This window comes from Sinohyriopsis cumingii, chromosome 16, assembly GCF_028554795.1.
Source record: "Sinohyriopsis cumingii isolate HCF-2022 chromosome 16, ASM2855479v2, whole genome shotgun sequence".
In the NCBI taxonomy this organism is placed as follows: domain Eukaryota; kingdom Metazoa; phylum Mollusca; class Bivalvia; order Unionida; family Unionidae; genus Sinohyriopsis; species Sinohyriopsis cumingii.
In genome coordinates, this window is record NC_142976.1 from 22,334,606 (window position 1) to 22,406,694 (window position 72,089).

General features: G+C 37.8%; 1 long non-coding RNA gene across 3 annotated transcripts; it reads right to left on the bottom strand.

The window, feature by feature from the left end:
- Positions 1-4,060: 4,060 nt before the first annotated feature.
- On the bottom strand, positions 4,061-49,283 carry LOC149780061 (uncharacterized). 3 transcript variants are annotated; one of them, XR_016414992.1, is made up of 4 exons: positions 6,654-6,818; positions 5,692-5,779; positions 4,700-4,882; positions 4,061-4,224 (listed from the first exon to the last, which is right to left on the bottom strand). It is a non-coding gene; the product is annotated as an uncharacterized LOC149780061 (long non-coding RNA). The 3 variants fall into 3 exon arrangements; XR_016414993.1 differs by lacking the exons at positions 5,692-5,779; positions 6,654-6,818 and adding an exon at positions 49,039-49,283; XR_016414994.1 differs by lacking the exon at positions 5,692-5,779 and having other exon boundaries at positions 6,654-6,810.
- Positions 49,284-72,089: the final 22,806 nt, after the last annotated feature.

Sequence of the window (72,089 nt, forward strand, 5' to 3'; positions counted from 1 at the left end):
AATGTGAACTTGGAAGATTACGTGAAGTTGTTTTTATGGGGGGGGGGGCAGCGGGAATATAACTCGTCTACTTCTTCGCGAAGGATTCAAAACCTGGATATTTGTTCTATCTTCCTAAAATTCACAAACTTGTAGAAAACTGGACTGCACCAAATTCCACCAGGCGGACACATTGTTTCAGGTTGTTCAAGTGGGACTGAGGGCATTACGGAATGGATCGATTCATATTTAAATCACTTGACTCAGAGAAAGTTTTCATATGTGAAAGTTACATAAGGTTTTGTGGAAGAACTAAGTAAGATGAAACTTCCAATAAAGGTGTCCTGTTTACAAGCAGACACTGATAACCTTTATACTAACATTGACCGTAATAATTGTTTGACTATTTCTAGAAAGGTGATGCTTGACAAGACGGATCAAAATCAACCGGATGATGCAAGTTCACATTGACAGTTTTGAAAAGAAACATTTTATTTTTAATGCAAACTTTATTTATCGCTTGAAAAAAAAAATGGATTGCTATGGTAAATAAATTTGACCACTCCTATGAAAACAATTATGTAGTTAAATGTGAGAAATACATAGCTAAAAAGGTCCAAACGCTACCATATGTCTATGTAATGTATATGAATGGTATTTGCTTCACTATGGCCAGTTCCGAAGACCTAAAAGTGTTTCCTAACTGGATTAATAGGAGCCATTTTTCAATCAGGATTAAACTGCTTAAGAATGTCTAGACTTCTTCGACGGGACAAAATAACTTTGCAAGGGGAGATAATCTCAATACTAGGGTTTATTTGAAGGAAACGGACATGCGTAAGCAGCTACATAAAAAACCATTTTCGTCCATGGCGTAAGTTCAGTATCCTTGTTAAATTCCATATACTGAGGTTCCGCCAAATTTGCAGCAATTAACAAGATATTCATGACGCTTGTTCATTTCATTTCGCGTTAGTACGAGAAAGGTTTTACGAAATCAGGGAACTTGGGGAAAATGACATCAAAGACAATAATGAAAAGACAAATTCACTTCTAAGCAAAATAACTAATTAATTTATTATTCCTTTGGATAGACCTTTATTGTTACTTTCAATAAACACTCAGCCTCTTTACCAAAGTGTGTTAGAGAAAAGTTTGCTCTTTTACAAGAAATCTGTTCGTAAGCGTTAGAAACACGCACTTGGATTACAGCTTACAAACAAAAAACAAACATAAGGGACATTTGAGTGAGATTCAGTCTAACAGATGTCCACAATCCTGGTCGTTGTAAGTGCGAGTTTAATGGTTGCGTGTTTTGTGATTTTCGAATTAAAATCATACATAGCAAAAAATCTTCAAAAATGTACAAATGTTAGAATGAAACAACATAATTCATTTGAGACACAAAACGTTATGTATGTTGTGTATTGTTTGAACCGTATAAAACTGCATACAGGGGACATCTAAAGAAATTTACACCTCAGAATGGAAGGGCATTTTCTCCGTGAGAATGCAAAGACGAATGTAACACTTTTCTAAACTTTAACAACGACTGCAGCAAAGGTTATGTAAAAGTGGTTGGCACTGGGCACAACATCTGCTGGACGAAAGATTACAGATGAAAAATGCAGACATTCTATAATACCCGAAACGAGATTAAATTAATTTTAAAATTCAACCGACTGTGTAATCTCGTGTGAATATTTCGGATTTTATTTTTAAAATAATTGCTATTGCATGACGCACAATTACAGATCGAAAGGTCAGCGGTTTAGATTTTGTCAGAGGTGACATTATTTACATGGCAAGAAGAAGCACCTATATATTAATACATGATAAAATCCACACAAATGCATTTTAAAATATAAGGAAAATATAAATAAAATAAAATCCATAAATAGGAAAAATTTCAAATATTTGCTCCAAATACAAGTCATACATAAGCGTGTTCTGGAATCTAGCGGTAATGCTTATATTAACGGTCTACTAGAGTGTAATACACATTGTATATAAGAATGTTCATTTTTTGCTAAATAACTCAGAAATGTGCATTAAAAATGCATATTTTAACTCACAGAGAAGAAAATCAAGATGTGTGCATTGATCGATGTTTTATGGAAAACGCTCTGGAAATATTTTTGTATACTTCCGGTGTTAATAGGATTTCCGGAAGTGACGTACTGTAAGGAAGTCCCTCAAGTTGAGCGGATATGGTGATGGCTGAATTTAGTGATGTTGCAAGCGAATTTACGGCAAATTTGTCATGCCGATATTCGTCGTGTAAAGAAGGTGAACTCCTAGAATGTAAAGAATCTTAATAAAATTATGCTTGCTGAGGTTATACAGTACCGATTTAAGCCCGAACGAGACAAGAACGTGGACGAAGACCCCAAAGAAAACATAAGGACATAATGAAGCTAAGTAGTGCTTGGGCTATTCATTCTGGTAATTAATATTATCATTTTGGCAATTATTATTATTATTATTATTATTATTATTATTATTATTATTATTATTAATCTTTTGTTAATGTTATTTCAATTTCATAATGAAAAAAGAAGGGCACGAATTTGGGCGAAACTTGGATGTCTTCAGAGGAGATTGTCATTTGGGCCTGGTTCATCAGTAACATGTGGTGTTAAAAGTTAAACTCTTGAGATTCAGACTGTACGAGGTGTAGAAATATATTCTTTATTAACTTTATGACATGTTTCTTCTTTTAAACCGTGATGAAATGCAGACCCCGAATGAGCTTTGATTTTTTACTACACTCCACAGATAGTAAAATTTAACAATTTTATTACAAATAAAATGTAATCATAGACTTGGTGTATCCAGATGTTCAGCAAGCATATATTTTCTCTGTGGGTCTTGGTATATAATACTAGTGGCAAAGGATATATATATATATATATATATATATATATATATATATATATATATATATATATATATATATATATATATATATATATATATATATATATCTATCTATCTATCTATCTATCTATCTATCTATATATATATATATATATATATATATATATATATATATATATATATATATATATATATATATATATATATATATATATATATATATATATATAGAGATAGATATAGATATATATATATGGGGAAACAAATCTTAATAATAATAATAATAATAATAATAATAATAATAATAATAATAATAATAATAATTATTATTATTATTATTATTATTATTTTTATTATTATAATACATATAATAATAATACTACATAATAATAATACATTGCTGATTATTGTTATGTTATTGTGGTACAAAAGGAAGAACAAAAGTCTAACCGTGCACCACGCACACACACACACACACATACCCACAGATTACCCACAAGTTTGCTCTCTAACACAATAATGAATGATGGAGTCTATTTACCAGGTATATGTGTGTACCTGTGGAAATTGTAGCAGTAAATAAATAGTCAAGAAGTGTATATGTTGTAAAGAGATTATGATTTTAAAAATGACTAAGGAGGTCAATGTGGATTGCATCATTGATCATTCAAGATTTCATACGGTTCGCTTGGATATGTCCTAGAAGCATCATACTGTGCATACATTCAGCAATATGGAAATTGCAAGGAAATCCTGTCCGAGTACATGAACACTTGTAGGCAAAATAATCTTACAGTAATTAAGGTGCCACTATTATGGCAAATTTTGGGACAAGTGATTGCTTTATATGCATGTGAAAATCATGCTTAAAATTCCTTTTCATAAAATTCTTCCTTTATTAACAAAAAGTATCAGTGCTATCTCTTTACTGAGTGTGGAATATTTACCCAAACCTTTCATTTTAATAATAGATCAAGCTAAATCAATCGTCCATTATATTCGCAATTCTCATGAAAATTGTTTTAATCCACTGTAATTTCATTTCTTGAACAGATTCTATACCATGACATTAAAAACATATTGCTGTTTATTCATGCTCACTTTTGATTCATTTAGCTTCTAACACTGGTTGTGGTAAAATCTGATTTTATGGTAAAGGCATTGGCTCTGAAAGGATGAAAGAAGTAACAGAGAACTGGGATACATGAAATAATATGACTTTATTCAAGTTTAAAAATTTGCTGTATATTCCATTTTCAGTCATAATATATACATGGCTGCATAGAGGTGGCAATAACTGTTTATCAACGGACTACGGCTTCCTGAACACTTTCTCCAGCACTGCCATCAATTCTTCAACATAGTCTGAAAAAAGCGTTAGCCCAGTAATTCAAGAAACTGAAAAATGTCATCTACTGCATATATTTATACTGACAATATACCAAAGAAAATCAATGGAATTGGAAAGAAGACTTAATTATTACTCAATTTAACATACATCTAAATCATAGTTTAATAAGTGAATAATAATAACAATAATAATAATAATAACTTTTTTTGCGATATATGATTTTAAATAAGTGCTACAAGAATAATCTGTGTCTTCTTTGTTCTGATTAAAATCTTTCAAGTTCGAGTTGCTTTTTTTAGTTAGTTTCTCCCATCTGTGTGTGTATGTACAGGGCCGGGGATGATGGGGCTGGCTGTATTCCTAGTGATATGTTCACTCAAACTTTAATGTAACTTTAAACATTGCAATTTTATATTACTATACGTGCTTGTATACGAGTGTTATCAGATAGTATCATTTAGTGTAGTAAAAATTCCAATATCTACATACACTTGCCTACATGTCATATACATCATAATAGTGTGTGGCTCTCATATTCTCTCTGATCCATTTCTGTTCTGAACATGCCTGTCTGTAATAATAGTGTCCACCTCCACACTAAAGTTCTGCAGTTTTTATGGTTATAGAAAGTCCTTCTTTCTCCACGTCAAAACTACTCTTCACTTCATTGATCTGAAGAAAAGAGAAAAAATGTGTTGAGCAAAATTAACATTACTTCTATTTCTTAAAATGTGACGTCACCTGTACATAGCTTAAATGTGTTTATCAACGTTTTAAAAATGGACTTATGCATAAGTAACATTGAAAAAGTAAGCTCATTTTCTGGCATGAGTGACGTGTGTGAATGCTGACAAGTACATGAAAGTTTGCAATGCCTTTGTTCCTTCTCTTTACTTGCTGGACATTTACTTTACAACCTGTGTATTAGGTGAAATTTTAGACGTGTATTCTGATCATTGTAGTTTTCACACAGATGAGGATTTCTCATGAATAAAGTGTATCATTGCTAAATAATAACAAGTTCACAAGTGCTTGATCAACCGAGTCAAACGCTTACATAATCATACCGAGTTTAGTACAATGTTATGTGTTTCGTTAGCTTCTTTGTTTTATCTTAATTATCCTGTCAGTCTGACATGGAACAGCAATACTGCATGATGGTGTGTCTAGTTCCTGTAATAAGAGTATGAAAAACGTGTTTCATGCCTTTGCAGTAGATATGGTAGGCACACATGAAGTCTTTTGCATGTCTGAACAACAAATGCACCAAACCTTTCTGCTTACTTTTACAACTAAGGGTTGATCATAAAGTTTGACATATTACCAATACATTATAGTTTATCCGCAATAAAAAAGTTACATAACTTAATTATTGACTCATATGTTGATACAGTCTGTGAGGCCTTATGAATCCATATCAACTATGAAGCTATACAAATCCTGTAAACAGGGAATTAATTCAATGCCACATCAAAATGTACCACATGATATGTCACATCATCTACTGTCTTCGGTTCTCTATAGGGCATTATCTTCCTGGTGCTGGTTCTCAAAATTCTCATTTAGTACCTAAAATAATATATATATATAATTAGAGCCGAATTAGAAGGCAAAATCTTTATACCGACAGCTTTAAAGCATTTTTAAAAAATTCCTTTTAACTATTGTGCTGTATATATTGTGAATAATAATACTATATTCTCCACATTGAACGGACATTAGTATTACACTCACAAGCAATTGGTTGATGGTTTGACTATGACCTAGACCGCCATCTGTTGACAGTTGGTAATTTACTCCCAGTACCTCAACACGAAAGGGGCGGGGTAATTAGCCTTTACAATTAAACACAAACAATACATCAACTATTCGCAACTTTTGGCTTTAGAGGAAAACTTGATCTGTCATTATTATTATTGTTGGACAGGCATGAAAGAAGCATGGGCATGCAAATGATTTTTCCGGGGGGGGGATAATAATGGGAGAGTGGGCAAAACTAATATTTAAGGGTCACACACACACACACACACACACACACACACACACACGCTCGTCATGGTAAATCACTATCAAGTTTGGGGGTAGGGGTGGGGCTATTATGGATTGCAAACACCCTCCACTAAGATTGCCCTCACCGATTGATCGTTCTTTTGCTAGGTATATTTGTGGGGAGGGTTAGATTATCGGGCTTGGCCAACATGGATATGTGGGAAAGCTTGCCGGTAGCTTCCCGTGGGTCTGTGCTTCTTCCAAGGGTTATCCCGAGTTCTTCCTCCACCAAATATACTGGCGGCCATGAATAGCCCACCATGTGCTGAAAATTTTGCCCAATAAAATTACTTGCTACAGATTTATTTACTCGTTCTTCACGCACACACGGCTCATCTACTCGTTCTTCACGCACAAACCAGCTGAATTCTCCTAACCTATTCATAATACTTACTCGTGCAAAAGATGACACCGTTGATGTAGTCTTTTAGTCCACGGCCATTATAAGCAGCCAACAATTGCGATATTGTAATGGAACATGCATAGCAGAAAATATATGTTTCCTGTTGTTCTTGAAATAATTGTATTATGTAATAAACAACACGTTTCCGTCTGTACATATTAGTCATATAGAAACCTTGAATGTAAATCCTCAGTTGCACTTGTCAACATGCAAATTCAATTAGTGCACCTCGTGCACAACATGCCATTACGCTGGCTAGTTAATCATATAGGAGCGGTACATTGTTGTTTTCATTTAAAAGAAACATTTTATTGCAATTTTATTCTAGATTGCCTCAAAGTAAAGAATTTAAAGACTTGTTCTTTGGCAGCCGTCCAGTCTATGTATGTATAGTTATCTTTATCCTTATTTCTAAATACCATGTCATTTGCTTCTCTGAATTTTCTTTAACGCAAATCTTTACACAAAACATCAACAGAATATCAAAAAACAGCCCTTACATATCTCATCTTTATTTTCCTCACTGAAATGTAGATAAGCATTCGGTGTTCAACCTTTGAATTGATTTTTATGTTTGGTGCATCCAAAATAATATCCCACTTCTATGTAGTGGCCTGCTCCATTTAGCCCATAATTGTTATAGACTTTTGGATTATTTCACCCATAAGTTTGTATTACCTACCACATCCAATCCGACAGATTCTAGAACAGTATCCAATCTGGTCGAAGGGTTTTCTATCTCACCTACCCTATCCTATTCGAGTAGGATCATAGACTGGCGAATAAGTGGCAAGCATATTAAACGTGCTACCAGAAGGGTTCGTGGTCGAATCCCTCAATCGGATCAACCTGATTCGGCTTTCTTTACATGTCACTGGGCAAAGCAGTTTACATGTCTCGGCAGTTTACATGTAGCCTGTATGTGTTGATATGTCGTAAATCACACACACACACACACAGCTTCAACCGGACATGCTTTGGTGCAGAAATAAGTACACATAAATTTTGATTCTCAAAAGAGAACAAATTAAGGTCAGACCAAACAACAAGTTCACAAAATGAGAAAGTAAAACTAAACAAAACGACAACAACACAAACCTTATGAGGCTATAAACTGGCTAATATGACTATTTCGTGACGTATGCTGTAGGAAATGAAGATTGAAAACTCAATATATCTTAAACAACCACACATTGCCAAGATTAAAAGAATATCAATGTTCTGGTTCAAACAGGATGGTAAATCAATTTCACTGGTTTGTTAGTGGGGGAGGACTGTGCACTGGTTATTCATACGTGAACACAAATAACATCATTTCATCGTAGCATTGTTATTTGCTGACACAAAACATTGCATCGTGGATTTGAGATCTTATTTATTTTACCATCGCTTATAATTTAAAAGTTTTAACAAGATCTAGTATTAAAAAAAAAACTTCACCCAAGATAAGAATATTATCCTTCAGCACGTCACGTGCTGCCCCTAAAATACTTCGATCTTGCAAACACGAATCTAGTCATGATTCATTGTTTGTTTGCTTGATTTTTTAAATAAAACAAGTAATCTTGTTATGCAATACAACTCAATTATGCAAACGCGCAAATCTCTTACATAACCTTGACTGATTATGCTTTCATGTTGATAGCGCTCTAAACTTTACAAGGTAATGTAAATGGACAAGGAAGAAGTTATTACCGTGCCAGGACATTACAAATTAAAGTAAGTGAAGAAGAATTACGTATATGCTTTAAAATAAACTAATTTATAGGTGTAGTGTGCTTATTTGGCGCCTTTAAAGTCTTTAAAGTCCTATCCACCACTATCTACTTTAAAGTCCTACCCACCCCTCTCTACTTTAAAGACCTATCCACCCCTCTCTACTTTAAAGTCATATCCACTCCTCTCTACTTTAAAGTCCTATCCACCCCTCTCTACTTTAAAGTCCTGTCCACTGCTCTCTACTTTAAAGTCCTATCCACCCCTCTCTACTTTAAAGTCCTGTCCACTGCTCTCTACTTTAAAGACCTATCCACCCCTCTCTACTTTAAAGTCCTTTCCACCCCTCTCTACTTTAAAGTCCTATCCACCCCTCTCTACTTTAAAGTCCTATCCACCCTTCTCTACTTTAAAGTCCTATCCACCCCTCTCTACTTTAAAGTGCTATCCACCCCTCTCTACTTTAAAGTCCTATCCACTCCTCTCTACTTTAAAGACCTATCCACCCCTCTCTACTTTAAAGTCCTTTCCACCACTATCTACTTTAAAGTCCTATCCACCCCTCTCTACTTTAAAGTCCTATCCACCCCTCTCTACTTTAAAGTCCTATCCACCCTTCTCTACTTTAAAGTCCTATCCACCCCTCTCTACTTTAAAGTCCTATCCACCCCTCTCTACTTTAAAGTCCTATCCACCCTTCTTTACTTTAAAGTCCTATCCACCCTTCTCTACTTTAAAGTCCTATCCACCCTTCTCTACTTTAAAGTCCTATCCACCCTTCTCTGCTTTAAAGTCCTATCCACCCTTCTCTACTTTAAAGTCCTATCCACCCCTCTCTACTTTAAAGTCCTATCCACCCCTCTCTACTTTAAAGTCCTATCCACCCTTCTCTATTTTAAAGTCCTATCCACCCCTCTAAGTCTCAGGGTTGAAAGCAGCATATTGGGTTGCTGACTAAACAGGTGGTGTGGCAAACCATTTACGCTAAATTGCAATTATATATTTATAAATGCATACACAAATGATCAGGCTACTAGATGTCTAAAAGTATGGATAGATGATGAGGCTAATGATGTATTCAGCATATTGCTTTCTAAATGGAGATAACACCTGTGAAACACCTGACACAAAAATCCTTAAATTCCTAGTAAATTTTATTTTCATCCAAACGTTGTTTAGACGCAGCATGATCTGTCATGGAAATCACACACACACACACACACGAGCGCGCGTGTCTGACAGGGTTAGTGTTTAATAATGGTGTAATTTGTAGCGTCAGTTTCGCAGAACGTGTATATTTTCAAGGTAAATGCTAGTTGAATAATGGTTTCCCTTTTTCTTATTTCAGTAGAATTTATGTTAGTATAAACATTTTCAGTAGGGATAGCATACTCAGTGAAACACATGGCCATTGTATTTACACACTGGCAACATTGCCATCAAAAATGATGTTAAGCATAAAGCTAGACATTTTCGTTGCGGATAACACACACATATTATTGACAGTAACGAACTGGCATATCTAGAAAATTTTGCATGGGTTTTTATTTTGAAATATGAAAAACACATACATAAATTTACATATTCATTGGGAATGTCGGTCTTATTTGCATGATTGATATACGTGACTAAATTGTATCAAGTTGCTTTCAGATTAAAACAGATCAACACATTCAAAACGTAATACAGCGATTCCATATAATTTATCAATTAATTTAGCTTGAAGATTCTGATAAAATTCACGGAAGAAAATATTTAGTTTCCCTCATGTTAATGTAAAACCAAACTCTATCAGGAATATGTATCCTTTTAGCTCCAATTGTATACCAGGTTTATTTCGTCATTTTTCAGATGATAATCCAAATATTGTGAGTGCGATTCTGTGCTTTTTCTTTTTCAGTCGCATCAAAATAGAATTTTTGGCCAAAATTCGTATACAATTATTTATAAATTGAAACACAAAGTAACAACGATTCCACACCAAAACTTTTAATAGTCATACATTCTTAGTCCAGATATACTAGTCACTTAAGAATACCATTTGAATCCAAAGGCTCTGCAAAACCATACGTTTGTAGTATATTTCTCATTTCTAAGACAATAACAGCAATTTGTATAACTATGCTCATTTACTTGTTGCACCATGATTGATAGCCATGGTTTTAGTAAAATAGTGTCGAAATACCTGACTAGAAGTAGTATGTTGTGTTACATGCTTCACCCATTATACAAATACCAGTCCTTTTATCGAACGTGACTTTAATTATTTTACTCTTTTGTCTGGCTTCCCAGTTTGTACAATAAATATCTGTATTATCTAAAAGATTCCTAAACAAAAGGTATTTAATCCTATGTGTTCCTCTAGTGATATTTGTAATATTTAAATCGGAAACGATGGCCAGTAGGAAGGAGCGTGCAATTTAGTAATAACATAAAACTGTCTTTCTTATTTTTTCTTTCGTCTGTAGACTGAATCTATAAGGCTTATGAGACTGTGTTTTCTGTTAATAATTAACACTATATTCTTAGCTGAATTTGCAAAATTATTCTCCTCACAAAGGGTAAACTCTTCTGTAGGCAGCGCTTTAAAACGATCCATAGGTAACGCTTTAAAAATATCTAATAGAAGGCGTCTTCATACCTGCAAATACAACATTACTTGTTAATATACAATGTTAGTGGGTTAACATATAAAAAGGTCTACAAAAATAATTGATGTTGTTTACAGCTTATCAATAACATCTGTAACTTACATAGGTGAACTGTCAAAGTTTAAAGAGAATACTGATTGATGTTTTGTCATTGGAAGACGGTTTTGCTCAGGGAGTTTATTTTAAAAGTAAGCTTGCGTCTTGCCGTAGGCTGCAATAATGCATCAGAAATGAAACCAACGGTTAAAGCTACGAAACAGTCATAGACGTTTAACTGAGCACAAACATTTGCCTGATAAGGAGAAAATGTTTTTTCCAGAGAGTTCAAAGTCTCATGAGTGTGTTGTCAGACCTTTGAACTTACAAAGAATTACGCTTGCTCGTTATTTTACGTTATCGGCGACAAAATAAATATATACACGATGTAAGTAGGTAAATAATGAAAACACTCGACCGATAGTTAAATTTACATTAGTTTAATTTAAACATCTAAAGGAAAAATGAGTTCACGATTAATTCAAAATAGAGCGCTAACGTGATGGCAATATTGACCTTTACTGACATACGCATAAATCTTTCCATGACAGCACGACGCCATGTGGTCCAAGCGTCTTTTATACTCCGCTACATAAATATCCTAACTCGAATTGAAGGAGAACTTTTCAAAAGGCACATTAATATTTGAAATGTACTGCGTTCAGTTGTTTATCAACCTGAAGACTTGAAGTGGAGGAAATGAACAAGTTACAAACATCCAGCATTAATCTTGGCCCTTTCTTATGCATACATCTTGTTTTTTTAAAAGTTGTTCAAGTTTAACAATTGGTTCTCCATCAACAGCGGATATGGTTTTGAAGTTGAATATTCTAGTTCATCTTTCCCCACACTCAATAGACTGCTTGACAGCAATAGACGTTTGCCAGGAAATATTGTTACATAATATGTACAATATTTTTTGGGTTTTAGGCAAAGCGTTGTGAAATATTGAGTACTTGAATGTGATTATATGTATTTCTGTATTCTATTCATGGTATAAATCATGTGTCATCTTCGACTTTGTTACGATTCTATGTTCTTAAATTAATTAACAGAGAAGGGAAAAAAAACACCAAGTTTAGTAAACTCAACAAATAATTTAATTATCTAAGCTATAAAATGAATATTTAAGTGGAACGTAGGGTTCGTGAATTATATCCCAGATAATCATAAATGTTCTATCATGAAAACAATAGCACAGAAGATTCCAAATGAATTCCGAGAGTCTTAAATGTGCTGATATTTAAGATTCATGAATAAGTTGAGGTATCACGGTTATATAATCCCGAATGTCTTTGATTGAATTCACAATAGTCCCCAAATAGTGTTTTAGTCCAAAGTTTCACTGCGCTCTTTATTTTTTCAACGAAAAATATGAACAAGTAATTCCTCTCAAACTATATATGAACACTACTAAATGTGATTCATCAGAACTGTTAAAACATGAATACAGAACTTTCTTTATTTCAGATCCTATTATCCATATATAAAAACTTAAGACACTATAAGATGACCAGGATGTGGGCAATAAGTTGGCTTCCAGAACATTCTAAGGCTAGAATCCAATACCGGTAAGCAACTTAATTATAACTTATACAAAATTAATTAAACAATAGAATTTCCAAGGGAGAAACCAAGGTCCTGCACTCAAATCCAGGTAAACATACTTTTTTGAAAAATTGAGGTTAGTCATATAGGTCCAAACTCCTACCATATAGGTCAGACAATGGTCAAGCATATAATGCAGATAAACTATACATAACAGTAAATTATGACACCAAATCCACACATAACAAACATTTTTATATGCACAATAGCCCCACTAGTATGAATCCCTCGATTATAAAGTTTAATTTAATTTCTTAAGAGTACTCAACAAACTGCACCGTGTATTAAAAAAAATAACATAGAGATTTATACACTTCCGTGACAGAGGTATTTATAAATAACTGGATTTGTGATCTAGCGTTTAACTTCAATGTAAACTACTTATCTAAATTATCTAAAATGAAGTTCTTTTGTCGCTCAGAGTTTATGACAATGCCCGAAACCAGCTATGCAAAGACAAGGTAACCTGATTCAAAATTCAAGTTTCTTCTCTGTACAGTATTCAGCATATCTCGTTGGCAACTATCAAAGTCGTGACGTATATTTGAAACACTCACCAAACCGAATGTAAAATACTGATCTAAATCCATTTAATTTTGATGTTGTCGACTTAAGGCAACGCTCTTCAAACTATACAGTTTAATTGCGTAATTAGAAAATTCTAGAATAATTACGGGATATCTTACTCATTATACAGAATAACCAGTATATAATTTCTAAAGTACAACAGAGTAACCAGTCTATAATTTCTAAAGTACATGAAGAGTATTACGAAACTTTGGAAGCTGAAAGAATGATGAAATTGGGTGTTTGTTTTTGGAATTAATTTTCCAGCATATAAAGTCAATGTAGCTTTATGTCATTATTTATGATTTATGCCAATATCACATAATAGTTTCATAATAGTTTCTGCTCTGCACAATGCACATTAAATAGATTATAATGCGAATTAGGCTAGGAACTCGAGACAGTTGGTTATGATTTAGAAAGGGGTAGGTACTATGTGAGCCAATCTCGGCCTCGAAACAGAGCCGGAAGAATATCGCATGTATAAAAGATGCCCCTTCTCTTTTTCTCTTCTTTTGATATGTATTTAATTTTTATCTATAAACGCTTTTAATAGGAAAAGTAAGTATCAAAAGCAAACAGTTTTCTTCTCGTTGGGCACCTGTATTCACGGATCATACATACGTTCGCTAAAAAGCTTCTCACACGCGAATTGCCGGAACATGTATATCCTAAACTGTGTGTTGTACTCAGTATGCATACCAATTCAATGGCAAACTTACAAAGTTTATTTTCTTTCCTGACATTGTTTAAATGCTTTGTTTATATCTAGTTCAGGTGGTTACGTCTGACATCTTTCATTTTGTTTTAAACCATTTTGCACATGCTAATGTTTAGTATTGTCTTGCTGTCAAACTCTTACCAGAATCGTCTTAGAAAAGTCCATGTATGCTTTTTCTTGATAATTTTTTTCACCGACAAAAATAAGTGTGCAAACTTTGTAAATTAATAATTGCCGAATGCTGCTACTCTCAGTAAAGAATAGTTAAAATTATTAAAGATGTCAGCGTCCACAATTGTTTTTTATCCTACAATATCATACTTTTATTAGAATTTTTACAAACGACAGAGTGAAACAGAGTGCAATAGTTTTAAAGCATGCAGCACGAGACACACTTTCTGCAAAATGTATAACACTGTCATGTTACTTTACCGACTAAGGATATCAGTTTTGATGCATTTACTGCCAAGACAAAGAGTGAGCAGGCACCCGGTATCTTATAAATAGTTCTAGAGTATGGATGGAATGAATCAGAAATAATACGACAGATACATACAAGTGTGCGCACAGCTCCCTCTCCCTACGATTGTATCATCGACATAATTACTGCGACATAAACTACTAGAATTCAACATTATCTCATTAGTTTTATTAAAATAAATAGCCGGTGGATTTTACCTCCTACGTTCCTGTACATTCAGTGATCAAAATAATCGTGAAACGGCGTCAGATTTAATTTTTTTTTTTGAAATTTGTCCCATATTTATCATTTAAATTTTGAATTAAATGACTAGATAATTAAGGATGGTCCAGATAAACAACACTAAAATAATTTCTTTTTTTTAGCTTGAACTTTATATTCCTAAACCCTTGTGCTTTTAAACAACGGTCATATGTAACATGTGTCTTTTTGTTAGCATGTAAACGTAGAAATTAACTTTGAAAGGACCCACGTCACCTCTTAATAATGTTAGATTAAACCATTAACCAAACAAATCAGAAACATTTCAGGTCTGATAAAAGTCAAATATGCTTTACGTGTGCATCAACATGAGTCCATAATTAACACGAATTTATAGCTAGTTTGTTATCAAAAGTCAGCCCTTATCCAACAATGTCTTTTATTCCATGCAATTATGAAATTCTTGTCTGTAACCTATTCTTCATCTCTAATGCTGGTTATTTCAAAGGAATGTGTCTGATGTATGTCACAATCATCTTATGTGTTCCTTGTATCAGAAATGTCAGCTTAGATGTAGTGAGCACTCAATCGTTATAGAGTTGCAAGGTGCCAATGAACGCTGACGGATATCAGTTTTCCTCCTTCTTCACACAGTCCACATTCGACAACGAAAACGTTAGATTAATAATAGATTACTCGTTCATACTTTTATATTCAGAACAATACGAAATTGGTTGTCGCATGTGAACCACCTATTTTTTTTTAATAGCCCCAATGTTTGTACAAAAAGGGATATTTTACAATCAAATGTTACGTCATGAGCCAATGCGTATCATGTCATATCAAAATAAGTTTTAAACGTCAATTTCAATTTTAGGTTTTTAAAACAATAATCAGTATATGGTAATGGTATTATCAGAGAAACTACATGTTTGTAAATTGTGTGAAGTATTTGGACCAAAAACACCAATATAGTATCTATCCTTTTTTAAATACGTTCTGGTTGAAATGTACGATGTTGTTTAAACCAGTTGTAATCGTTTAAATATTTTACTCCCTCTTAGACATACTTAAAATGAAATAAAACTCGCATTCGATTTATCTCCACTTCCTGTACGAACACGTTCTATCGTGAAGATTTACTCTTTTGTTTGCTATGTATCAGTTCCAGTTCTTAATGTGTGAAATGTTAATCATAAACCTTAGGATGCTATTCTGTGTGTTTTGTTTCGCAAGACATCAAGAGAGAACTCATGGCAAACATCGTTTTGAATTTAACTGAAAACAATTACATTTTTATAAACAAAACTTCCACCACATCTACCCAGCTATAATGATACTCTACAGTGTTTCTGACCGAGCTATTTTGCTTTACAGGTAGTAGCACTTTACTAAATTGTTAATTCTTTCCACCACACCCAACCCGTTAGAAAAAAAAACAAAACATGTCTTCTTCAGCAAAACGATCGAAGGCAAAACTATATCAAATAAATTTACAGCCATGAAAATTTTCAATGCAATTTTCATATTTTCATTGAAAGCAAATTAAAATGCTTTAAAACATTCTGTTGATAAAAGTGGTACATTAGAAAAAAATATGTATAATAATAATTTAACACTAAACCCAAATGGTTACAATAATCAACAACTTGTAAATTACGTTCCTTTCATTTTCAAACGTGTTTTTGGCCTGTTAACACGAGCCTGTTGAATAACAATCTCGTAGATACTTCAATATTAATCATAAGATTAACGTTGTATAGTAAATATGTATACAGTGTCCCATAGGCTTTTAAAGTTCATCAATAGTTTGCGAAAAGACACCCATCCAGCAAACCAAACAAAAAAGCAAACAAGAAAAACAAAAACAAAAAATAAAATTAAAAAAAACCCATATAAAATATAAACAATCAGGTCGTCCGCGATAGTTGGTACATTCGAGGGAAAGATTCATCGGTCGATGTAATTCATACATCAATTAGCCAAAATCATTTGCTGATCAGGAAAGCATGTGCGTTATTGTTTTAAACGGACCATCTTATGACGTTCTTTAGTCAGCGCATTGAATCTATAAATGTTGTTGCTGTTGTTTACACGTTGTTTTTTCTTCTTCTTTCTTCTCTATAAATACAAATTCACTGTCTCATGAGCGAACTTTGAATTTGTTCTGACAAATAGTATACTATACTCAACATAATGATTTAAAGTATGTCCAATCGAAAATGCCTTCATATGTCCGTATACATCAATATTTCAATGCCATCGGTAGACAAGGCTCTGTACTAGATAATTGCTGTTGTTGACAACTTTTTGATAACAGCTGTTTTTTGCCTAAGTACACTGTCAAAATTTAACAAGAATATTGATTGATCTTTTGTCTATGTTTGACGGTTACGGCTAAGAAAAATTTACATAGCCAAATTTATATCATGCCGTAGGCTTGATTAATTGATCAAAACAGAAACACTTCCTGAAGTTACGTAACAGCGTGCATTCAATATTTCCCCAAGGTACAAAATCAGAGGAATCCTAAAATACTGAGCTCGGACATTTACCGGATCAAGGAAACATCCTTTATTCGACGGATTCCACAATCTTTTTTATGTGGAATCATTTTGCTGCTTTAGTATATTTGGAGCAAGTATGACGTTTATTTATTTATTTTAAAATATACGTATCGTTGTTACTTTAAGAACAATACAAGATTTGATAATGTTACTATGGGTTGTTTCCATGCACGTTTTATCACGAAAGACACTGTATTGGTTCGTCTTTCATAAGTTTTTACAGAAATCGATTTTAATTCAAAACAAATAAAAGATTGATATCCTTCATAACCCGTTTAAGTACCTTTACAATTTCCAGCCAGCAGATTATTTTTCATGAACTTAAGTGTGTTTCGTTATGTCTGTGTTGTGAAAAATAAAACTGTGTGCGCTGACCTATTGTTATGCATCCCTTAGTACTTTGGTTAGAACGTTTAATACACCCGATCTCGACACAGAGAAATACACAAGTATTAACTAGTGAGAATTGTGACTGAGGAACGGAGTATAATTTGTTTATGGAACACGTCTGCTCTTTCCTTGCGAATACATGGCACCATTGAATTGTAAACTATGCACTTATTTCATTATCTACGATAATTAATTGAACGTACACACTATTGCTTTAGTAACTCGACATAGATTATAACTGTACTATTAATAGCTCAGTATAAATTATATATTATTCAGTATCGTATTAAAGAGTTTGCTGCTATTAAATAATTAATTGTATAAAATATATTTTATTAGTGTTTAGTTTGTCACCATTGCTTGTTCTGACAAATGGTATAAGTAGTAAGGTGGGGTACATTAGCGTCAATGGGAATTAGCATTACAGAGACCCCTGGGTCAGATTAGCGTCAAGGGAAATTTAACATGGAGAAAAATCGTGGGTCAGATTAGCGTCAAGGGAAATTAACATGGAGAAAAATCGTGGGACGGTTTAGCGTCAAAGGAATTTAAACAGGGTGGGACTTTATAGCGTCAAGGGAAATTGAACATGGGATTTTTTTTTTTTTTAAATTTTTTTAAAAAAGGGGTAGGCAATGGAAAGGCTATCTCTTTTCGAGAAATATGGCTGGCCCTGAAAAGGGCCTTTGGGTTTTCTTCTTCTTCTTCTGCTTCTAGTTTCTTCTTTTTCTCCACCAAGTTCTTATTTTATCTCCAACACTCTTTCTCTTCTTTTCTTTCTTTTTTTTCTCCTGCTCTTCTTTCTTCTTCTTCTCTTCCTCCTCTTCTTTCTTCCTCTTTTCATTTTCTTCTTCTTTTTCAATTTTTTCATTCCATGCTCTCATCCTTATCCTTTCCTCTTCATCCTCCTTCTCCTCCTTTATTTCTTTCAACATATCACTGATGATTACCTTCATTTTTCGTAAATTGTTTATCTCCATCTTCACTCGATGGGGACTATAAGAATAGTGATCCTCGTTTAGGTTAACCAACATTTGCTCTATCATTCCTAAATTATCGAGGACGTTTTGCAATTTTTCCATTTTGTCCATTTGGTTAGAAGCCATCTTCTTTTTTATTCTTTGCAGAATGGTTTGAACGACGAATACTGTGGGTTCTTATACGAAAAGCGCGGACGTGAAGGAAAACATCCCCCTACTTTTTCATTTCATATAATAAAACCCAAACTATACTCTTCACATACGCTAACAAACAATAAACAAAATCCATAATCTACTATCCACACAATCGTACGTGAGCGCTTACAAAACCCAAACTATACTCTTCACCTACGCTAAGAAACAATAAAGAAACCCATAATATTCACACAAACATACCTTAGCTCTTACAAGCACCAACACACAAACACATACCCTCACACTATATTAAAAAAGAGTTAGTGTTTATATTCACACTACTCTACCTACACATTGGCAAATTGATGGTTATTTCTTTTCTAGAGTATTGGGTAGCCCTGAAAAGGGCTGTTTTTTTGTTTGGAACTTCATGGACACCTGGTTAATGGTGGCACCTTCCAGGCCTGGCGCCGCATACACATCTTATCCCCCAGTTACTTTTTACCTTTTGGGGGGAGAGAGCAGAGGCAGGATATGTCGCTTCAGAATCCCAATTTTCGCTCTCTGGGATTCTGAAATTTCTTCTTCTTCTTCTCTCCTTTTCCTCCTCCTCTTCTTTGTATCTTCTCTCCTCCTCTTTGTATCTTCTTTCCTCTTCTTCTTTATATCTTCTCTCCTCCTCTTCTTTGTTTCTTCTTTCCTCCTCCTCTCTTATCCTTCCCTCCTCCACAATGGCTTCCGCGGCCAGTTCATTTAATATGCGCCTGGCATATTCCAGATGCACATGAAGTTCCAACAGTTTCTCCAGTCTCGTGTTCATTTTTGGTGTTGATCAATCAACAAGGGTAGCTGGACTGCCGAACGAGTTTCAATTTATAGTGAAAGCGCGGACGTGAACGAAAACATCCCCTAAAAACATAAAATTGATCTTACCTAGATGATGACCATAAAACAACGCGTCGACCTAAAAGAAACACTCACTTACTTTTTTATGCTACCCATCCCTATTTTAAAATTTTTTATAAATCACTTCAATAGACTATCCACATACGCAAAGCAATCCAATCTAACTCCAAATATACACCTCAAACACCAAAAAAGACATCATTTTAATCTACTATCCATACCAACTTACTTAACCACTTACAAACACAAACACACAAACACATACCCTCACATTTTTTTAAAAAAGAGTTATTGTTTATTTTTACACTACTCTACCTACACACATTGGCAAATCGATGGTTATTTCTTTTCTAGAGTATTGGGTAGCCCTGAAAAGGGCTGTTTTTTTTTGTTTGCTATGGCATTCTTTTTAGTTTCTAAGAATGCGATGTCCTCTGAGGATAGACTTTCTGGCGATAGGTCTGCTTCTTCGGAAAGAGAAGAAGAACTCTTTGGTGTCGATACGACAATCGACAAAGCCTCTGTCAGCTTTAGGTTGCTGCTGCTGCTCTTGTTGTTGTTGTTGCTGCTGTCTCTGAAGTCTGTACTTCTCTGTCCATTCTTCTTTTTCCCTGTTCATTTCTTCTCTGAAGAGCTCTTCTATCAGGTCTTCAGTGATTTTTAACAATCTCACATTCTCTTTTTCTTCTCGCTTCGGTATCAGACTGTGTCTGACCCTATGCAAATTCACGTAGGCTTCGTTGAGTTTAGCTAGTTTGGAGCACATCTTCTTAGGAGGATGAGTCGACAATGGCTGGTTAGACTGGAAACAACCCGGTTCTTAAAGTCAAAGCGCGGACGTGAAGGAAAACATCCCCCACACGGTTTTTGAGTCGCAACGTTTAGTGAGTGTCATGAGAGGGATAGTAAGAAATGAAAGAGCATCAATCCAACATTCTTATAGCTAAACAAAAGACAAAGGCATTTTTTTCAAAACACAACATTTTTTATTCAAAAATCATTTAACACTAAACAACAACTCTAACATTTTTAACAATAATCCAACAATATAACATCAAACAATTTTTTCAAAACACAACATTTTTTATTCAAAAATCACTTAACACTAAACAACAACAACTCTAACATTTTTAACAATAATCCAACATCATAACATCAAACAATTTTTTTTCAAAACACAACATTTTTTCCACAGTCTCCTCACATTCCATCTTTAAAGTTTCTCCACTAGGTAAAGAGGGATAACAGTGTTCCATGGTTTCTAGTAATCTAGGATGACTTCTCTCAAACTGTTGATTTCTATGGTATTATCGAATTCTGCATACAGGATGACGTTCACCGTTTCATCAGGGTCTCGGTCTTTAAACTGAATTTCCACACGAATCTGGCCGGATTTTATAGGGTGGAAATGTCCCTCGTCGCTGCCTTGGTCTGGAGTGAAATCGAAAGCCCACAAAGCGTAGCCTCCTGCATAATCATCGTACGTAATACCGTGACTGGTATTGGTTCCTAACTGTCCGGTGGCTTCGTACAGGGACAAGTACGATCTCAAGTAATTCTTCTTGGTAAAGTCAGGTTCGAAAGGTCGGGTACACAAGGTCTTGCCATCGCGACTGACTTCGATTTTGGACACGCCAAAGTGTTGAAAGTAGAAAGGATTTTTTTCGGCAGCTCCGTTGAAGGCTGTATTCTCGACGATACCAACGATCAAACGTTTGGGTAACTGTCCTTGGAACAGATGATCTTCGATCATGGATCGCTGTCCCTTGGGAATGGTGAAGGTTTTCACTTCCAGGCGTCGTATGGGATACTTGGCAGTCGTTCTGCTCAACGTCTGACTGATGTCGTTTCCCACTTTAGGTAACACTTCCACACGGCGTACGTAGAGTCTGGCTTCTAGGATTTTGGTTTTGTAACCGTCACTATCAACCATCAAATGGAAAGCGGCACTGCTACGATTCAGTCTCAGGCGGACATCCACCCCGTTCAGCAAATACTTTTCTTGCAACCACATGTCCAAATGCAAACGATCCATCAGTTCTAAACTTGTGTCGGCTCCCGTGATTCTCTTTCTTCGTTCTACAAATCCATCATTGTTGTCTTTCTTTTCATCAGTTTCCAATATTTCAAACTTGGTAGGTTCGTCAGCTTCCCATACCACACGGGCATTGAGATGAGTGTTCTTGGCATCTATTCCGTACGTCAAGAGATTTTCCAGGTAGGCACGTTTCGGGTAAGTATCCATGCTGCTACTGACCAGTTTGTTATTCAAGTACAAGTCCACTCCACTGAACAAGGAATGCATGAAATTGTTGACGGGAGCTACTGCTTCATCGTCTATAGGACCTCCAGTCTTATCTAGAATTTTGACTTTCAGGTACAAGTAACTGCTATTCAGATCGATGTAATCTTCGGGCTGTCCTTTGATTTCAAACTCGATGAGAGCGGAATCGGTCAGTGAGGAGACGGGGTGAAATTCCACCCACTGGGATTCTTGCATCGTCATCATCGTGGGGGGCAAGGCAAACAGATCCAGTTCCGTCTTGGAACAAGCGCAAGATTCTCGGTGCATCATTTTTTTGTCTCTTTTCTCAATAATCGAAAACGTCTAAGTCTCGAACGGTTCTTCTTTTCTTGGCCTTTCTCGCTTGAAGTCTGGTGAAAGGGTGTTTTCTTCGTCGTCTCTTTCTGCCTTGTCCTTGCTGAATGCCTGACTCGGTAGCGTGCAGGGCATTTATAGGTGTTTCTCGTTGGCCTAAAATGTCTTTGCCCGTTTGCAGCAAGACATTTTTGCCTGCCCTCATGAAGGCTTCTTTAGGGTTTTGTTTGTCGATGATGACATTTTGGAGAAATTCTTTGCCTTGCGTCAGTGCCGCATCTTTCAAGGCGTGCAATCCGCGTGTCACCATCGGTTTCAACACCGGGGCCACCGAACGAAAGGCCGATTTTAACATATCTCCTAAGCCGTGTCCTCGCTGTCGAGCAACCCCTCGGTACACTGGATACATGACTTACGAATCGTGAGAAAACCGTTTTCGAAAATGGAGTTTCACCGTGACTTTTCCTTTGGTGAATGGAATATTTTGTCCCAAATCTCCTTTTATAGTAATGTTGACCGTGTCCAAATACGACTTACTGACAGGCAAATAGTGAGGATGTACAAATTCGCGGTGGACGTGGTAAGTGTTTCCACCTTCCTCGTCAGTGTTCGTGGCAGAATCCACTTTGAAAGGAATGACACGCAGTAACGGTACGGAGGTGTGTCCCACCACGTTATACTCCACCACATCGGAGTACACGAACATCAAATTCAGTCCTTGGTTCAGTTCTACCGGGGCACGAAATAACTTGCTAAAAGACTCGTTGTCGTAAACGATGGGTAATTCGCTTTTCTTCATCATGCTCATTCTCAGGTTCATGTCTCCGCCCAACATGTCATACAATTTAGGACAAAATAAAATGGACAGGATTTTACTCCGTTCAAATTTCATCAAGAAGCGACGAGCTGTTTTGTGGTACTCCATGGTGACACTTTTGTTAACATGCTCCAAAGCTTTCAGAAACACGACATTAAACCTGGAGGCTATGGTGCTGACCAAATGTTGACCACTAAAATAATAGCCTGGGGAAATGAACAAGTGATAGGTGGTGTACTTTTGTGTACGGGTTTTCTTGTCATATTTGACATTGCTATCCATCCACTGTTGCAATTGTTCGTCATGAACTTCCACATCAAAAAAATTTTGATTGGGAAGGACATTGAGGACTTGGGTCGGGTGAATCATTTCTACTAAAGCCACTTCCCAATGGGCTTCGTGATCTAAGGGGATGGCTTGAGGTAATTTGGCCGTGTAACAGCACAACGTGTTCTTGGGAAACACCTCCATGGAACTGTCACTGGGTAAGGTTAAGTAAAATTGGTTTTGGTGACTCATAATTCCAGAGTTCTGTGGCTGTCCGAGGGGTTAGTGGAAGTCAGAGGCGTGTCTCCGCCCAAAATGGGGTTCTGGTTGTGGTTGGAGTGGTGACTGGCACTGGCACTGGACACAAGGTTCCCGTGGTTCCCGTTCGAGGTGAATTTCAGGGAGGGATTAGGAAGCAGGTAACCGATGCAACTGCTCAATAAAATGGTCCACAATTGTTTGTCTCCTTGTTGCAAACTCAAATTGGCAATGGCTGCCCCGATGACACAATACACCACGAAGATTTGGCAGAAAAAGACGATTTGCTTTTTAGGCACACGTTCTCCACACCACACCCACAAGGGTTGTTTTTGTAAATCTTGCACAGAAGAACTAGGTGAGGGAGGAGTGGTCGACGTAGCTGCGTCTGCTGTGTGAAAGGGCATGATGGTCACTTCTTTTTATAGTCGATGACTTGCGAAGCGTCGATCCAAGAATCAAAACTGGGTGGATATCCTTTCCGACGTACTTTGACTTCTTTGACACGTCGTTTGCCCACTTTACGGGTTCTGCGTTCGAGAATGCTTTCGATGTCGTACACGTCGTCTTCTTTTTTGGTGACACGTTGTAACTCGGGCAAATAAAACGTTCCTTTGAGCACTTCTCCGTTCATGTCTTCCAATTTATAGACGGCAGGATGACGGCCATGCACTCGTCCAGTGACGCGAAACAATTCGGTCGTCCAGTTAGGTAAGTAACCTTTGTCGAAAGTGCGTTTGGTTTTGCCAATGCGCACCCAATCTCCTACGGCCAACATTCCACTTTTCTCGGGGACAGCCCTCGTCGGGGACGTACCAAACAGACGCTCAGACACCAACACTTCGTTGTCGGGAGTCACGTCTTGCGGGGCACGTCCGATGCTTCGATGGTAAGATTGGTTGTACGCTTGCACCAGGTGCGGTAAGATGTCGATGTACTTCAGAGTGTGGTGATGCGTAAAATATTTCCACATGCGTTCTTTCAAAGTGCGTTGAAAACGTTCCACGATGCTGGCTTTGGTTTCGGGATTCTCGGTGGTAAAAAAATGAACGTCTCGTTTCTTTAGTTCTTTTTGGAAAGCTTGGTTCAGAATTTCGGTGCCTTTGTCCGTTTGCCATCGAAGAGGGTGACGACCGCTTTGTTTCAACACCCGTTGCAGGGCTCGCACCAACTCGCTGCTTGATTTGGAAGTCAAGGGCACGACCCAGGCAAATTTGGAAAAGACGTCGATGACACAAAACAAATATTTGTAGCCACGATTGTAGCTGGCCAAATGAGAGACATCGGCTAAATCGGCTTGCCATTGATGATCGATGCCTTCCACTCGGGTGCGACTTCTGGCAAACTTGCGTCGAATGGGTTTGTGTAAAGTGTAGGTAGCTTGTTTTTGTAACCATCGTTGCACTTGAGGTAAACGGAGACTTTTCAGTCGCGTTTTGGCAGCACGATACAATTTTTGAACTCCTGCGTAACCTGCAGGATGCGAGGGATCGTAGTAAATGCTGGCTAAGACTTTTTCCATTTTTTTTTGTGTTGGTTGCTGTGTTAATAAGACACCCACTCTTGGAGGATGCTACTCTTTTTCTGTTGGGGTATTTTCTTGGATTGCAATGCTTTGCGTGTGCGGCCAGCAATAGGTGTCGAAGAGGAGAAGGATGTCCGAGCGGGGGATATCGGTTCTTGTTTCACTTCTGTCTTCACTTCTGTCTTCACTTTCTTTTTCTCTTGTGAGGAAGAAGGGGTGGCCTTCATCTTTTTAATCCATCCAATTCTGGAGGTAGGTGGTGTTGTTAACTTGCGTACTTTTTCTGGTGGAGTTTGAAACCCTTCCTCTTCTTCTCCTTTTTCTGTCTTGGTCACGGGTACTGGTGGTACTGGTACTGGTACTGGTGATGGTGCTGGACTTTTCATCAAGGTCTTAAAATCTTTCAGAGTGGGTAGAGCTGTTTCGTCTAAAGCTTTCTGGTGAAAGAGTTGCAGTCGTTGCAAGAGTTGACCGTACTTTTGCGATTTTTCTGTTTCGGACAAATCTTGGCGATCCATCAAGGACTGCAATTCGTGTTGTAACTGGGACATCTCGTTCAAATGGGGATTGGGAGGTAAATGCGGGGTGTGTTGTTCTTGCCACCGATGGTATTCCATCCATCGTTTGTAAGGCACTAAAGCTAGTTTTCGTCCTTCCATGGGGTTGTCAGGGGTCGATTCTGAGATCTTGGAATTTCCGAGGCCTTTTTATCTTGCTCCCACCAGTCCTCCCAACATGGTTCCCAAGACTCCTTTCAGTATGGGGCCTAACAAGAGAGGTAAAATACCTCCACATTGCACTAACATCTTCTTTTTTGACGAATGGGAATTTTCTTTTGAACCATTTGGCGAAGAACGTGACGATGTTTGCCTAAGCATTGTTTCTGGTGTTTGGACAAAGGGATCGTGCCTTTCAAAACGATCAAACAACATTCGCACACGGTATCGATGACATCTTTGGAGGCTGTTTGAATGAGGTTTTTTCGTAGGGGTGGAGAAGCTTTGGACAGGACAGATAACATGTCCCCATGTTTGGCTAAACGTGGTGGCAGTCCTTTCCTTTTCTTTCCTTGGGGTTTTCTGAAGGGTGACATCTTTGAGTCTTCAGGAGCACCAAAAAACACTGATACCCGACTTGGTCACAGGCCTTTTTCATACTGGAACGCGTCGCCACTGATTGTCTTTACGTCGTATTAGTTTGAGGACAGGCATGACACGTCGTGCAGGGGTACGTAACGGACTAAATCGAGCCAGTTCCTGCTTGGACAAATCCAGTAAACTTTGTAACGTGCCCGATCTTTCTTGAACTTTGATTTTGGGAGAAGGTACTTTGTGAGCAGCAGCCACTGCCACTAAATTGGAAGGTCCTGCCACTGGGGAAGTTCTTTTGGGGGTCATCAACGGAGAAGTTCTTGGTGTGATCAACGTCTCCAAGTACTCTTCAGTTCCTGGTGTCATTAACGGAGAAGTGGACAAACGTGAAGCTGCCGGAGACGCAGTCACCGCTGTGGCAGGTCGTGGTTTGCGAGTGTAAGGTTGCGTCCTGGCCGAAGTGCCTCTCTTGCGACTAGTTTTCTGTGGACTTTTCTTTTTCTGGGGGCTTCTTTTCTTTTTCCGGGGTGGTGTCTGGTCAGAGGAGGGTCCTGCCACTGGAGAAGTTCTCCTTGGGGACCTGGTCTTTTTCTTCTTGGGGCTTCGTTGGACTTTTGTCTTGGGTATAACTCTGGGGGCATTAGGATCCCATCTTAAGAGTGAGCGAATGATGACCCCTCCTAGAGTACCGCTCCCTCCAGGTTTCAAAATGATTTGTTTTTTGGTTTGAGTGTCGATGCGGGGATCGGCCAGTTGGACCAAAGCGACTTTGTTTCGATCGAAAAAGCGTTTGGTTTGATGAGGAATCTGAATGATTCCTTGGAGTAATTGACGTGCCGTCACCGTGAACCATCGTAAGACTTCTTTGAGACTAGCTTCTAAGACACGAGCTCGTGTTTGTGGATCTTTTTCTCGACTGATGCCATACAAGGCACGAATCAATTTGACGGGAAGATGCGACTGAAGGGACGTCATGTTCACGCTGTGTGAGACAGACGAAAAAGGGTTTGAGGTTTTTATAGATTTTTTGATGGGGAGTGAAATGAAGTCGAGGACGGAGACGTGTACAGGACAGGCCCTCCGTCTTGGCACCAGTGGTGAAACAAGTGGGTACGAAATCGCAAATCCTCGGGGGTCGTAGGTTTCAAATCGACGAGTAAATAGGCGTGTGGCGTTTCAGTGGCATCGTCGTACGCCTGAGTCAGCCAAGGCGTTCCTAACTGTTTGGCTAAGACTTGCACTTGCGATTTATCTCGAGGGCTTTTAAACAAGACCACGTAATGCGCATTGAGACTGATGGTGCGATGGGCTTTACTTTGTTGAAACAAATTTTGGGTGATGTAAACGACACTGGCATTACGGTGATGCCCTTTGCGCGTGAACCACAGTTTAATTTCTTCTTCGTCTTCTCCTAACATGTCGTCGAAAATGACCAAATGGGTTTGACGGGAGTCAGAGACGATGCCGTCGTCTTCTTTAGGAATGCCTTCCACAAACACGATGGAATCGCCTTGACTTTCTCGCAAGAGGTTGTACGCCGATTGCCACTCTTTGTAACACCACACGATCCGTTGAGGTGGCCGATCGATCAAATGATGTTTATGTTCGATCAAACGTTTGACGAATTCGGTTTTGCCTGAACCGCTAGGTCCAGCAATGAGCATGTTAAAGGGATGGCGAAGATACAAAGCCTCCCAACTGGCACGATCTAAGTGTTCGTCGATGACTTTGACAGTAGAGGAAGAGGGAGCAGAGACAGCAGAGGTAGCCATTGTGTGAGAAATGTCACTTGTGACACGAAAAACAAACAAGACAAGAGTTTATATACTTTTTCAGAACACGTTTATTGAATGTTTTTTTTTCAAACATGAATACGAAAGACAAAAATACATAAGAGCCAAAGGCTTAAGTACAAGGATAAAAGGCACATGATAACCATGAACGTGGAATAAAAACAAGTGTCTGTAGAACATGTTTTGGGTAATGTTCTAACCAGTTCTATAGTAGGGGGTAAGGTCACACAAGTGTCCTCCCGAAAGGGTCTTTCAGGCCTGTCCACGACAGTCCCTTCCTGGGTGACGGGTTCTTCTGGCACCGTCACTAACACGGGTTGAAAAGTAACTTTTTTCCTTGAATAACTCTCGTGCATACTGGGCCACCTCTTGGGTCCAAGCCAAACCAATCTGGTTTCTTCTTCGTCAACGACATGGTAAGTTACTTCAATGAACAATGAACTATCGATCTTGCCTAGGGTTCCTTTTTATATACAGACCAATACCGACGTGACCGTACGGTAAGGTGAAGTGATTGGGAAGTCGCACTCGCTTCTGGTATACAATTTGATAGACTTTTTCCAAGGGTCGACTGACGATGTGGTGAGTGGGTAAACGTACAATCTTGTTCGGTTGATAAGTGATCACTTTAAAGTTTCCATCCTCTCCCGATTGCAAGGCTTCTTTCAATACCCCAAAGTTGACCACTCGACTGGTACGATGATTCAGAGTCAGTCCTTTCACTTTGCACGTCGTGTGCACTTCTCCTTGTTTGTCCCGGTATTCGTAGCCGTAATTTTTGGGACCACCACTGACGAAACTTAGAATCTTGTCGTCGGGATGCTCGTCTGTCCAGGCTCCTAAACGGTCTCCTTCGATGTCAGGGTGCTGTTGAATCGGGTGATGGATGTAAATGCAACTGTCCGTGTCAAAGTACAGGACGCGTTCTTCTAACAGTTCTAAAGCTTCGTACAATTTTAAGCGAGCATGAGCTGTCACGTAAGCCGCAATGATGACATTTCCAAAAGGGTCGTCTTGTACAAAGTCCAGATCTTCTTCGTAATTGACCAAGATCAAATCCTCTCGAACGACGTCCACGTGTTTCATGTATTTGGTTTTGTCGTGAATCATCTGGAAGTAGCGGGAAGGTTCTGTCAAATATTCCGTCTTGGGTAAACACGGTCGTTGTGCCATTTTACCCCACAAGCAATTTAACATCACTTTGGCAAACGATCGCCTGCCTTCGTTTTTTTCGATGTGGTCTAAAGAGATGCCTTCTTGTTCGTAGTATTTCTCTTTGAATTGTATTTGGTCTTCGGGAGTGTGACACCAGGAAGGATAGCCGCTGGCTTCTTGTTTCAGTTTCAAAAAGGCATCCACGTAGTCGGCGAAAATGCCTTTCTGAATAGGGTCACCCTTGTGGTACTGTTGTGTCTTGGGAAAGTGGCAAATTTCGTACACTTCTAACAGTTGGTATCCCATGTCCATAGCTTTGAACAATTCTACGCTGACCCAGGTTCCCGTCAAGGCCCGTTCTTCCTGGGTGTGCTGACAAGGCTGATCTTGGTTGCACGTTTCGGCACAAGTACGGCACAAGGGAAACATCAGTTTGCCTTGACAATGGTGAGGTAAGACGGGATGGTATAGGTTCGTGGGAGGCAAAACTTTACACTTGATCAAGCCTTCGTATTGTCGAATGTTTTTCAGGTCGATGTGTTCCGTCAACAATTGCGGGTGCCCTGTAGGAAAGTGACAATATTTGCACACGTAGGGATACAGCGAACACACATCCAAGTATTTGATTTCTTCTCCTTTCTCTTCGTCGGCTTGGTACAGCAAACAGGTGGCATTGGTCCTTCCTCCGTACAAACTATCCCTCGGGTTCAGCGGGTCCATGAACTGGTAACTTTCCACGAGGCGTTTAAACTCGGGATCGGTTTTCAAACGGTGATCGTACTCGTGTTCCCACATTTCCACCACTTGGTATCCTTGCTGTTCTAACTTTAGGCGTCGCTGACAAGTGTCCTGGTACAAGTCTTCCATGGTTCGTTGCAAAAACTGATTTTTAGTGTCACGGTCAGGGTAACAGACGGGACATCCGTGAAATAAGCAACCGTTAAACTCGTACACGATCTTGGGGTTTTCTAAGTCCCAGCCATCGACCGAATACGTTCCGATGGTCTTTTCGCCTCCTCCGTTGCGGGCATGCTGAATCCATTTGTCTTCCTTGTCGCACAAGTAATGTAACCAACGTAGGGCTTTGACCGAGTATTGACGCTTGACAAAGTGGGTCATTTGAGGACTGATGACAGCCACGGTGTTTTCAGGCATGAATCGTTGGCGGTACACTAAGGAACACGCTTTGGCAATGGTGCAAGCTTCTTTCAAAGGATCGACCCCTCCGTGTTCCATGAACAGTTCTCGAAATTTTCCACAGCAACGCCGTAAAATGTCCACGTCGGAACGACAATACTTTAACATTTCTTCCTGAAAGTCGAAGGGGTCAGAGGCATGAGCCTGGTACCAAGCGTAGAAAGCTTCTCGTTGTTCGGTACGCATGTTGTCGGGGTCGTAATAGTGAGCCTCAGGCAAATGGGGTAGAACGGCATGTTGATTGGCTTCCGTATTGAAAAAGTGTGGAAAGTACCCTTTAGCCATTTCTGTCATTTCAAACGTTTTAGGCATTCGACTCAAAGGCATGGCCAGATAACTCATCGAATCTTTAAACTGCACTTGTCCCACTTGCAGGAAAATGATTTTGGCTCCGTTCAAAGTGACTTTAGGACGTTCGGTGCCTTGTTCCGTATAGTATCTGAGAAGAAACTGTCCATCGTATCCGGAGAAATTGTGAGCCATCACCGTGGCATGACGATGACAATCTCCGTAACGTTCGATGTCTTCTTGGCTCCACGTCTTGTCGATGGGGTCTAAGACCCATCGGGCAAAATCGGCTAACGTGTTTGGTCCCCGAAAGATTTTTTCACGTCCTCCAGGAATCTTGCTGCAGTGAGGGCAATGACTGAAGATAGGTTCTTGAATGCACTTCTCGCACGCTCGATGAGCCACGCAGAAATTAGGAATGTGAATGCCGATCTCTTGCATGCATTCGAAATCGAAAAAGATGAAATTGCCTTTCTTCTTGTGACCGTCCTCTTTCTCTGGTGGGGGTTGGTATTTTTGCACGTATCATTGGTGTTCCAAGTCCACGATGTGGTGACAAATGTGACATTTTTTCTTTCCTCGACATACGTGTGCCTTGGCATTATTGGTAAGTATGCCTTGTCCACAGGTAGGGCACAATCTCAGGAGTTGACAAGCACATTTCTTCTGTGAACCTTGTGTTTTCAAATGTTGTTGGTAACAGGTAGGACTGACAAACGTGCGCAAACAAGTCGAACAAGGCACTGGTCCTTCGCTCAGACAAGGTGGAGAGGCCAAACATCCTGGGCATTTCATTCCACAATGCTTGTGTCTCGATTGTTATAACCATAGTCACATTTCTCACAATAAGAACTGTATCCCAGGAATCCAGTGATACTGGTAATGGTATCGAAATGGTCATCGTGATGATAGACATGAATGTATTTTCCGTCCTTAAAATCTTGGCCTCGAAACAACAGAGTTCCACGCATTTCTTGAGGTTGCACTTTCAAGGTGTAGCGTGGAGCTAGGGCATCTTGCAATTTTTGCATCTCAGGAATGCCACAGGGTGTGTCTTTGGACAGTCCGGCTTGTTGCAACAGGAGTTCTGCTTCATTTCGTTGTTTGGCTCGGTCGGATTGTTGAATAGTTTTCCAGGTTCTTTTCCATTCTACCGTGTCGTTCTTGTTGGCATAGGTTCGTCCCACCACGATGGCACGGGCTAAACACATCTGGTCTTGAGGGTTGTTAATTCGGACGAGACTCTTTTTGGTGTTGCGAAGGTCGTCCACCAATAACATCTTTTTGCATCCAGTTCCTTGAGGAGGAGAGACGTGGGCCATTTTCAGTGTGGCTTTACCATCGGTGATGTCAAACTGGTCATTAGATTGTTGCACCTGTTGTATCTTGTCCATGACTTTGGAAGGGGTCAGTTCTGCGGGTCTGCTAAACTCGATCCAAACAGGGGATTTCAAACCGTCGTGATCTATGGATAGTGTCAAGCGATCGTCTTCTTTGGCTTGACATTGTCGCTTGAGTGCGGTGAGCAAAGAATCCCACATCTCGGTGATAAACCCTTCTGCTTTCTCCAAGGGTACGTCGGCCTTGAAATCTTTAAACTTCACCGTGTAGGTGTAAGCCGTGGTTCTAAATTTTCTAGAGGAGCGCTTTTCCGTCTCTCGAATGGAATAGTACTTTTCAGGGTTGACTAAGGGTTTTGAACTTGGTTTAGAGGGTTCGGATTCTGGTTCACTCATGTCCTCTTCAAAATCACTGGCATGAATTTGTGCCAAGATTTCAGCCCTGGTACGAGGCGATAGATCACGTTTCTGCCTCTTACTTTCTTCTTCTTTCTTCTCGAATGAATGGGATCGTTTCATCTTGAGTGCAAAACGTCAAATGACTCAAGTTTAAACACCATAGACTAATTTATAGTCTTGGCAAACCAGCGTATATAAAAAGGGTGTGTGTCTTGTCCTTTCACTATTCATTTCACTCTCAAGCCGAGCACAACGATGAAAGAGACTACCCAGATGGAACGTTTCGTCAGAGCTTTGCGAGGGGTGATTAGAAAATTCTCTTCAGACCAGCCCACGGACTACTCTCCTTCCTTTCGAGATAAAAGTCAAGATACTTGCTATATCTGTCAGAAGAAAGGGCATTGGTCTTCAGAGTGTCCAGACCGTCAAAAAAGAAAAAAAAACAGGGGCTAAAAAAGACAAAAGTCAAGATACCTGTTATTATTGTAAAGAAAAAGGACATTGGTCTCCAGATTGCCCAAAAAAGAAACAAGAGAAGTCAGAAGAAAAGAAGGATTCTTCAGAAGAAGAGAGGGATTCTTGGGAAGAAGAGAGGGATTCTTCGAAAGAAGAGAGGGATTCTTCAGAGGAAGAAAGAAGACAATTCTATTTACAAGAGGCAAAGAAACAGGAGAAGAAAAGAAGAAGGGAAGAAAATGAGGAAAAAACGGTGAAGAAATTCAAAAAACAGAGAGGCTAAATAATGAGAAAGAAGAAGTGTACGAACTTTTTAAAGTGTTCTGTGGTGAATTGTGAATTGGATTGTAAAAAATGGATAAAAGAATACATGACTGATATAAGGTAAGTGTCTTTGAGTTTTGATTTTAAAATAAGAATCTACACTCAAGCACTCATACACAAACACGTACTATAAGGGTAAAATGGGTGGGGTTTATTTTTGAGTTATTGGCAAATTGAAATTGTATTTCTTTTCGAGAAATGTGGGTGGCCCTGAAAAGGGCCTTTTTTCTTTATGGTGTAGGAGTGAGTTTAACGAATCAACTTTAACTGCCTTAAGCCTTTGCCACGGCCAAAGCCTACTTCTGATGATTGGGTTGAAATCACTAAGGGTGGTAGGACAGGCTTAGTCACAGGGTTGGCGTGTTTAGCTCGGGAAGGTCGTATTCTCTTCGGTCGTGATAAAGAAGTCTGATACATTTGTTTCAGACTTCTTAACTCCGCTAAAATGTCCAACAGTACCGTAGCCGTTTGATTTTCACCCTCTTGTTTCTTTGCTGCTACTTCTTCTTGCTGTTGTTGCTGTTGTTTTTTTCTTACCTCTTCTTGTTGCTGTTGCTGTAGGAGAAAAGCTTGTTCCGCTTCCTTTTGTCGTTGCATAAATTTCTCCAATTCTTCTTTCTGTCTCTGTCTAAAATTCTCCACTTGCGGTAATGAAGAAGGTAACGAAGGTTCCGGAACAAATTCTTGCGAGGTAAGAAAATCCACAAAATCCCAATGTACCTCTTCTGAAAGTAAGTCCGGGTTCCCTTGGGCGGTCTCCCCTGCTGGTGCACCCCAATGGATCGTTTTCTGAGTTTCCGTCATGTTGAATCACTGTCGCATAGATTGACTGCACACAAGCGCTAGCGAATCTATATAGACCAACTGACGTCACAGACTGCTCTCTTCGGATTGGATGCGAGCTGACTGAATTTTGTAACGCGTGTTCGGATTGGTGAATGAACTCAATCCGTTTCAATCCTACCTCTGCCTATAAATAAGCGCAGTTCTGTGCATTGATTCACTTGTTCTCGTCGCTTCAAGATGTGGATCGATGTGCAATCTTCTACGCTTGTGTCTTCCATGATGTTTAGGACGGACATGCTCATGTATGTCAGGTCCAAGTGGACTGTTGTTGATAGGACAGATACTAGTCAATGGATGAGGAGAGTTTACATAGAAAGACAAGGATGTCTCAAGAGGGTACTTGTGTATGGACCGGCAGTTAGAAGGAGTTTAAGAAGAAGAAGAAGAAGATGTGACAGATGCCATCTATGTTAATATTAATATTAACATAAACCCAAAGGCCCTTTTCAGGGCCAGCCATATTTCTCGAAAAGAGATAGCCTTTCCATTGCCTACCCCTTTTTTAAAAAAATTTAAAAAAAAAAAAAAAAATCCCATGTTCAATTTCCCTTGACGCTATAAAGTCCCACCCTGTTTAAATTCCTTTGACGCTAAACCGTCCCACGATTTTTCTCCATGTTAATTTCCCTTGACGCTAATCTGACCCACGATTTTTCTCCATGTTAAATTTCCCTTGACGCTATTCTGACCCAGGGGTCTCTGTAATGCTAATTCCCATTGACGCTAATGTACCCCACCTTACTACTGGTATACTATACACTCAACATCACTAATTGTTGTACCGCTTCTAAAATACACTGATCTCGGTCCATGACAACGGTGACATTTCCGTTAGCTGCCAAACAGTTCTTTTTAGCAATGTTTGTAACGATCTTGTACCTGATTTATTGAGAATTAAACCTTGAATAAAAATGTCAAACATGAAAATTGTTCTATTTTCTCTAATTTCCTATATGCTGTGAAACCCAGATATGCGCTTTTTCATCGTCCTCTTCACCTGCAGATGCTGCCTTTATTGTCTATATGTATGTGATTTCGCCCTTCCATCCGTCCATTGATTACCACACACATCTCTCTATATATCAGTCAGTCTGTGTCCGCCCATATGTACGTCAAGCTATTCATCCACTCATGTATCAAACCATTCAAACCAATGACCAATGAAGCAGCCAGCAACGTCAAAAAGTACAATTATATACATCTGAAAACCAGAGAATCCATGTAGAACCTTATAGATGACACGGCAAATATGGCGTTTCCCAATGCAAACGTCTGTCCTTCAAACAGTAAATTACTCTCTGAAACTTAACATTGATGGAGGCAGGAACTTGCACGAAGCGTACTCTCTTACCTCCAGGAATTTTGATTTTATCCCTAAATTGAAAAGGACTCTAAGTTCCATAGAAGGTGTGGCAACATTATAATGGATAAACTGGGGCTACACACAATCGACACGAGTACAGATTCTTGTAATAGGTTTGCATTCCAGTGGAAGAACTTTATTTTTGTAAATCTTTCCAAATACCATGTCATGACTTTAGCGGAACACGTTCTGTTTTCAATTTTATAACAACACCAATACAAAATAGATTGCACGCGGATACTAAACAGTTTTCAATTATGTTGAAAAGTACAATTTCACTTACCTATTTGGCAACTCTGAAGCGAAATAAGCAGCCCCATGAGTCCAAATACATAAACATATCCAGCTGATGGTCTGCATGTGTACTGGAGGATGTATATAACTGCATGTCTGACATTATAAACAAAAGCATATTTTACATTTTTAATCAAGGTTCAGTTCTCAATAAATCAGGTACAAGATCGTTGCAAACATTGCTATAAAGAACTGTTTGGCAGCTAACGGAAATGCCACCGTTGTCATGGACCGAGATCTGTGTATTTTAGAAGCGGTGCAACAATTAATGATGCTGAGTGTCTTAAGCCTTTTACAAAAATATACATCTGTAGAAAATACACCAATGGAAGTTCAACCAGGCAGTTGTTCAAGTGGGACTGAGGAAATTACCAAATGGACCGATTCATATTTAAATCCCTTGACTTAGAAAAAGTCTTATATATGAAAGTTACATATGATTTTTGGAACAACTGAGTAAGATGAAACTGCCAAGAAAATAGTTTCTTGTTTACAGCCGACATTGATAACCTTTTTGCTAACATCGACCATAATTGTTGTTTGACTACTTCTAGAAATGTGATAATTAATAAGACGGATCAATACCAACCGGATGATGAAAGTTTACATTTACAGAAAATTTGTTTTGAAAAGATTTTTTAAAATATTTTTAATTAAAACTTTCTATCTTCCCATAAAGCGTACTGTTATGTTCAATAAGTTGTGTCTCTCCTATGCAAACGATTATGCAGATTAATGTAAGAAATACTTGGTCAATAAGGTCCAAGCGCTAGGATTAGTTTACGTAATGTCTATCAATGATACTGTCTTCATTTAGGCCACTTCCGAAGAGCTAACAGTGTTTCCGAACTCGATGAATAGTAACCATTTATCAATCAAACTTTGAAGAAAAAAAAGTTCAGACTTCTTCGAAGGAACAAAATAAATTTGCAAATGGAGATAATCTCGATACTAGTCCTTTTTTTTGAAGGAAACAGATACGCATCAGTTGCTACATGGACATAGAACACAATTAATTTTTCTATATGTTCTCTACATTTGTTTCTCAGTACTGACCTTTCCACTGTGTGACAATCAATGCAAATCATATGTTAATCTAAAATACCTTCAAATATTATTTCACGGTGAAGTTCTTGTCAAATGTTGACCTGCTCTTTTTTGAGATGCTGGACTGTCAACATAGTAGCATGTAAACAGAACAGAGATTTCACTTCCGGATCATCACCAAGGCCTTATTACTCACTGTGCACTGTCGCCGAAATACACAGAGACAACAACACCCTGAGCTCATATTATCAAGAATAAACAGTTACCTTTAAATCCCTACCAAAAATGCATATATAAGACTCTTCTATCACCACCAAAATGAGAGAGGAAAAAATGTTCTAAAAATAGACTAGAACTACATTCGTGAGTACTGAACTGGAAGTATTAATTGTGACCTAATTCCACATCAAACAATTTTCATCCACGGCGTACATTCAGGATTACTGTTAAATTCAGTTTTTGCGAGACATGTTGTAATCACAAATTGTACACTATTGCATAAAAATCCAAGGGCAATAACTCTACTGAAAACTGAGAGACCATAGTAACTGATCTAAACAAGCCTCTTCAGATGGTGACCATAGTACGTAAAATCTTCAAAGAAAGCCATATGTAACTGTAACAATAGAAGTAGCCACACAAGTATAAATTGCGTCCGGTTTCAAGTTTAAAGGGCAATAACTCGTACAGAAATAAATTGAACGCGTTGATCAATATGTGCATCTTCAGATAATTGTATTAATATGCTCTTAACTTCGCCACATTACATCAAAAAACGAAGACGAAATTAGCTACTGTCATATGGTTGTGTTTTATTATTGTATATATCTGTAAACTAAAATGGTAATATATATATATATATATATATATATATATATATAATGATCATATCATCATCATCATCATCATCATCATCATCATTAGGCGATGAATTATAGTATGCACTTAGTTTTCTGACCTGTTCATTGAAACCTACGAGTCTAGTTACGGTCACAAGATTAATCATATAGTAACTGGCTCGTGTTCTTGATGTGGGGTTTCTTGTTCGTTTTTGTTTGTTGTTTTTGTTTTGTTTCTTTTTTGGTGTTCTTTTTTCAATGCTATAAGAAACAGGGGTCCCGGGTAGCGCTTGCCTTTACTGATCCCTGACATCTCACTTCTGTACGTGTGGGTTAGCGTATCGAGATCGGTCATCATGGGTGTGTGTGTGTGTGTGTGTGTGTGTGTGTGTGATTTGGATTTGTAAAGTAGCTTTAACAATATTGCAGTCATTTCGCTACGATGTCTGCATTGTGGCAGTTTATAGTGATGTCTAGCACTGGGGCATCATGTCGCAGACATGTAGCATGATGTCCCACCCAGTCACTTTTTACTGGTCACCAGGCCGACCAGTCCCAACACTGACCTCTCAATGCTGAGCGCCAAGTAAGACAGCTGTTAGTAACATTTTTATGTCTTGGGTATGACTCGGCCGGAAATCGAACCCACGACGTCCCGCATCCGAGGCGGAGGCTCTAACCACTAGGTCATCGGAGCTGTCCTGGAATGTGAGAAAGTTTGTCAATAGGTTCCTGTGGGTCTGTGGTTCTTCCAAGAGTTCTCCCGGGTTTCTCCTCCACTAAATATTATGGTCGCCATGAAGAGCCCACCATGCACTGAAACATGGCCTTAAGCCAACTACAGCAACAACTACTGTAACCAAAAACGTCGAGGAAGTTACTGCATGACCCAGAAAAGATGAATAGTTTAAATCATACATTTTCATTAAATAACAAGCTAACGGTTAATTAAATACAATCTAATAATGTTTACAGTCTACCTTTCCGATACAATTGCAATCGGTAACCAATCGAATTACATTTTGCATATGATTTATTTGCTCGTTTTTCACGCACACACATCATATACAAACTGGATTTACCTAACCTATACATACAAATTACTAATCCAAGGCTTGCATAAACTGCCAAAAAATCCGATATTGAAATGGAACATGCGTAACAGATAAAAAATTTCTTTAAGCCTGTTTCATGTTGTTCTTGAAATAGTTATATAATGTAATAAACAGCATATTTCCGTCTGGACATGTTAGTCATATAGATACCTTAGATCTATAATCGACAATTGCACGTGTCAACATGCAAAATAAAACAGTGCACCTCGTGCACAGCATGCCGTTACGTTTAAATGGTTAATCATAAGGGAGCGGTACACAAGGGTTTTCATTTAAAATAAACATTTTATCTTAATTTTATTCTAGAATGCCGCGACGCAAAGATTTAATAGATTTTTTTTCTGGCGGACGTCCAGTATATCTGCCCATATATATTGTTACATATATTTGATTTAATTTATATTTGATTTAAGTTGTATTTGTTGATTGGATTGTTTAGGGGTTTTGGAATCTTTTTATTTTCTTTACATGTCAATATAATGTAATTTTGTTTACAAAGAATTTTATCATTTCCAGAAAATTCAGTTTGTCCTGAGTTTTAACTTAGATACCTAATAATACAAACACCAGTTTCTATTTTTGGCTTAGTTCCTGGCCTTGATAGAAGGTCAAGTAAACAACTTTTTCTAGGAGTAAAATAATTGGTCCTTATCAAGGACATGCGGGAGCTATGTGACTTTTACATGTAAACATGATCACGTCATCATCTATTTCGCAATATATTTCGCAATTAGGCATTTCCGAAATTGCGAAACACTTAGTATTAATAGTGATGTTTAGAGAGAGAAAGATCTCAGTGCCCAGAGCATTTAGCCACTTGATGTCAAGTTGTTTTTCTTCTGTTGTGACCAGAAATGAACTTGGTGAGTTATTAGTTAATTTTTCTCCAAATTATTTGGGCTCTAAAAGATTAATATGTTTCTCTGGAAATATTGTTGTATTCATACAGAATTCTTGAACAATGACATTTATTGAAAATTCTGTTTGGATTTTCAAGACCGGAAGATACATTATTGTGTTTGTACAAGGAACTGTAGACGTCAAAACAGTACAGGCTACATCATACGTAATCGCCTTCCAACTTTGATTCTTTGTCGGGATTCGTACTTGGAATCATTAGAACATTTCAATATTAGGACAAAAATTTTATTCATTGATTAATCTTGTATTAATTTTGGATTTGATTCTGTAAACCGTAAGTTCTCATATTTTCATTTTTACAGTATTTTTCCAGGGAAATACATTATTTATTGTATTTTTAAAAGCGTGTTGTTTTCACTGTTTCTTGTGTTACTGTTTATTCGAGCCTAAACACGTAACACTATAGTTAGTTATCTATATTTCTAAATAGCATGTCATTTGATCCTCTGATTTTCTTTAACGCGATTTATTTTTTACACACAACGATGTCAAACGATAAAAAAATCCAGCCCATACATATCTCATCTTTGTTTCTGTCACTGACATGTAGATAAACAGTCGGTGTTCAACTACTGACTTGATGGTTACGTTAAAATTAGCACATCGAATGAACACAAACATTATTACTTTATATCCAGATTAAATATTAACAAATATATACGGTAAATACTTTCATTGTAAACTGCACAGTCCAAGATATGCAGTCATATAATGTCATGGCAGATCAGGGTTGAGATTGTTTGCAATTGGACCCCACTTATAACCTACTTTATATACAGGCATATAAGTACGTCCTCCTAAGGCACAACCATTATATTCATTATTAATATCATTACTGATTACGTCGTCGTAGCAAATTAACAGTGAGCGCAAGAACAAGTCATCATTACATATTTACATTTCTCATTCATTCTCCATCACGAACTTGACAGAGATTTGCCATTAAGTCTGCCAAGAAATACAAGCATCTTTCATCACAATATGTTGACCATTACGATTACGGTCTTAAAATGAATAACAGGAAAGTCTGAAGCAACAAGCTTTGTAAAATTCAACAAATAATTTATTTTCTTAGATTACAAAGTGAAATTGTGAAACGTGGAACTTAAAGTATTGAAAACTAAATCCCAAATAATCGCAGAATTACAGACACAATTTAATTCTGAATAAACTTTAGTGGAAATTACAATTAAGCCCAACGCTGAAGGTGTTGATATTCCTTTGGTGGCATGTATCGTGGTATAGTACAAACAGCCTTTTGTTGAACAATGGTAACATAATTATAGGTTTGAATTCACTATAAGTCCCAGTGAATGACCCTGTCCAAGAAAATAGTTTTATGACCACTCTGTATTCCAGATAAAACTCATTTGAATTAAATATTTTGAAGAAATTAATTCCAACCCAAATGAGTTACTGGACACAACAAAATCAATAATTTAGATCTGGTAGAAAATTAACTTGAGTTTGGACAAGGTCAAGTCCAACCAACTGCATGTCACATTATCAAAAGCATAAAATAAAATAAAATAAAATAAAATAAAATAAAAACCACGAAACAGTGTAAATTGAATATATATAATGCTAATGTGTCATCTCTACCAAATGTAGTATATATCAACAAAAGTGTTATTTAAGAAATTACCTCAAAAGAAAAGATGCAATCCGTTCAATTTAGTTTTGTTGTGGGGTGGTGTTAGGTGGGGGTGGGAGGAATGGGGTGGGATGGGTTGAGTGGAGTGGGTGGGGTTGGGGTGGTGGTGGTATGGGGGTGGTGGTGGTGGTGGTTGTGTGGTGTGTGTTCTGTGATGTATATACATTCAAGAAAACTTGACAACAGTGTTGATGTTCTTAAATGTAGATAAATTTTCAAAGAAGTCGAGTTCGAATCATTGTATAGGATCAATCTGGGCAGATATATTTGCGTGTCATTTGGCAAGAAGGCAGTTTGCTCCAACAGTCTGTGCTCTAAGTATGTACTTGTGTAATTACACACACACACACAACACACACACACACACACACACTATTTCAAACTAATAATTAATCGAAAATACAATTACATTTTTTTTTCTGTTGCAAGAAAAACGTCACTTTAAAGCCAGTACGTTTCGGATTACCTAAAAACTCGTATTTTATTTAAACTTTGGCTTTAATATTGCAAATTATCATGACTATAAAGAGCGTCTTCAAAACCGCTCGTGAAAAGGTTATAAAACATTGATAAAAATAAACGTAATGTTCAGTTAGCTTAACTTTATTGTAATACAGGATTGCATCCAGGAGGTTATCCAGGGAAGATCGCGTTTGAAAAGTGGTATATTTTGCTTTCTTTAAAAAAAAAACAATAAAAAAAAACACAACAACAAACTAATACATACTGTGGATGGGCTAAATCATCTTCAAGGTATTTCGCCTGAATGGAACAATTCATCAAATTCCTTTGCAAGGTTGGGCCATAAAATTAAAGTGTTAACCTAACATTTTGTTCACATGCTTGTTGAGTCTTCTGTATGAAATTAATTTATTGAATCTTCTATATGACAAAATTGATTACTTTATTGAGTATTCTATATGGAAAATGATTACATTGAGTATTCTATATGGAAAATGATTACTTTATTGAGTATTCTATATGGAAAATGATTACTTTATTCAGCATTATGTATGTAAAATGATTACGTTATTGAGCATTTTATATAAAATGTATTGAATGCACTGCAACATGATTAATGTGTCGAGTCCACTGTATGAAATATGATGACTTTATTGAGTTTTCTATATCAGCTGTAATTAATTTATTGAGTATTTTCTTAATGAATTGTGATTAATTTATTGAGTATTCTGCATGAAATATGATTAATTTATTGATTCTGCATGAAATATGATTAATTTATTGAGTCGTCTATACAAAATATGATGAATATTTTGTGAAAGTTATGTGAAATATAAATGAATGTTTGAGCTTAATATATTATATATGATGAACGTACTGTGAAGCTGTAGAAAAAAGAATGACGATCATATTTTCATCATGAGTCATATCAAATCTGAATAAAGAAAGAATGTTAAACAGCATGATCAATAAAACAATATATTCTTACTTAAAAGTTCCTGTACAAGGTTTATGAATATGGTTGCATTGATTTGTCAGCATTGGATTTCACGTAGCATTGATGCCGAAGTGTATCCTAAATGAATGACTGTATTCCGCGTCGTGTGAGTGCTACCTGAAAACCTCAAATATTAAATCATATTAACGTTCTGCTGCGGCACTGAAAAGAAAACTAAGATGTGTTATGTTGCCTTAATAATCATGTTCACGCAGAGCGATTTAATTATAAAAGGATGTACACCAATTGGAGCTTCTGCGGCATGATGCCCAAGTGCTAGACTTCTCCATAAAAGTGTCACACTGCTGACATCGTAGCGATATGACTGAACAAAAACTGTTGAAAATAAACACACACACACACACACACACACACACTTCAAATATCAAATACCGGAATCTCGCCACTTGAAACTGCGTATTCAAACTTGTTCTTGTCAGTACTGTTTAAAAAAAAATGAAAAATCTGCAATTTACAGCTAACATGATAGTATGTTTTCAGATTTATCGGATGCTATTTATTTCATCGAAAAAAGTATGTTCGGCTCTTCGAAGAAAACGTGTAATCAAATTAATCTCTAAATATCTTTCATTTTGTCGTGGATATGGAACAGTTCCAGTGAAACAAAGATATAGAAGTGTCTAAATTATCTTGCGAGCTCTTGGGGGTCATTTACCAGAAATTTGAATGGGCTTCATCTTCCCCAATCAGATGTGACCACCTTTCTTCTAAATTTTGAAAGAATATAAACGCACGATGAATTGTTGCTTTGAAATGAAAACTACCACTCGAACAATGAATATTAAACACAACGTTGCATCCTTGTAATGTAAATTTGGAATGTAACAGACAAGTGTGAAAATCAGGTTTTAGGTAGAGTACACGCTCTACTCATTGTTGAAATTACTAAATTATTAATTAAACTGAGAATTAGAGAATACCAGTGTGTGTGTGTGAATTGGATTTTTAACGTAGCGTTATTTTTTTTTTGTTGTCATTTCGATACGTCTGATGTTTCGCAGTTTATAGTACTGTCCTGCACTTGGACATCTTTGCCGCAGACATGTAGCATGATGTCCCACTCAGTCAGATTATTCTGGCAACAGGCCGACTTGTCCTAACACTAACATCTTAATGCTTAACGCCTAGCGAGGCAGCTGTAGGTACCATTTTATAAGTCTTTGGTATAAACTGGGCATGGGTTAAAACCCGCGACCTCCCGCATCCGACGCGGATGCTCTAACCACCAGGACACCGGAACGGTCTCGTGTTTTAGTACATGTAAGGAAATATAATGTGAAGATAAAGGAATTAAAAAATATCAGTTTTTTCCGCCGATAAATATCTATTTCACACTTAAATATATAATATATTGCATTATTATTTATTTGAATCACATAATGCAAAAAAGAGATCTTCTATGAATATATATACTTGTCTGCACAATTAAATATATGATATCGACCTCCGTTTCGTGTCGATCAATATGAGGTTTACTGGTGCATATAACGTCAGATTCACCTCACCAAAGGGCACGACTTGTTTTAGCATATAATACCAACACAAAAAAAAATAATAGAAAATTCACAAGTTTCACAACAAAAAAGAAAAGACTGAAAAGACTATCAGAAATGTATTAAATGATTAGTTACTATTTCACTACCAATTAGAGATTATCCTATACATATATTCGCAATTCACTGTAACATGCGCAGATTAAAGAGGAAATGTATATTCAGAGTCAACATTGTTTTGTGAGGTTAGCAGCAGATCGTCTGAAGGGTTAAATAAGAACCGTACATACATAGGCATAATTAGAGTCCAACTTCAGCCTACATGAACCCAGATCTGCCTTTGCATGAATTGCGGTTGACCTGGGTCTATGTAGCTTCTAAAAATATTAAAATTGATCATGGATCCTTAGAATTAAACATCATCTGCCGAAGCAGTTTGCGACGCCCAAAAATGCTCTTTCTCTCTCTCTCTCTCTCTCTCTCTCCCCTAAGTGGTTTTGTCGACCGCCTCTGATGCAGGAGGTCGCGAGTTTGAACGCCAGTCGAATCATACTAAATACGTATAAAATGGAACTACCAGCTGCATCGCTTGGCGCTTAGCATTAATAGGATAGTGATGAGACTGGTCGGCCTGGTGTCAGGATAATGTAACTGGACAGGACTTGATGTCAGAATAATGTAACTGGATAGGACTTGATGTCAGAATAATGTAACTGGATAGGACTTGATGTCAGAATAATGTAACTGGATAGGACTTGATGTCAGGATAATGTAACTGGATAGGACTTGATGTCAGGATAATGTAACTGGATAGGACTTGATGTCAGGATAATGTAAATGGATAGGACTTGATGTCAGGATAATGTAAATGGATAGGACTTGATGTCAGGATATTGTAACTAGGTAGGACATGATGCTACTTGTCTGCGACATGATGCCCCATTGTCAGACATCAATATAAACTGGTACCATGCGATATAACCAAATTTGTTAAAGCTACGTTAACAATCCAAATCTCTCTCTCTCTCTCTCTCTCTCTCTCTCTCTCATAATGATATAGAATGCTGACTTTACTGTGATTATGTTATGCAACACCACGAGGAGTAAACATTTTTCATTTAAAGGAAACAATGCTTGATGAATTTCTTTTTATTCAAAAGTTTACGAAACGAGTGGTATAACAAAGATGTAGCGTACATTATATAGACATAATTTATTTATATACATGAAAACACATTCCGGCGGAATTAAGATTGCTTATAGGCAGCTATGTATTGATGGAATGAATGAACTCTTCACATCCCTGCCACGTGTCTGCAATTCAGACCTCTTTACAAATTTGCTTCTTTTTGGTAATTTCTATTTTCATTCAAAATTGATTAAATAAGTATCACATACACTCGTGATTTAAACATGAAATTTGGTTTAAATGAAGAAATTAGAACACTACAACCACAGAATGCTTAGCTTATGGAGCGCTAGACGCACATCCATTCAGTCACCCTTGAGTATATTGAGAAAAAAATGTGGGAAATATGAACTAAGCGAAATTACGAAACAACAAAATGTAATTCAAACATTTAAATGTATTTACAGTTGATAGAAATCATCATATGGAGGATATTCGCTTGAAACAAGTGAATGGCGCATAAATTTAATCGAGTGGATGAAACTCTCAGCATTTGAAAAGTGGTGAATTAACACATTTATTTTCATTGGAAAATCCAGTGATTTCCAGCATAGTATACAGTAATATGCCTTTGATGAAACTGTACAGACCATTGTGAGAAAATTTGCCACATGCTTCCAGTGGGTTGGTGGTTCTTACAGGGACTTTCCCTTGTTCGTCCTCCACTAGTTGAAAAGGCCGTCACGAATAGCCTTTCTTGCGCTTATAAATTCGTACCCCGCCCTCCCCCCCCCCCCCCCGCCAACAACATAGAAAATGAAGATAACAGAGCACTTATATTTTATAATTGTTCTCGCTCTCTAAGTTTCACAAAAGCACGCATATACACGCATACTTATGCTTCACCCCAACCCTTCACCCCACCCCCAAATTTACATATAAACAGGCCCCTATGTTAAACATGGGACGTAATATGGTATGATTTCGAAGACAGATAGGCCTATCTGCTTTGAAATAACTGATAAAAGTACCTTAAGAATCCAAAGCTTCTTGCAAACATCATGAAAGCAAAAGTAATACAAATTTTCAAAACGCATAAAATACTTTGATGTATGGAACTTGTGTTAAGCCAAAACTCCTCGAGAAATAAATAAATGCACTCACTTTCTGTTTAAGAGCGAAGACACTTCGAGTTTACGATACAGTTTATGGTTATAAGATGGTGTACACCTGCAATAGATTATAGTGTACAAATGCTCGCAAATTATCCATCAAAGATGTTCAGAATGTATATATGTACCTTACCGTTTGAAAACTAAGTCATGTACATAAACGTGATAAACACCAAGTGCAAAAAGTTCATAAAATCCTAACATCTGATGTAATGTGAGTTTTGCATAAGCTCACAACTCCACTACATTAGAAACACATTTTGTCGGTCAAAAGATTCCATAATTAAGAGATTTCCCTTAAAGAAAAGCTATCACGCAAGTCATTAAACAATTAGCAAGGGATCACTACACTGGACAAATGCCCATTAAATAAGATAAGTCAAAGGAAAATGTAACTTAATAATAAAACTCCCATTAGAGACATTTGCGTTTCATTATATTCACAGAGGTCACTAGTACGGTTTAATAAAGTTCAACTTGTTGTTGCTTTGGTTCTTATTTTGCCAATGGGGGGGGGGGGAGAGCTTTTTCCATTTCGTTTCTCAGATAAAGATATTTCCTAGTTTAGCATGTTTAGTGGCATGGCAAAGTAGTTGTCAAATTTGAGATGACATGATAGTGAACTAAGCTACATCATCGACAATTTAGAAAAGGTAAGCTTAAAATAGAAGCAACATAAACACCAGTAACAATATCAACAACAAGATCATTGTCAAGACTTAAACATTCATCCTAGCAACGGTCTTATCCATCATCCAACATCTTCAACAATGTGGGTCAAACGGAACAAATATGTATATTTCGTGGAACACACACACACACACACACACACACACACAGACATACATATATAAATATACACACACAAACATACATATATACACACACACAAACACACATATATATACACACACACAAACATATATATATATATATATATATATATATATATATATATGAGCGCGATTGACACAAGAAATGACAGACACATTTGGGTGGGTGGACCTCTCTGATATGTTCTAATGTCCTGGAGGCATCTAAATATACATATACACATCCTATCACGGTGCATCTTTTAATTGCTTGCAGGCGAGGTCGGAGCGGTGGTTGACGGACACTCCCGTAATCTGGTGCATGAAAGGTTAATAATGTTTTTTTTTATAGTTTTTTTTCCTTTTTGTTTTTGGGGGCTGGGCTGTCAACACTTTTAATTTTGGTATTTTTGGGGGGTGTAATTTAAGTCAGTGGTACGGGGTCTGAAACATATCATGCAACTTTGGAGAGTACACCTTGCAATAGCCCTTCTCTTTTGTCGTTTTAGTGTCACCCATTTCGAATCGGCAACAAATTATTTATGCGATGCCATAACACATCAAAACAAACCAGATCAAATTTGCTTATGATAATGATTTCGACGCAAAAAATAAAATTATGCAGTGGTCAAATGTTGTCAGCTTCAACTTAATAAAGTCTGGTCAAGATCCTGTGCATTTAGCATATCATGCGCTGGTATTAGTGCCTGTTATCGCCCCTGACACTTGAGAACAATTTTGAAAATATAAAGCTGCTTTATCTTTGTCACCAGATATTTTGCATGCGTGACCAAGATGACGTATTTAGCATCAACAGGAAATATTCTGTGTTGATATGATTATATAAACATGATGATAAATTGGTATGTGTATGTTGTTTTGTAGATACGATAACCTAAGTACGTACATGTCTTTATAATAACAACTAATTGCAGTATGTAACTCGACGTGTTGACATAAAATACGCTACTGTGATCAAATAACCATCACATATCCTGCCATACGCAAAACGTGTGGTACTAATTACATCGGTGCTCTATTAAACTGAACAAGGAAGGTTAATAGCAAGACATCATTCTAATTACATCAGTGAAATACTATCCTGAACAAGGAAGGTGCTCGTATGAAACCTTGTAGTCTTTGCCATTGCATAAAAAATTTACATTTGTCCAACTTTTGGAATTATGAAAGTTTGATCTCTAATTAGTCTATGTAGCGTAAAATATATGCAAAACCTCACACCCTTATCTCTTTACGGTGAGCTGAAGAAAACACTCTCACCTCCACCACTTTGTTATGAGTTTAAAAAATAACCTCACCCCCAACCTCTTTGGGATATGTTGGAGAAAATACACCAACATTCACTTCATTGAAATGAGTTGAAGAAAATCATTAAGTCAAAATACAATATGAAGGAAAAACTAAGACAGTAACTCTTTAAGATAGTCACAGAAACATCGGTGTTACAGAAGACTTAAGGCAACGGTAAGTGTCCTGATTAAAAAGGCAAAAAGGAGGGGATTGCATATGACCAAAATAATAACTGAAAAGGAGCACGATTACGCAGTTATAAAATCAACGTTGTACACACCACACAAACCCAAGATAGAAACGATATAAAAGCAACGTTTTGCGAACGGTGTACGAGTCTCATAGTTCATGGTTGTGTATTTGTGTCATGGCTTTTTTTGGGTCGTAGAGGTGGAATATGTGGATTTGAGATCGGGTGAAACTATTTTGTACCTCTAAACGTCTTCCACTCCCCGGACATCAGTTCTACACACACAAAAGACTCCATCTAGATGGCCTTAAACTTCCTCATCCTCTAACAACATTTCTAAGAGAAATGTATTAAAATATCATTGAAATAGAATCGTCTTTAAAACCAGTCGTAACTATTGACAGAATGTCTCGTTAAAATTGTTTCACTGCCTGTACTGCAAGCGATATATATCCTAATGAATGGTATAATTACATCACAAACTGGCCTTTTTCATTTTATTTTCGTTACAAATTTGTTATATACTCCCACGATTTATGATTCTTGTCATTATTTTGATCTCCCTTGTAAATATGGTATCGGGTTTAGTATCAAAAGGAAATGACGTATTCATTGTTTATTCTGAGTTTTGTTCTTAAGAAAATTATGGAAGTACTCAATGACCTTACCAAACAGTCGGCTTCCTGGGACTCGGGTCCGTGTCGTTAAGAATACAACGGATACAACAAATTGAATCATATTTCTAGGTAATATCATTTAGTGTTTTTAAAACAAGCCTGACACGTCATCTTTTGTTATGCTTTTCCGACATGCTGTATCTAAATTATTCATGTCAACAACACTTTTCGGTGCAAATGGCCTTAAAAGAAGGAAAACATCAATACAATTTAAGTAAAATACAAATTTATTTCTTTTGATTTAAACATTTCTGGAAAATGCAGAGAGTCAAGTGTCGTACTTATTTTGACGCTTTTGACACTTGCGAAAGTGTAGATGAATCTAACTTGCTTCATGCGAATACCGTATTGGTTTTCATTGTTGTATATCTTTATCTGTATTTTATATCCTCCACACGTTGCATCTGATTTAGCTTCATAAACAAAATAACACACACACACACCAGTCTGATTAATTTCTGATCTCCACAGTCCTACATGGATTACTGACAGGCACCAAAAAAAGTTCACGTTTTAGTGACCTTTGGAATTCCCAGTCAACTATTTGCAGTAGCCTATTAGATAAAGCAATACAAAGTCGTGTTAGGGAGAGTTATCGTTAGTAACAATATGTTCCAAGTGACGTGTTTCACGTTCAGAAACTTTGAAAGCTGTGACTTGATTGGTGAATCACAAGGTCAACAGAACATAACCTCTTAGTGTTGTCCATCAGATCTTCACGAATTACTGCGAAGATCCGATCTTATACACACACACACACACACACACACACATATTTTAATCAATTTACTACACATTTTGATTCCTGGTCTGGAGGAAAATGGAACAGTACCTCCTTCATCTGTAACTATCTATACCATACCAATTTGATAAGAGTATTTGTATGTACATGTGAGTGGACGAAAAAGGATAAATATGTTTATATTTACATTAGTAAGTTAAACCCAACTAAAAATTTACACAACAAAAATAGCAAAGAGAAAGAGTAGTGGGCAAGTTCTTTTTTAATGAACCTTAAGTACAAAATATAACTAGCCTAGAGAATGGGCATAATATAATATTTAATGTAAACGTAAGATGAACTACCTGGTATATAGTTTTATTAGAAGCACTCTAATTTTAAGGATCTACAGAGCATAATTTTGTTTAAAATTTGTCTTCTCCATACTATGAAAAAACAATCTTGCTAATTTGTCAATAAATCCCGGACAAGAACTAAATTCCCATCAAAGACTACGTCACTATTGATAAAATCGCCGTATAATCACTTGCACAGAAAGAATCGTAATTTTTTCCTTGAACATCACCTTCGCAGTACATCAAAGATGTTACACATTGAAACATGCCCAAACTTGGAAATATCGTTCTAACCAACACCAACTCCTAATAAAGACTATGTTCCTAAATACGAAGAAAGAAAGAACACATCTTAGTCACGCAGTACTTACTTTACATGTTTCTTTACATAATATTTCTAAATTCAGTCAACAGTCTGATGTAAGCGTGCTGAGACAGCTGTTCTCTGACGCATATCTTCTATGCAAACATGAAGATCACTTGTTTACCTGCTCAAGTGCAAGCCATTATGCGTACATAGTGTCATGCCAGGAAGAGCAGAACTGATTTACTTTCATTCAAACAGCACTTTATTTTATATATCGATATAGCCGTCAAAGAGTATACTGTTTTTACGTTTCGCTTTAGATCCATGAATTAAACGTTCATTCATTGATATGTATGTATGCATGTATGTACGTATATTTTGGCATCAACATGATTTGTTTAATTAGTCAGTGAATTGAATATAGATATCGAGATATGTCATTTTAAATTACCGTTAAAGATAAATTAAAAGTACGATAAATATTGTTTTGGTTCGTGAATAAATAGTCAATTAACCTAACGAGATTTCATTTGCAAATATTTAGAGAACAGGACTGAAAGAGAAACTTAACAATTAAGACTGATGAATTCGAAAAACATTCATGAAGGTCTGTGAAACATGTTAAACTAATATTGGTAAGAAAAGAACAAATATAAAACCGATAATTATGAAATATATGCGAGAATGCAAAATAACACATAATCATTGTACATAAATCTAAAAAAGGGTTTATTCAAACAGTGGTGTCCATTAATTATAATGGCTTTGTTGTTAAAATTCAGTTTTATATGTCCATAATGTTGGTATGAGATAGGAAGTTCGGCCTTGACCAAAGAATGATCTTCAGGTTACGAAGTTCACTCGTGATACAAAGACGCTAATTTTGAATGAACAGATCTGAAAATAGAGAAGTTGTGTTTTGTTTGGTCTACATTCAATTGAGTTGTTTAAAGTTTTAGTAACTGTGATTCGTCATTACTTTGGTGAAGTTATATTACAGGAGGTCGTTTTAGAGCTAACCACATTTTTGGTCATTGAGCAAAATGACGACAGTGCTTTGATACCCACAGGTATGTTATAAACCTGGTTAATTTGCGTTCATACTTGTTCAAAGGTCAAGGGCGAATTTTCGCTAGTTAATTGTCGAACTCTGCATCCTCCGTTGCAAGTATCGATATATTGACCATTTGTTTCCACTGAGATCTGTCAGTGGAAATTGATTAGCGAAGTTCAAGAGGAAATACCCCATGTCTTGAATGAACTAAATTTTCAGATTGTATGCTATAAAATACACATGAAGACGTACGTGGAATATATGCTTGTAGATCGTGTTATTGGGCAGGTGCAGAATAACCCAAGGAAGAGAGTTACCACCGATTAAGTTTGATTGTGACTCTTATCAGTCCTAGCAATGACTTACATGTATAGTGACTAAAACTAGCAAAACATTGTGTGTTGTTATTCCTCTATAGCTGACAAATTATTTGCAATATCATAAATAGGAAAGAGTGTATGTCAGTTGGAGTTTTAACGCATCTTTAACAATTTTTCAGCCATATCTGCAGTATGGACTTTTATAATGGTTTTTAGCACTGAGGCTTAGTGTGAACAGAGGAATGATATTGACTGGCGGAAGATTACATAATTAGTATGAACAAACTGACTGACGGAAGATTACATAATTAATATCAACAAAGGAATGATATTGACTGGCTGAAGATTACGTAATTGTTATGAACCAAGGAATGATATTGACTGGCGGAAGATTACATAATTAGAATGAACAAACTGACTGGCGGAAGATTACATAATTAATATCAACAAAGGAATGATATTGACTGGTATGAGATTACATAATTAGTATGAACAAACTGACTGGCGGAAGATTACATAATTATTTTGAACAAACTGACTGGCGGAAGATTACATAATTAATATCAACAAAGGAATGATATTGACTGGTATGAGATTACATAATTAGTATGAACAAACTGACTGGCGGAAGATTACATAATTGATGAGAAATTATCTGCAAGTACATTTGCGATGTCATGTTTGGAGTTGAAATTCTTATTGTTTAATTTAAGAAGTTGGAAAGAATTGTGTATTCCATTTCCATTTATTTTGCGGATTGTTTATCATACCTTCTTTATAGAGAAACGAGAATTTAAAGTATAAAGTACTTTTTCCATGACACTCTTATTTTTCTTCGATGGTGCGGTGAGCTTTAGGCCGGAGAATATGGTACTTATTTACATTTTCGGGCGTCGGATAATTATTTAGGTTTCTCAGTTCTTCTCGCCGTTGTCTAATGGCTTCTTTACATTCTTTAGTTAACCAATGTTTTGGGGTTCTTTTACAGTTCGGTGAGGACTTATGAACGGATTTGTCTGCAATCTCGATTAAAATAGAAGTAAAATATTGAATTGGTCAATAACGTTTAACACGGTAACCCTATTCAGTCTAGTTTGAGAAAGGCCTCTTTAAATTCCAATGAGGAATTGCTTCATCAATTGTAGAGTTAATATTCTTAAGAGAGACTGGAAAGTGATCAATGCTGTGAAAGTCATCAGGGACCTTCCAATCATAGTCCAAAGTCAGCAAAGGAGAACAAATTCTCAAATCGATATACGCGTATGTACCTGTTCCTGTATGTAAGTACGTCGGAGATTTGGTGTTATATAGACACAAATCGTGTCTAGAAATGAAGTCTTCTACGTTTTGGCCACTGTCACTTGTGTGGTTTGATCCCAATAAAATGTTATGGTCATTAAAATCTCAGTAGAACAAATGGCGCGAGCAGTTGCTGAACCTGGTTGCCTAATTCGTTTGGTAATAGGTTGGTATTTGGATGTATGTAAATAGGACAAAAGGTAATCACTCGATATAGATAGACTCTTATAGCAATGGCTTGCAAATTTGTGTTCAAATGAATGACGCTATGAGGGGCAGTGATACCTTAATTTTTCATCCCTTCGATGATTTCTGTGTCGCTGACTCCAGTCAAGTCATGACAGCGAAACACGCATCTGGAAGTGTTGAGTGTTGTGTGAGCGAATGCGGTTGCTAGAATATCATTGAATCATTTCATTTTCTGAATATTTTTTGTTTGGGTTTGTCGCTTGCACTCAATTAGCAAGTAGCCAGATTTTATATTTTTAAAAACACTTTTGGATCGATATTATTGTCTTTTCTATTACGAACGGAGAGAGTGTGGCAAGCGGTTTGGAAGCATATTTTGATTTTATCACCATGAAGCGTGGGAAAGACTCCACATGGTTTGTCGTCCGAATAAGATAAAGGTTTGGTTCTTCTGAGTTGATTTTTAAAAAGAATTTCCATGTTGGTTTGGCTACAAATCTAGCATCCTTTCTCCCAGTCCACCACGGAGCCCACTAAGAGGACACTTTTCAAGTTCCAGGGATACACAGGTGTTATAATCAGTAGGTACAATCGCCTCACAATTATCCCGTAAGATATACTTAGTCTGTAAAATCATCTCCAGATTGACCCATTAAGACACCGACTTCTAAGATGTCTTTTAAGAGTGAGGAAAAGGAAAGCTAAAGGAGTAGACTATGGGTGCAACGGTGGGACCAAACGAGCTACAAGGATAATTATAAAAAGTGAGCGAGTAAAGAAAGACCTCCAGGGGCTTGGCGTCACCAGCCGATTTGTCCAAACTAGTTCAATCCCGACAACCCGTCTAGAAGAAGTAGAGGCGAAAGCAATGCATTGCATAGGAAAGCCTCTACTCATCTTCCAGGATCCTTTCCTCCTTCGAGACGGGCCGCAAACCACGGTAAACAGGTTGCCTCTACGGAAAAAGAAACAAGATGGCCGCTATCGCTTAACCGGCTTGAAGCAGCTGTTCCATTTTTTAGTGCAGTTTTCATGATATTTGTGCTTGTTGCCTGTTTTCATCTTCGTTATTGTGTTCATTATGTACTGGCTGTTAAATTCGTATGTGTTTCTTCATCTCCTTGTTTTGGAAATGAGAACAATTAGACTTTTTCTCAGCTGTCTTGCTCCACTGTTTTTGAACAAACCTCCATCACGTGATACTCGCCAGTCAACCCGTTGATGCTACGATGGATCCTCTTTAATTGCTTTAAATAATCACTCCTTGGCTCTCCACACTAGATTGTGCTCTAGACTAAACGAACTGGGACTAAATTCATCATATTACCTACATGTAGACAGAAGCGAGAAAAGAAACGTTGTTTCAAAGCTGGCCGGCGAAGAACAGGAAGAAGAATTCCAGTTATCTCCCTTAATTCGGCTCAACAATTTAAAAACAATTCGACCGTTAATTTAGATAACCATATTCTAATCCCTATTAATTCGTCAACCTTTGTGTCAGCTATCCAAGAAAAACCTCTGCGCATTGCATTATTCAATGCCCAGTCAATAGGACCACCGGAAAAGCGCACAGAAATAGTTAATTTTATCAACGACCCGAAAATTGACGTATTTTTTCTGACAGAAACATGGCTAAAAACATCAGGCGATGAGCCCAAGTGTGCGGATCTAACACCCACTGGTTACTCCATCAAGTCGTTCCCCCGTAATTCTCGCGGAGGTGAAATTGCTGTCATCACAAAGAACTCCACAATAAAACGTCTTAAGCACACCACAACATTCAATTTCGACCACAAATCGTTTGAACTAGTCCAAACCACACTCACACTGGATAAAAGGTCAGTCCATTTTTTCTGCCTATACCGCCCTCCTCCTAGTAGAAAAAACAAGCTGGCTGAGTCTCTCTTTTTGGAGCAGTTTCCGAATCTCCTTGACTATGGAAATTCGATATGTGGCAACCTGATTATTCTTGGAGATTTCAACTTTCACTTTGACTGTCCCGGAAATCCAAACACATAAAAACTCATAGATTCCATTAATGTTTTCAACCTCAAACAGTCAGTTAACCAACCCACCCATAAACATGGTCACATTTTAGACTGGATTCTTCATAGACCTGATGATAACATTCTACGGTCCTCCCTGGTATCCCATGACCTTGCATCAGATCACCTCTGCATTATATGCCATCTTGACGTATCAGTCCCTAACCCTCCACCTTTATCTGCTACTAAGAGAAACCTCCGTATGATAAATAGAACCAAACTAATGCACGACATCCAAGCTAACCAAACAACTTGCTTACCACCTACCGCAGAACAACTCGATAACTGACTGCGTTCATTGCTTGACAAACATGCCCCAGCTACCAAGTGCAGAGTATCAATTCAAAAGTGTTCTTCATGGTATAGCAGTGTTAGGGACCAGCTTGGCACTGCTAAAAGAGACCGCCGTAAAGCTGAGAGGCTCTGGCTTTCCATCAGACTCACTATTCATAAGCAAGTCTATGAAGCCGCTAAGAAGAATGTTACAAATATAGTCCATGCAGCGAAATCAGCCCACTACACTACTAAGATGATGGAAAGTTCCAGCTGCAAAAAGCTCTACGAGATTACTAAGAAGCTAATGTCAAGGAATAAATCTACACCACTTCCAACTACCTTCTCTCTAGCCGACCTTCCGAACATGTTTGCAAATTTCTTCCGTGACAAAGTACAAAACAAACCATTAGAGATAAGCTTGACACCACAATTTCAATTGACTCGTCGTCACCATACAGTTGGGATACAGAATTGAGCGGCAACCATTAGCAGCATTTGAACCTGTCTCTACGGATTTCGTACGTTCAATCCTGATGAAGAGTGCACCAAAGTCATGTGAACTTGATCCAATTCCAACATCACTGCTGCTTGAGTGCTTAGATAACAGTATTGCCTTCATTAACTGATGTTATTAATACCTCTCTCTCATTTGGGAAATTCCCATCATTTTTCAAAACTGCCATTGTAAAGCCTTTGCTGAAGAAACCAACACTAGACCATAACGATTTAAAGAACTACCGCCCAGTTTCTAATCTCTCATTCATATCAAAAATCTTAGAAAAGGTTGTTCTATCCCAGCATGTATCTCATCTAAATTCAAGCAATCAAGTAGTTAATGACATTCTCTCTGCGTTGGATAGCGGAAAGATTACAGTCCTCACCCTCCTTCATTTGTCTGCAGCATTTGACACAATAGACCATGATATATTACTTCACCGTCTCCAGCATGTATTTGGCATTGATGATACAGCCTTACTGTGGTTCAAGTCCTAATTGGTCAACAGGACACAAATTGTATCTGCAAATGGAATAAACTACAGCACAGTTGATCAATGTTGTGGTGTTCCACAGGGGTCTATTCTTGGGCCTGTTCTCTTCATTCTGTACACTCAGTCGCTCTCAAGTGTCATAGATCATCATCCAGTGTCTCACCAATTGTATGCTGATGACACCCAAATATACAAATCTAGCCACCCAACTGAACTTGATGCTACCATCTAAGATGTAGAGAGGTGCATTTCTGATGTGAAATCATGGATGACATGGAACAAGCATCAGATGAATGATGATAAAACTGAGGCCATTCTGATCACAACACAAAGACTTTCTCATTCAAATCCTTTACCTCAAACAATAAATATCAGCTACACGAACATTAAATTCACACAATCAGTACGAAACCTAGTGTTACTCTAGACAGTACTCTCACACTGCACCAACATGACATGAATATATGCAAGGCTGCATATCTTGAGTCGAGACGCATCAGCTCAATTCGCAAATATCTTTCAGTGGATGCCACTAAAACACTTGTGTGTTCATTAGTACTTTCAAGACTGGACTATTGTAACTCAGTTCTGTCTATTTCATCTCAATATCTGCTCCAGAAACTTCAAAAAGTTCGAAACACAGCTGATCCTCATTATTATTATTATTATTATTACTTAGTCGACACGTAGCGAGGACACGTCGGGTCATTTCTACAACACTGAACCCGCAGGGGGTCTGCGTATCTAGATGTTACGTGATGATTGCAATATGACATCACTGATATTACGTCACGTTTTTTAACATAGACACTGAGGAAAGCTAAGGTGTCATACTGAAATGCTTACATATTGTAATTGTGCAAATTTCTGTCAATCTATAAAAGCACATTAATTTGGGCAAGATAAGTGATTCTTAATTAAGCCTCCCTTTATTTAACCGTCAGATTGGAAGAGAAACGTAAACTTCGATCTTTGTATCGAAAATGTCAGAACTGAGATTGACCAGAATCAGTCATTTGGAAATCTAGAAGTCAGGCTGACCGCAATTATGTCGCATAGTTGTAAAAGGCGGTATATATATAATAATGATTGGTTACGCTAAATAAGGGGCGTGTTTCCCACACAAACGTTCTTGGTTTTAATATGCTCCATCGCACAATTTAACCAGTCTATGTTGTCGTGCAAGCGGACAATAAAACTATAGGAGACTACGAGACTGAATTTAGAAGAAATTCTCTTGTAAAATATTTATCCGAGATACCGTATGTCTGAAAAGTCGACGGACACAAATCCGGCGGTAGAAGCGAGCAAAGCTCGAAAGTACAAGGTATTGGCTTCAATCTCATTTAATTCGTTGATACCAATATAATAATTTGCTTGAATTTATGTTCTTATTTCTTAAATCTGTAGATCAATTTTCTTGATATGAGTATAATTGTGTTTCAGTTCATCTATTTAAATTCGTACAATGATATTCTTTATATATGTTTGACGAAATGTTTGAATTTTTCATCTTGATTGTTATAGGAATCAGATCTTCTAATGATTTCATGCATGACTTTAGTTAATATAAGTTACGAGTATCCGTGTGAATTCTCCGATCTTAGATGATTTCACGTATGATGAATACTTGAGTGCGTATTGACTGAAATTAACGTTATTAAACCATGAAGTGAGACTTCATGCATGCATACTAAAGACTTGAAGGTGTGTATTCGTTGAAATTAAAGTAGTTAGATCATTTAATTAATTTCATTCATTCGTTCATTGTTGTAATTGTGACGAGAACGGAAATGTTATGTTTCGTGTGATGTAAATGTGAGTCAGTGATGAAATAGCCGTTAGGAAGTAAATTAATCTTTTAAAACGAGGTTTATATATGGTCTACCATGTTTGGCTTGACCAGATAGCATTTGGTATCTGTTTAAAGTCAGATATGACAAAATCTGACGTAACGAGAGGGGAGTAATGATTTATTCCCAGTAGAATATCTGACAGAAGATTTAGGTTTCTTATCTGTTTGTTTTGAAAGGGGAACTAGCTTCACTAACGTATCCACGTACCTACTTATCCAAGTATCTACGTATCTACGTTCTTACGTATCCACCTACCCACACAAAGTTTGAGGGCCGAAAGAGGCGAGACAATAGAGCGTTTGGAGAATAAAAAAGCGAAAGGGCCAAGAACAGCAACAGTGAAGTTGGAATTAACCGGAAATAAACAGGTTATGAAGTTGTACAAGGCAATGGCTTTGATTGTTCACTCGATTCTATGATGAACCAATTCTATCATTTAAAACAGATCGGCTATTCATATCAGTAAATTTGTGTTTAAAATTCGGTGAAGGATTTATTTCAAAAGAGAAGTGTATCTTCCTAATGTAACGTATTATCACAGTTGTTTATGTAATTGATTAAACTGTTGTATTTCATGTAAGGGTGTGCCATTCTGTTCCATATATCTGCTCAGATCTCTGTTTATTCCATCTCTAAGTTTTACACTTTATATTAATATCTACTCGATCCGGGCAACAACACCCCGGGCGATCACCCTCTAAATAACGATAACCAAATAAAGTGGACACCTTGTATGAAGGTACAATCCGCCAAACAACCCGCAACACTTCCAGCCAGCCCCACACATAGTTTTCTCCAGCCTGTGCAAATGTTTGAATAGTCGTTCCGCTTTTGTGTGCGTTTAGTGGCAGGGTATTTTTTTCTATGTAATCAAACATCCTTGGGGATGTATATTCAGCTAAAAGAAAACGCACATCCACATAAATTTCTTTTAAAGATTTTGCATTACCTGAACACTCAGCAGGTGCACATATTAGTTTTTTTAAAATGTAAAATAGTCCCGAGGAGAGAATCTTACACGAGTATTCATTTGATAAGAAATGTAGGAATAATTTCACTGGACAACAAATTTTTACAAAAGTCATGTTACTGAAATAAAATTAGTCAATTCTTATCAATTTTTATGTGCTGAACACGAATATGACAGTCAAATTGCAAAATTGGCTCTAGTTTTTTTGTAATCTGCAAGAAATTAATGTTGACATAACGAAATGCATTCCAATAGTAAAAGGTCAACTGTAATAGCCTACCTATAAAAAATCAAGTCATTGACTACATCTTAGATTTCTTCGCCTGTCTCTTGTACAGCTGTTCGGGAGCATCTCTGAGGAGTGTCCAGCAGTAGTCAGCCAGCATTGTAGTGGACCATTTTCCCTGGTATCTTTGTTCCATTGTTGCGATATCTTGATGAAAACGTTCGCCGTGTTCATCACTAACAATACCACAGTTGCTAGGAAAGAAATCCAAATGGGAATGAAGGAAGTGAATCTTTAGAGACATATTGCAGCCAAGTTTCTTATACTTCATCAACATGTCTTCTACTAGTTCCTTATAGTTTTCTGCCCTAACATTTCCGAGGAAGTTTGTAGAAACTAGGCGAAAAGCATTCCATGCTTGTTCGCGTCACCTTCCAGCAAGTTGTTGAACCGGTCATCTTTGAAAAGCTCTCGAATCTGAGGACCCACAAAAACTCCCTCTTTAATCTTTGCTTCGCTGAGTCGAGGGAATTTTTCATGCAGGTATCGGAATGCTGGCAAAGTCCGGTCAATGGCTTTCACGAAGTTCTTCATCAAACCTAGTTTGATGTGAAGGGGTGGTAGCAAGATTTTCTGAGCCTCAACCAGAGCTGGGTGTTGGATATTCTTCTCTGCAATGGCTACATTCTGCCTGTGAGTCCATTCCTTCCTCATGTAGTGCATTTCCCTTGCTCGGCTATCCCACTCGCATAAGAAACACATGTATTTTGTATATCCTTGCTGCAGTCCCATTAAAAGGGCAACTACCTTCAAATCACCACAGAGGTGCCAGCTGTACTTGTTATACTCAATGGAATTCAGTAGCTGCCTTAAGTTATCGTATGTCTCTTTCATGTGGACAGCATACGCTACTGGAATAGATGGAAGAATGTTTCCATTGTGCAAAAGCACAGCCTTGAGACTCAGTTTCGAAGAGTCCACAAATAGTCTCCATTCTTGTGGGTCATGAGTGATTTATAAAGCATTCATGAGGCCCTCAATATCGGAACAGAATATCAGATTACTTTCCTTTCTGAAGAAAGGCTCCAATTGCTGGTGGCGCTTTCAATATGCAGTAATTGTGACATCTTCTTCTAGAAGATTCCATTGTTGGAGTCTTGATCCTAGCAATTCTGCCTTGTTCTTTGATAAGTCCAAATCACGAATCAGGTCATTTAGTTCTTCCTGTGTTATTCTGTGTGGGGTTGATGATGCACCACAGTGAAAATCTGGATCACTGCATGCTGATGGACCAGGAGAAGAACAGGTCGACTCACCTTTGTCTTCGTCAGATGAATCAAGAGAATATTCTGCTGGAGGTTCTGGAATAGGAAGTCCCTCACCATGTGGAACTGGTCTCAATGCAGACGGAATGTTTGGGTAGACTATTCTCGACTTCTTTCGCTTCGTTATTCCGCCGGAAAGAGGAGGAACCAAGCAGAAGTAACAGTCATTTAGGTGGTTGCTTGGCTCTCTCCACACCATTGGGACTGCAAACGGCATTGATGACCTTTTGCAATTCAACCACTGTGAAAGCTGTGTTGTACATGTAGCACAGCATATATGCGGAGCCCAAGGCTTGTCTTGGTCACCAACCTTGCATCCGAAGTAAAGATGATATGCCTTCTTCACTTGAGAATTGATACTTTTCTTCTGGTTGGCAAATGTCACTTCCCCACAAATATAGCAAAAATTGTCCGCGGTATTAACACACTTTCGAGGCATTACTGTTCTTTATTGTACGTAAATGGATAAAATAATAAGTTTTATGTAACAGTAGCTTGAACTGTCTCGCACAACGTCTAAAATATTTTAAATGCTGAACCTATCTGATTGGGCTTTATATAGTACACTGCTTACGTCAGCTTCAGCAGCCGCCTGGCATTAGTATAATAGGCCTACACATGTATAGTACACTGCTGACGTCAACTTACTTCAGCAGCCGCATGGCATTAGTATTGCATTGCATCAGAAAATGATGCAATCAACTGTGGATGATGTGAGCATGATGGTATTATGCAATGTTACATCATTATTCCGGATGTTGCTGCAGTCCTACTGGAGAAATTTACACAGTGAAACATAGAAAATGAGGTATATGAATATCTTCAAAACGAGAGCCAATACAAATTTTTCACGGTTATATTCGTGTTCGGCACACCAAAATACTACAGATTAGGGCCTTTTCAAGTCAGTAATGATTTCACTGTTGACCAGTGTTTTCAATACCACGATCTGCTACAGTTAGCGGAATTTTGTGAAATTCAACGATGTTTTATAAATTTCATATTTAATGAGCATGTGTTTCACATTGTATTTATTACACGACAGTTGTTATTTTGGTGAAAATACATATATCATAAGTTTTCATTATATAACAAGTACATATTTTGAGCCCAGGTTTTATTTTGGAAGTAATATCCAGTATATGATGTGGTTAGAGCTTCTAAAATAGCATTTGATAGTCTCTGCGAAGTTTGACATTGATAATCACTGACCAGTTTTGCAGCGCCATTCTTCTTAGATTGGTTACATCGTTGAACTCAAACCAGGTTCTTAATTTTATAATGACATGAATAAGAATTAAAGACCCAGACTTTGACATGGCAATAATGGGCGCTTTTGTGAACTTCTGAGAGAGTGACAGGTGTAAGATGTTGTCTGCATTTGCAACATGCACAATGGAGAGAATGGGGGGGGGGGTATAATTCTATGTTAATTTCATGTACTTTGGCTGACATTTCGTTGGATATTTTGCTAGTGGATATTGCAGTTTACCGAAATGTCTGATCGAATGTGCTCGAAAGTCAGCCTGAATTAATATAAACGTACACTAACTTTAGCAGTTAATACATTAGGAAAAACGAATTTTGCCAGGCGAGACATTACCAACTTTTGAAGCGCAAAAAACGAGTTACAAAAATTGCAAAAGGTACAAAGGTTATCGGCTCTTTTTCTACAGATTGCCAGTATAAATAGTAAATTATTTTTCCTTAATAAGTTAACTCAAAGCAAAATTTGAAACTGTCGAGCGTCGCGTTTAGGCAATGGTAACCTATTTCATTGATATATGTTGTATTTATTGGTCGAACTTTATCATATGAATGAAAGTATCGCCGAAAAATGCCCGTATTAGATAAACTCATGCGTCCACAGGCAGGTGATGGGGATGGAGAAACCATACCCTATAGAAGCTACGCAACAATGCTAATCGGTAAGACCTGCAACCACGCATACACAACCAACATGGGAACACTTCGAATCAGGAATGTATGAACGAGATCGAATGTTTGATGAAGGTAAAGGTTTTGAACTAGTTGTAGACTTAACATTATCAGTTTTCCGTAAGTATTTGTTCCTCAGGCAAAATGTGTGAATTGGACAAAATCTTTATTACAATAATGCAAGTGTTAAATGGACTTAATTTAAATCAATGAAAGGAAATATAAGAAAGCATTGATGTATAATATAATAATTAAGTAAAAGGGACTATGACACATCAATGAAGGGGACAAATGCAGATCAATGAAGGGGATTATCATAATACAGTGAAGGGGGATATAATAATCAAGGATGGATCAAGGTTCTTGCTTTATCAAAACATATTCATCGCTTGTGTACATCGAGAGAGGAAATGGAACTTACACTTAAAACAGAAAAATATTTCTTAAATTAATACGTTTAAACTAAGTATTAAAGGTGAATGCAATACATTTATGGGATTGTTCGAAACAAAAGGAAATATTAGCAGCAAGTGTGATAACTAATGATGATGCACCCCCAAATTAAGAACAGTAAGAAATGCTCGTCTAGACTAATTAATGAAGGCGATGTATTTATTATTTGAGCAGTCATATTATAAACTACGTCATCTCAGCATATTAGTACTGTTTTCGTGCACGAGATGTGTCAGGCATTTGCTTTGTTTTAGAAACATGCCTATCAGAAACACTCACGTTTGTAAAACAAAGGAATATTTCCAAACGCATTAACCTCCACCACAATAAATGTTGTTCTTAAAATATTCAAACATACAAAATACATTAGCTTGCATCGTCAATTATATGTCTTCTGGCTAATTATGTATGTACTTAAAAGGTTTAGAAGGTGCGGCTTTATAAATATATAAGGTATATGATGCGATTCTTGATGTCATCAGCATGAAATAATCGGCGCGTGTCTAGATTTTGACACCGTGTCATTCCTACATGAACTGGAGAAAGTAATTCATTTTAAGAATACTGTTCGGTGCAGATAACCTTAAACTAATGAAAAATGTATGTATGCATGTATGTATGTATGTATGTATGTATGTATGTATGTGTGTGTGGGGGGCAGGCAGGCAGGCAGATAGATAGTAGGTAGGTAGGTAGGTAGGTAGGTATATATTTGTGAAGAAAGGTACACGAAGAATGTTTGCTTTTGTGTGGGTTTTTTTTAACAGTGACCAGAAAAATGCATGAGTTTAAATCACCACGTATTTCGTGGTTACCGAGAGTCATTACAGAAATGACTACCTTAATACACAAGAACTCATTTTCCCTACATTCGTGTCTACATTAGTCACGTTAATTGTTTGCAGTAAGTTATGATTTGTCATTTCAGTTAATCCCTGTTGTCATTTTGCCTCTACTCCGTGACCTTAATAAGACCTGATGCACGATTTATAATATATTTTATGATACAAAATGATAGTTGTCGTGACAAAAGCAGATAGAAATTGATTGATTATGCTCCATAATTTATATACTCGTAATTAGGTTTCATACATCGTGAGAAAATAAGTACTAAAAAGTGTGCATATTTACATTTATTTATATTTAATAAAGAACGAAGCAAAGATCATGGCAGAACAACCAAGTGGGGAAACAATCAAACCGACAACCACAATATGTATGTATGTATGTATGTATGTATGTATATGCGTGCGTGCGTGCGTGTATGTATGTATGTATGTATGTGCGAAAGAATGCAAATATAGGGTATGGAGTACAAAAATACCTGGAAATGGAACACTTTAAGGAATACACATGTATAATAGCAAGAGCGAATAAATCACTGGAAGTGAAATGTTAAGGGAACATAGAGAATAAGACGCTAGATAAAATGAAAACATCTTGGAAATTGGAGTTATTTACATTTGACTAAGACGTTTTAAATGAATTGTCACACCGAATGTTAGGAATGTAAGTTTTGAATACTATATGCCAAAGACATGAATTTTTGTCAGGTCAGGTCATCCAGAAAATCGATGTTTTCTGTTATTTTACTCAGTCGAACCTGAATTAGATTGTCATTGTCCTGACAGAAAAGCCAGGGTGGGTCTAATATGTTTTCGTCTATTATTTCCTAAACTGACCACACTACAAGATTGCTTATTATTGTCTCTTTATGTGATCACCGATCAAGACCTACATTTCTTCAAGCAGTTTTTCTTTGACACTCTTCAAAGCCTTGATTTAATTCGCATCCATATATCATAGCAGGAAAAACGATTTGTGATCAGATTTTAGTATTGTTAGCTGGATTGATACAATTCTTTCCTATGCCAATCCTAACAAACGAAAAAAAAAACACCAGCATTTTCCACTATAACAGCAATATGAACGTCTGAGGAGAGGTTAACCGCAGGATATGTTTATTTGACTAATCGGTAGGAATTTGCTTATCTCCGTGCATGGATAAGTCCTCTTTCAAGATTTTTTTCCCTGAAAATATAACAATATTTCTTTTATAATCATTTTATCGCAGCCTTCACTTAGAAGTATAGTTATCGAGGTTCCGGTTCAAAATACCCTTGCCATTAAATGATGAGGATGGCAGAATCGTGTAATCAGCTAGTAGAAGACATGGGATGCTTTTTATGGTACCAGCTTATATTCCAGATTTTGTTGACTCCATTAAAGATTTCAGGTCTTGTTTCGTGACGAAAACCAAAGCATTCTGACAGTGTTCTTCTTTGACCTCCTCTTTGGTTTACTGGGTATGGTTTGTGTTGTTGGCCGTTAACCAGAAAGGAGAACACAATCATCTGTAAAATAATATAGAATCAATCTCAACACATTTGATGTTATTCTTAGAAAGTAAAGCTTATAGGAAGGGTCGTCATGTCATACTTTATTGAAGGCCGTCGCATTGTCCACGAATGCACCATATACTTTTGAGTAGTTTCCGAAATCGATGGCTACTCTTTCTTTAATAAAAAAATAGCTGCACTAATGAAACTGCATTGGTTTCGAAATCTCTGTTGTAAGAGGTAAAAGGAAAATGACCCTTAAAGTAAGTCTCTTTAACAATATTTTGCAATTCTTTTTTTTGGAAAGAAAGGATCGAATAGTTATCCATGTCAAGCTTGTCTTTATTCCGCATTTAAATAAATGAATAACGACTCCACGTTTAACATAGTCGCGCGAAGATTCCAAGGAGACGGTAAGACTGTGTTCATGACACAAAATGGAACAAATCGATTGATAAACATAAATGACTTGTTCTGCATACAGTTTTATCATCACCACGTAATTTAGCTCTTCAGCACTCTCACAGCATTTTCAATATCATTTTTCATTATTTTACCGTACAGTTTGTTATCAGTTCCTTCTTTAGAATTGAATCCACAAAATTATTGACGGTAGTCGTTCTTTCATCCTCAAAAGATTCGATGTTCAATCTATTGTTTCAGTTCCTAGAGTTTCAAAAGCTAACAGTAGTTATGTGGGACAGGATAGCGACAATGAAAATTAGTATTACACAACCCCTTGGGAACATATAGCGACAATGGAAATTTAACATGGAGAAAAATCGTGGGAACATATAGCGACAAGGGAAATTTAACATGGAGAAAAATCGTGGGAACATATAGCGACAAGGGAAATTTAACATGGAGAAAAATCGTGGGACTGTTGAGCGACAAGGGGATTTGAACATGGAGAAAAATCGTGGGAACATATAGCGACAAAGGAAATTAACATGGGATTTTTTTTTTAAAAAAAATAAAAAATAAAAAAGGGGTAGGCAATTCAAAGACTATCTCTTTTCGAGAAATATGGCTGGCCCTGAAAAGGGCCTTTGGTTTATGTTAATATGCCCTTAACATAAAGGGCATTTGCGACATCTTCTTGTCCTCAAACTTCGTCTTACAGCAGGGCCATACATCAGAGTCCTCTTGAGGCAACCTTGTCTCTCTATATAGACTCTTCTTATCCACAGGCTGCTGCTGGTCCTGTGGACAACGGTCCACTTGGATCGGACATACATGAGTATGTCCGTCCTGAACATCATTGTTGACACAAGGGTTGAAGATTCAACGTCGGTCCACATGTTGAGGCTCCTACAATAGGTGAATCAATGCACTGAACTGCGCTTATTTATAGGGACAGGTAGGATTGAAACGGATTGAGTTCATTCACCAATCCGAACACGCGTTACAGAATTCAGTCAGCCCGCATCCAATCTGAAGAGAGCAGTCTGTGACGTCACGTAGTCAATATAGATCTGTTAGCGCTTGTGTGCAGTCAATCTATGCGACAGTGATTCAACATGACGGAAACTCAGAAAACGATCCAATGGGGTGCACCAGCAGCGGAGACCGCCCAAGGGAACCCGGACTTACTTTCAGAAGAGGTGAATTGGGATTTTGTCGATTTTCTCTCCTCGCAAGAATTTGTTCCGGAACCTTCGTTACCTTCTTCATTACCGCAAGTGGAGAATTTTAGACAGAGACAGAAAGAAGAATTGGAGAAATTTATGCAACGACAAAAGGAAGCGGAACAGGCTTTTCTCTTACAGCAACAGCAACAAGAAGAAGAGGTAAGAAAAAAACAACAGCAAGAAGAAGTAGCAGCAAAGAAACAAGAGGGTGAAAATCAAACGGTCACGGTACTGTTGGATATTTTAGCGGAGTTAAGAAGTCTGAAACAAATGTATCAGACTTCTTTATCACGACCGAAGAGAATACGACCTTCCCGAGCTAAACACGTCAACCCTGTGACTAAGCCTACCGTACCACCCTTAGTGATTTCAACCCAATCATTATCATCATCATCAACATTACGCAGTCCAGAAGTAGGCCTTGGCCGTGGCAAAGGCATAAGACAGTTAAAGTTGATTGCTTAAACTCACCCCTACATCGTAAAAAAGGCCCTTTTCAGGGCCACCCACATATCTCGAAAAGAAATACAATTTCAATTTGCCAATAACTCAAAAAAAAATAACCCACCCATTTTACCCTTATAGTACGTGTCTGTGTATGAGTGCGTGAGTGTAGCTTCTTATTTTAAAATCATAACTCAAAGACTCTTACCTTATATCATTCATTTATTCTTTTCTCCATTTTTTACAATCCAATTCACAATTCACAACACAACACTTTATTAAAAAGTTCATTGACTTCTTCTTTCTCCTTGTTTAGTCTCTCTGTTTTTTGAATTTCTTCACCGTCACACTCTTTTCCTCTTCTTCCTCCTCACTTTCTTCCCTTCTTCTTTTCTTCTCCTGTTTCTTTTTCTTCACCTGTCTGCTTTCTTCCTCTGAAGAATCCCTCTCTTCTTCTGAAGAATCCTTCTTTTCTTCTGACTCCTCTTGTTTCTTTTTTGGGCAATCTGGAGACCAATGTCCTTTTTCTTTACAATAATAACAGGTATCTTGACTTTTGTCTTTTTTAGCTCCTGTTTTTTGACGGTCTGGACACTCTGAAGACCAATGCCCTTTCTTCTGACAGATATAGCAAGTATCTTGACTTTTATCTCGAAAGGAAGGAGAGTAGTCCGTAGGCTGGTCTGAAGAGAATTTTCTAATGACCCCTCGCAAAGCTCTGACGAAACGTTCGATTTGGCTAGTCTCTTCCATCGTTGTGCTCGGCTTGAGAGTGAAATGAATAGTGAAAGGACAAGACACACACCCTTTTATATACGCTGGTCTGCTATGACTATAAAGTAGCTCATGGTGTTTCAACTTGAGTCATTTGACTTTTTGCTTTCAAGATGAAACGATCCCATTCATTCGAGAAGAAAGAAGAAAAAGAAAGTAAGAGGCAGAAACGTGATCTATCGCCTCGTACCAGGGCTGAAATCTTGGCACAAATTCATGCCAGTGATTTTGAAGAGGACATGAGTGAACCAGAATCAGAACCCTCTAAACCAAGTTCACCACCCTTAGTCAACCCTGAAAAATACTATTCCATTCGAGAGACGGAAAAGCGCTCCTCTAGAAAATTTAGAACCACGGCTTACAAATACACGGTGAAGTTTAAAGATTTCAAGTCCGAAGTACCGTTAGAGAAAGCAGAAGGGTTCATCACCGGAGTGTGGGATTCTCTGCTCACTGCACTCAAGCGACAATGTCAACCCAAAGAAGACGATCGCTTGAGACTTTCCATACAACACGACGGTTTGAAATCCCCTGTTTGGATCGAGTTTAGCACCCCTGCAGAATTGACCGCTTCCAAAGTCATGGACAAGATTCAACACGTGCAACAATCTAATGACCAGTTTGACATCACCGATGGAAAAGCCACATTGGACATGACCCACGTCTCTCCTCCTCAAGGAACCGGACGCAAAAAGATGTTATTGGTGAATGACCTTCGCAGCATTAAGCGTAGCCTTGTCCAAATTCACAATCCTCATGACCAGATGTGTTTAGCCCGTGCCATCGTGGTGGGACGAACCTATGTCAACAAGAACGACACGGTAGAATGGAAAAGAACCTGGAAAACTATTCAACGATCCGATCGAGCCAAACAACGAAGTGAAGCAGAACTCCTGTTACGACAAGCTGGCATGTCCAAAGACACACCCTGTGGCATACCTGAGATGCAAAAATTGCAAGATGCCCTAGCTCCACGATACACCTTGAAAGTGCACCCTCAAGAAGTGCGCGGGTCTTTGTTGTTTCGAGGGCAAGATTTTAAGGACGGAAAATACATTCACGTTTATCATCACGATGACCATTTCGATACCATTACCAGTATCACTGGATTCCTAGGATACGGTTATTATTGTGAGAAATGTGATTATGGTTATAACAATCGAGAGCAACACAAGCATTGTGGATCGAAATGCCCAGGATGTTTGGCCTCTCCACCCTGTCTGAGCGAAGAACCAGTGCCTTGTTCAACTTGTCTGCGCACGTTTGTCAGCCCTACCTGTTACCAACAACATTTGAAAACACGAGGTTCACAGAAGAAATGTGCTTGTCAACTCCTGAGATTGTGCTCTACGTGTGGACAAGGCATACTTACCAACAATGCCAAGGCACACGTGTGTTCAGGAAAGAAAAAATGTCACATTTGTCACCACATCGTGGACTTGGAACACCAATGTTACGTGCAAAAATACCAACCCCCACCAGAGAAAGAGGACGGTCACAAGAATAATAAGAAAGGCAGTTTCATCTTTTTCGATTTCGAATGCATGCAAGAGACTGGCATTCACATTCCTAATTTCTGCGTGGCTCATCGAGCGTGCGAGAAGTGTATTCAAGAACCTATCTTCAGTTATTGCCCTCACTGCAGCAAAATTCCTGGAGGGCGTGAAAAAATCTTTCGAGGACCAAAGACGCTAGACGATTTTGCCAAATGGGTCTTAGACCCCGTCGACAAGACGTGGAGCCAAGAGGACATCGAACGTTACCGAGATTGTCATCGTCATGCCACAGTGATGGCTCACAATTTCTCCGGATACGATGGACAGTTTCTTTTGAGGTACTATACGGAACATGGCACCGAACGTCCTAAAGTCACTTTGAACGGAGCCAAAATCATTTTCATGCAAGTGGGACAAGTGCAGTTTAAAGATTCGATGAGCTATTTGGCCATGCCTTTGAGCCGAATGCCTAAAACGTTTGGAATGACAGAAATGGCTAAAGGGTACTTTCCACACTTTTTCAATACGGAAGCCAATCAACACGCCGTTCTACCCCATTTACCTGAGGCTCACTATTACGACCCCGACAACATGCGTACCGAACAACGAGAAGCTTTCTACGCTTGGTACCAGGCTCACGCCTCGGACCCTTTCGACTTTCAGGAAGAAATGCTAAAGTATTGTCGTTCCGACGTGGACATTTTACGGCGTTGCTGTGGAAAATTTCGAGAACTGTTCATGGAACACGGAGGGGTGGATCCTTTGAAAGAAGCTTGCACCATTGCCAAAGCGTGTTCCCTAGTGTATCGACAACGATTCATGCCTGAAAACACCGTGGCTGTCATCAGCCCTCAAACGACCCACTTTGTCAAACGTCAATACTCGGTCAAAGCCCTACGTTGGTTACATTACTTGTGCGACAAGGAAGACAAGTGGATTCAGCATGCCCGCAACGGAGGGGGCGAAAAGACCATCGGAACGTATTCGGTCGATGGCTGGGACTTAGAAAACCCCAAGATCGTGTACGAGTTTAACGGTTGCTTATTTCACGGATGTCCTGTTTGTTACCCTGACCGTGGCACTAAAAATCAGTTTTTGCAACGAACCATGGAAGACTTGTACCAGGACACTTGTCAGCGACGTCTAAAGTTAGAACAGCAAGGATACCAAGTGGTGGAAATGTGGGAACACGAGTACGATCACCGTATGAAAACCGATCCCGAGTTTAAACGCCTCGTGGAAAGTTACCAGTTCATGGACTCGCTGAACCCGAGGGATAGTTTGTACGGAGGAAGGACCAATGCCACCTGTTTGCTGTACCAAGCCGACGAAGAGAAAGGAGAAGAAATCAAATACTTGGACGTGTGTTCGCTGTATCCCTACGTGTGCAAATATTGTCGCTTTCCCGTAGGGCACCCGCAATTGTTGACGGAACACATCGACCTGGTCAACATTCGACAATACGAAGGCTTGATCAAGTGTAAAGTTTTGCCTCCCACGAACCTATACCATCCCGTCTTACCTCACCATTGTCAAGGCAAACTGATGTTTCCCTTGTGCCGTACTTGTGCCGAAACGTGCAACCAAGACCAGCCTTGTCATCACAGC